Raw genomic sequence first — 72089 nt, forward strand, 5'->3', positions numbered from 1 at the left:
AGAAGATTGAAAATGTCAAACTGCACCGCGTCATATCGACAAGTACAACGGAGCATAGATTTGAGGTTCTATGCAAGGATAGAACTAGTCGTGGTATCCGTAGAGATAGGGTGGTACAGGAGAGCTTGATTGTAGTAGATGGCAAAGCCTTCTGCACCTGCATGAAGCCTAAGTTATTGCATTTGCCATGCTCACATCTCATTGCGGCATGTGTAGAGTCTGGGTTGCAGCCAGGAGTATTTGTTTCACCTTACTTCAGCAAGGAAGCAGCTGTATCCACCTGGGGGCATGAGGTATACGGGATTGGAATAGTGGGGCCTTTCATTCAGGATAATGAGAATAAGATGTTTATTCCTGATCCAGCCACTAAGAAAGGCAAAGGCCGCCGTCAGACACGTCGTATTCGGAATGATATGGACGAGTCCGAAGCAAGCAAGGCAGAAAAACGTTGCAGCCAATGTGGAGCATTGGGTCACAACTACAAGAAGTGTCCTCAGAATGCACTTCACGATGCTGCTGACGTCGGTCCTTCCGGAAATCCCATAGATGGAGCACCTCCTACGTTCAGACGACCATCGACGAGAATTGCTCGTGAAGGCATTCGGTGTCATGATCCACAATTGTATCGAACATATCTGTAATATGTAGTAATCGTGCGTCCAGTTTGTATGGAACATATCTGTAATGTATAAATATCGTGCGTGGAGTTTGTGTCGAACCTATCTGTAATATGTAGTAATCGTGTGTGGAGTTTGTATCGAACCTATCTGTAATTTATATATATTACGCGTCCAGTTTGTATGAAACATATATGTACATATGTGTTCTCATATATTTTTGAATGCAGGTATGGAGATGGACTCCTTGCTAGACCCAGTTACGGACTCGAGCCACAGGTCTTACTTTGCAGCAGTTGAGCACCGAGCCCTAGAGATGCTACGTCCTCGTCCACCCGGGGAGGCGATCCCTATACACCACGATTGGTGTGACAGGTATGTAATGAATTATTATTGTTTATGACTTATGTATTCGTGGCTATTCCTTTGTTTCGACAATTTTGTTTATTGTAGGTTACGTGAGGCCGGTCTACTGACTCTGGTCCGTCTTGTCGATGGTGGGCCTATTCAGCTCGACCGATCCCTCTTGACGGCACTTGTTGACAGATGGAGTCCGGAGACACACACGTTCCACCTCCCGTGTGGGGAGATGACTCCTACGCTGCAGGACGTGGCCTACCTCCTCGGCCTCCCTATCGTCGGGAAGGCTGTAGGTCCGCGTGTGGTGGCGGCCTCGTGGAAGGATGACCTGGAGGCCCATTTTGCCCTGGTTGACCGCGTGGAAGAAGCAGGTCCGATCAACCCGCACCCGCGAGCAGCAGGTCCTTCGAAGACCTGGTTCCTACAGTTTACAGTACGTATTCATTGCATATTTAAATATAATTGTTACAATTCACATGTTGCCTTGTCAGTTGAAACCATTACTCTTAATTGTTTATGCAGCCTGCCCTGTTGGCTGCGGATGCCGACGAGTACAGTGTGACCAGATCACTGGAGGTGTACCTACTTTGGTTGTTTGGTTACATCATGTTCAACAACACTCATGGCAACTCGGTCGATAGGATTCTCCTTCCGTATCCACGGGAGATTGCGGATGGAGACGAGGACGTACCGGCCTACAGTTGGGGTGAGGCGGTACTTGCATCCACTTACCGTGGACTCTGCGACGGCTGCATGAAGACACATGGGAACGCTATCCTGGCAGGGGGCCCACTACTACTACAGCTTTGGTCGTACGAGAGGCTAGCCGTTGGTCGGCCAATGGTCAGCCACGAGCCTTACCACAGGGCCATGTATGGTGACGAGGAGGACGACAGGCCCACTATGGGAACTATCTGGATCTGGCGTCAGGTACGTTCGCAACAAATTTAATTTTGTTATTCATTGTTACATGATGCATTAGCGCACTTTTAATTTTACTTATTCGGAATGCATAGGTCCTGGGCACATGCGCAGGTTAGACGCGCATATCCTCAGTTTGTTTCGGAGCTCGACATGATGATGCCCGAGGACGTTGTCTGGGAGCCTTACAGCCCAGAGGCTGTGGCTACCCGTGCACCAGCAGGCCTGTCTTAGCACTGCTCCGCGAATGTGAGCCTGTGGCTTACTACAGCCGTCCTGGTTTATGACATCGCGGTTGAGGCATATTGCCCATGGAGAGTCAGGAGACAGTTTGGGTAGCGCCAGGAGTTTCCGGTGCCTACCGCGTTGGAGCGTGTCAGTCGCCAGGACCACAGGTAATTATGAATGAACTTGGATCATACATTCGTGTCGAATCTAACGATTCTTCATGGTCCACTTTTGTAGGTTGTCAAGGAGTGGTTTGCCGTGCTCTGATGATTGGCTCACCAAGATGCAGCCGTGGGTGGACCAATGGGAACAGGTAGACGAGCACTTGGTCCATCCAACAGGACCACACACAGATAGCCCCTTTAGGGCTTACCTCACCTGGTACTTACCCCGGACTCGGGCTCGTCTGGTTTATGTTGACACTCACCCACAGCCACACCAGGCGAGGCCTCAGGATGGCTATGCCCGGCACCACGTGGAGGCACTAACTGGCACGGTGAGTCTCTTGATCATATTTGCATATATATATATATTAATATTCATAAGATAATTGATGGGTTTCTAACTGTCCCTTTACTGAATGACTGCAGTTTCGCCTTTGCAACATAATGGAGACCGACTGCTCGACTTACCTGACGAGGGTACGTGCCGGATCCCCAATGACACAGTTTGAGCAGACAGAGGCATGGACGAGGCAGTGTGACCAGTTGCGTTAGGTAGTACACAACTTGGGAAGCCGTGTGCAGTACGAAGACAGCCACGGGTCGTCCCAGGCCTCGTCGTCGTTCCCGTGTCCGTCGACCGTGCACGGTCCAACGTCGCAGTTCTACACAACTGCAGGTAACGTAGAAATCTCTTTAAAATTAGATCAAGTGTTCCTACATATTTACTAATATCACAAACAGGATACGGTCCAGCTACTGCGTTCGGCGATACTGGAATGTTTAGAGGGACACCACCAGTTGGCGGACCGTATCCAGGGATGGTACCGGGGCCACAGATACCGGCCTACACAGGTTAGTTTATGTTTTGTATTTCGGTTTCTACATGTCATGACGAAAGACACGAGCGTACGCTAACATCCGCATTTTATGCGTAGGATTCTACCCCGATGCGGGCGCCGGACCTTCTACTTCGTCCTTTCGACCTGGTACAATACACTTTCTCAATACACTCACTAATTTACCACGCAACATATGTTGGTTTACGTTTATATGTTATGCAGGGTTTGTTTCGAGTACGTTCGTTTTAGATAACGAGGGCTTCACCTTAGACGAACTCGACAGCTTGACTCCAGACGAGCCTGTCGCGCACGGTGACCCCGATGTCTTGGGGTATTCACAGCTAGGAGGAGCACCACTTGGGATCTCTCAGCAGCAGACACCGCAGCCCCTTTCGCGTCCTGAGCGACAGGTGAGGTCTCCGGATGTTCTCACCTGCTCCGAGGGCCATGTCCGTGCCCAGCAGAGGGCTAAGAGGGTCCGACGCCCTAGGGGTGGTTAGATATATCCGATGTTTGTATCTCTGATGTTTATTTGTAATGAGATAGCTGTGGACCGCTTATTTGTATCCGATGTTTATGATTGTGGTAGTTTACTTGTCATTTATTTCTATAGTTACTATTGAAAAATATATGTCGGTTTCGAAAAATTTCAAAAATATACCCCGGTCGCCCTATGGGGGTGGGGGGACTGGCCCCTCGGGCGACCAGCCCTCCCCCCTCGGGCGACCAGCCCTCCCGCTCCTATATAAGCATTCTACCCCCATTCCCTCCTCATTTGAGCCCAAAAATACTTCGAAGTTTGTGAACTCCCAGCAGCACTCAAACACCAAAGCTCATTGTATACCCAATGTCTGGAGGTGGGTCTAGCGGGAAGAATTACTACGGTTTTGGGAAAGGAAAAGGGGGAAGAAAGGGAGACCCCATAATATGGGAGGGGCCTCTTGGACCTAATTCCTTTCCGGAACCAGTGTTTGAGTTTCTGCCGCAGCACAAGAGTGAATTTACCAATGAAAATCCTCTTCGACAATACGATAACCGTAGAGAACCGTGGCCAAAATGCAGACATGATGATGACTGCTTAGTGCAGATGTGCACCGATGAGATGGATGGTGGTCGGCGTTTCTTTAAATGTCCACACGCATGGGTAATACTCTGTTGTTTCATTTCTTTATCTTCAATGAGACACCTTACATGAAATTTGTTTTGCAGTCTTCCGATGTTCCAGAAAACGGTGGTTTTACTATGTGGGTCGATCCTGCACCAATTGATTCTGTTCAAAAGTTCATCGAGTACCTCCAGATAAAGATCTTTGATCTGGAATGCAAAGTGAACCATTATGTGGAAGTGAGTGAGGGAAAGAAAGACGACGAAGATGATGATACCAGCAATGCTGCCGGTTCACAGGATGAACCATGCATTATTCCTTACTGCAACTACCCTTGTCACAAGAAGAAGGGCCCTGCGCCTCCGGCACCACCGCCTGCACCACCTGCAATGGGTGGATACTGCGGAGAAGGCTCAACGCAGTTTGCTACGTGGGGGTACGGCTACTAGGACTACCGTAGTGCTAGTGACATGCTGCATCGTTGTGTTTGTTATGTTTTTTTTTAAAATTACCTAAGGCATGTTAGGTTAGTCCAGAATCTATTTACCGTAGTTTGCAACGGGTTCTGCCATACCACTGCATGTGTGATGTGTGTTTCATTATCGTTGTATTATGATGTAAACTTGATGGTTCACATTATGTAATGCATTTCTTAGTTCTTAATTCTTATCGTTATATTAATAAAATGTGTGCTTTTTAGTATTCTAGTGACATGAAAAGCTCCGAAAATATTAAGGACAAGTTCAAAGATTTCATATCCGGCTACAACTGCAAATTAATGGTAAAGGTTACAACACACATAGTCAAGCTCTAAACTTAAAACATAAACAACTAATTGCAGTGGCATGTCCACGCGACAAGATAATTTCTTGTTGCATCTAAACCTACCATGCCTTATGGAATATAAAATACCGGGATTACATGGTACTATTCTAGTGAGTGCACCGAGGATATTTGCCCTTCCTAATTGCTTCGGGCCCGGCTTCCTTCGTACGGCGTACCCTCTCTCGCTCTCTCTCCCTGTCAGCTTCACGTTCGGCCGCCGCCTTACGATCCACCTCCTCCATCCTCTTGCGGATCTCTTCTTGCTCTTTCTTGCGCTTCTCCTCTTACTGTTCCTCGTGCTTCATTCGGCGCCAACGTTCTGCAACCCACCTTGCTTTTTGTTCTATAAAGTCCTTTGCCTGCTGCGACTGCACAGTGTCGAACCACTGCATAAAATCACAAAGAGCCGGAGGAGACTTTGTCCAACAAAAGTTAGAATCATAACTCAATGTTAGGTCACAAAGAAAAATAGCGTATGTTGTCCTGCTACCTTGGCCCGGTCTTTGCCGTATCGCTTAGGTGGATCATATTCGTAATTCTCACACATAAAGAACCTCATGCCGTAGTCATCTCCTAAAACCTCAGATTGCATGAACTTGCATAAGGAACCACAGAAGCACATTAGCACATCAATTCCTTCGGGTACGGTGGCTTCACACTTGCTCCACGGAATGTAGGTTGATCCTGACGAAGACATTGGCGCTATAGTGTGGTGCGCCAAATGACGAACAATGATTTAAGTAATGCACATATCATATACCAAATCGATGCGTGAAAATATAGGTACCGTCATAATTCTATTGTCTTATACTGCAATATCAATCAGGTACTGTCATAATTCTATTCTAATGCATAATTAATTTAATTGAAAAGGTCTGTAATAGTACTCAAATTGTAATACTAAACCAGTGTTCTAAAGCACCAAATCTAATTCAGCTAATCTGTTATTTAAATTAAATTATTATACAATATCAACGGATTCATACGGAAGTTACCGGTAGATCACAAGTGCGGAATTCGGCAGAGCTTCGCCGCTTTTCTTCTCCTCACCCCTCTTTTTTTCCCTGAATTTTTAGGCTCAAATGACAAGGGAAGGGCAGCCAGGTCTTATATAGGGGGGGAGGGACCCCGTGGGTGGGGGGGGGGGGGGGCGACAAGCCCCTTGCATTATTTTTTTTGGCCAGGGACCTCGTTGCAAATTTGAAGAAAAAAAAATTACAATTAGGGCCTGTCGCGGGGGCGGACGGGGTAGTTTTGAAATATTTCAAAACGGACATATATTTTTGAAATTTTAATTTTTTTTTAAATATAAAAAAGAAAAAAGCGCAACCATCTGGCGCTCTCTTGGGTTGTTCGTTTACTTATTGGGCCCATCAACTATTGTTTGGTGCGGCCCCTTTGGACCACGTGTTTCCACTTTAGTGTTATTTCTTCTTTCCGACTACACACTTTCTTATTCCATTCACATGCGAACTTATTTGACTAGCCACATGCATGCAACGAACACACCTTTCTTTCTTTATTTGTTTTTTCTTTCCTATTGATTTCCTAACTATCATTTTTACTGTTTATTTGCAATGCTCAGGTAGATATTTTTTTATTTATTTATTCGCTTCGCTAAATTATATGTTTATGTTTATAGATTAAACTATTTCATGGTGTTGATCCATTTGTTCTAGATATTTATTTTTTTATTATTTATCCTATACATCTAAAAGTTCTCGATAAGTAATATTTTGTTCGATGCACATTACTATTTGTTCGTCATATTTAATCTTTTTGTTCGGAGAAAACAATAACTTTATATGCATGTCCAGAACCTCTCTTCTATTTTGCTAACAACATGCATACACCAATTTTTGTTCGCAGTGTACAATTGTTTGTTCGTTGGGTTTAATATTTTGTTCGCAAAGAGATATACATTTGTTCGCAGTAGTACATACGTTCAAGCTTTATCAAAAAAAATATTTGAAAAATAAATTCTCCAATATAGTTAAGTGTAGTCTTGTTTTGAAGTTCTTGACGTAAGAAATACATTGGTGTAATTGGAATTTAATTTAGATATTCACTTTGGGATTTATGGATTTTTTTCTTCAAACTTGTTTGCATATAGGTGGTATCATTGTTTTGTCTTTTGTGCATGCATGCACATGTCCTTCCCTCTTCGTGTGTAATAAACAGTCAGATTTGTTAGGCTGGAAAGCAGCCCACTACACGTGGAGCTCTTCCTTCAGCCGATGGTGGGATGTCCTATCACTTGCAGTGACATATAATCGCGCGCCCCATTTGCTTTAGTCCTCCCGGCAGTTTGGGTGGAGGACTGCGATGTTTCTCATAAGAGGCTATCGTGCTCCTAGTGCTTAGCGGCGGAGTGGAAATAGGAGTGGTAATGGGTCATGATTCTAGTAGTCACTTCACAATTCAACTTGACCCTTAAAATTTTTAGATAAAAAATATATAAGATTAGAACCCGGTCTTTAAATTATATAGGCCAAATTTGACAGCCTTTACCACCCCTAAGCGGAAGACGGTCAGCCCAGGCGACGGACAGGAAGATGGCGTCGTCAGCACCGACGCCGATGAAGGTTAGGACAGATCGCATCCTGGTCTACCCATCTCTACCAAGCGCATCTCAACCTCACCGCATTAATCCAGGTTTCTTAATGGCGCCCTCCCTTCATTTTTTCAGTTCATTCGTAGCTTGATTTTTATTTTAAATTTTCAATAATTTGCCTTGTGGATTCATGTGTTAGTGGGGGTGATTACCAGTTTTTTACTTTGGCGGGCACATAGGCAAACCAATGCACAAGGCGCCTATGTGCCCGCCACCGTCGCCGACCTCGGCCTCGACTTTGACTTTCTCGAATGCATCGTCGCCGACGCCTCCCTCTCCCTTAGCAATACCGCCACCACCCTCAACCCCTCATCCCAACCACCATCTTCATTGCTCCGTCACCTCCCCATGCCGACCCCACCTTGCCGCATGCCTGTCCAAGGACCCACTCTCCAACTGCCCTGGCATTAATTTCAGCAACCTTTGAAAGTTATGTACTTCCAAAGTACTCTTTATTTCTTTTAACAGGGAGGTGAAATTCTCTAAGCTGACTTGGTAACATCAAAATATGACTAACATCAAAATCTTGAGCATATATCTGTAAGTTTCACATGCTTATCCACATCAAAATTAGAGAAGTTTCTTGGATTAAGTGAAGCGTTGCATACTAACAATTCTAAACTTACTTCACTAAATCGATGATTCATCTACAAAACGGCATCAATAGCAATAATAAAAATCACTCCGTTCGGCAGCCAGCTCCAGCTCCAGCCCAACAGTATTTTCCTCTCACCCCACTCCAGCCACCAGCTCCAGCTGCAGCCAGCCAACAGTATTTTTCTCTCACACCACTTCAGTCACCAGCTCCAGCTCCAGCCCAGCGAACGGAGTGAATCTCAACATGGTACAAATGCATTTGTGTCACCTTTTGCCTTCTACGTGCACATGGCCCTCTAGTATCTCCGAGCCTAGCAAATCCATATTTGACACTTTAATCTCATTTTTATCACATAATGACTTTACTCTTTTCAATAATGGTAAACCTCTTCCAGTGACAAAATATGATGCAATGTTTTAAGATGTGAGCCCTATCTAGTATGTCCAGGTCTAGCAAGGCTACTTTCATGGTTTAAACCTCTTCCGGTGGCAATCTTACAATTCTCTACCTTTTCTAACAGGTTGCCATGGTGCTTTGCAAGCAAGAAATCCTTTCTCATGCAAGATGCACCCACTTTATTGACTATTAAAGGAGCATAGTTAAAAAAAGAAATCTGGAATAGCCGGAGTAGAAGTTAAAATGGCAATAACCTACCACTAATTGCAATTATGGGCAAACCAATGCACATAGAAGGTATAAAAAATTTTCACTGCACCCTATTGAATTCACCTCTCATATTGGAAGTCCCATCAATAACCTTGTGTAAGGATCACCGGGGTGTCCGACCCTAGAGGGGGAGGGGGTGAATAGGGTCGCTAATCGCTTTCTATCCTAGGGCTCAATCTATTTGCATAAGATAAACCTAACATGTCCTACACATGCTAGTTATGACTAAGGTTTATCTATGCTACTCTCTACTTACCCCTAAAAGACTTGCAACCTATAGCCAATCCTAATCAAACTAACTAGGAAAGTAAAGGCACGCAAGATAGAGTAAATGCGGAAACGTAATACGGTAAGTAAAGAGGTAAGGGAGAGAATATGCAAACTCCTGTGAAGACACCAAGACACACGATTTAACGTGGTTCGGTTAGGACACCAAGTCCCTCCCTACGTCCACGGCCACTTGTCCAACAAGAACAAGTGTGATGCCGAGTCTCTTCGCTTGATCACCGTCTTGCGTTCGCTACCAAGGCTCCCGGCAAGCAAAGGCTAAGTGACCCCAAGTCACCAAGACAAGGCCACCGCCACCGTCTCTCTCGAAGCGTCACCCACGGCACCGTCTTCACTATCGGAGCTTCTCACCAAGAGGGGTCTCCTTCCCCGCACAAAGTGTCGTTGCCTCTCCACACCAAGTCGGAGGGTCACACGACGAGTACAATGATTGCTTGCCGCAGCAAGACTTCTCTCAAGGGAGCTCTCGTAAGAACTAATCCCTATTACAAGCACTAAGCACTCTCACAAGTGTGCTTAAGCCTATATGATGTACAATGAAGCTCTATGGTGGTTGGAGGTGTTCTTCAAGTGTAGTATGCTTCCTTAGTCTCCAGCAACTTCAGCCCTCTCCAGCAACTTCAAATGCCCCGGCCTTGGGGGTATATATAGCCAACACACCCCAAAAGAGCTGTTGGGAAAGGCTGACAAAATTCCTTAACGCCGGTTAAACCGACGCTCTAGTTTTGTCAACACCAGTTCAACCGATGAGTGTACTTTCCCTTCTTCTAGCCGTTACAGTCTTCCAACGGCTACTTGATCAATCGACCGACGCTCTTGAAATCATCATCGGTTTAACCGGTGAGTGCAAGCTCAGAAACCCCCAAAAAATGGAGTCTCTGGGCAACTGCACCGACGCTCAATTTTGAGCATCGTCGGTTTAACCGGTGCTAAACCCTAGCCTCAGCCTCTGGGTCCATTGCACCGACGCCTTCATTTTTCCCGTCGTCGGTTCAACCGGTGTACTCTGCTGACTTGGTCTCCACTGAGCCCATTGCACCGGTGAGTATAATTTTCCTATCAGCGGAACCACCGTAGGGTGGCCCTTCGGGCCTTGCTATGCCTATCTTCTCTTTATCATCACTTGAACCTAAAAGCCTGAGAATGGTCATCTTAATAATCATATTAGTCCAAGTGTTGTGTTGTCTATATCAATCACCAAAACATTATATTGAAATATGGCATGAGAGGCCATTTTCGCTACACCTTGCCCACGAATCACATTGATGCTTAACTTGTAACTAGAAATCATACCGACCAAACCTTCTTTTAATGCAACAGAAGTGCATTTCTCAATATGGTTAAACCCAAAAAATCTCTCCATCACCTTCCCTTCATCATTGACAAACCTACACATGAAAGTTTATGTCAACATTTTAGTATCTCAAATTGTTATACAATGAATAGAAACAATGCAAAGTCTTGACCACTACCACAATAACATTAGAACCATAGCAATTCGTTCCTTTATAGATACATCTCGAGACTCATCAATAAGCACCAAGAATTTCCTACCACGAATCTCCTCCATAATCACTGCCATGACTTCCTCCGCTCAAGCTTTAGTAAGATCCTCCTATACTCATTCGACTCGCTGTACTCCAACCAATCATAACTATCAAACCAATGTTGCTGAAAAGATCTCCATTCACCACTTTTCTATGTGCGAGGAAATGTTAAACCAACTGATTGTTGATTTGGGCCCCTCAAAGCATTAGCCCTCTTTATTTGATCTCTAATTTCACATGGGTACTCATCAATAGGTTTGCACATTCTGGGATCACTATTGATATCTGAGGCATAAAACTCTACTCTTGGGGAGGTTTTGGTTGCCTTGCATTTTCTGGAGGATTACTACTACTGCTTGAAAAATAGGCGAGCAATGTTCTCTTTGACATCTTGCAACTCTACAAATTGTTGTCAAACATTGGAGATTTAATTCTTGGATTATTCATATTCATTGCAAAATAGATGGAATTTGGGTAAGATGTTTTAAGTTCCATACCCTTTTCAATCTCCACTTCTTCCGTTCTTTAGATGTCACTAGCAGAGCTGCCAGCGCCCAGCTTACCAGTCGGCACGGTGCTGAGCTTGAGCCAACACGGCAGCACCAACATTAGGCGGTAGGCCATTGGACAAACGCGCGCCGCACTTTGTTGCGCCGGTCGTTGAGCCCTGCTGCTCCACCTCCACCGGTCCCTTTGCGGACTTTGACATGCCAGGCTGCCCGCCGCCATGCGGCCACATTGGCACCGCTGCACCCGTCCCCACTTTCGTGGATCGGAGGTGCACGGCCGAGCGCTCGAGTGGGGTTCTGAGCCCCTACTGCGGAGCTGCCCCCGCATGTCGGTTTCGTACCATCGCTACACCTGATCTTTCACACGACCGCCCCCTCATGGCCTCACCGTTAGCTCGTTGACCACTGGCCCACCACTGCCGCCACCATTTTCTCATGAGGAGCCCAGTGGATTAATCCACCGAGCGAACCAGTTAAAGATTAGGATTGGGGATTGGGGAATTGGAGTTGGAGTGGTGTTGGGTATTTTAGCGTCACGAATAAATCCGCAAGCACACGGAAACCATTGTAGCTTTCACCTCAGAGGATTCCAAGGGTTATCGAATTCACAGGGAACGTGTGTGCACTTTCTTCTATTCTAGTCAGTCCAAGGACACACCAAGATAGGTAAAAGGGTAGAGAGGATTCCTAAGATAGTGCTACTGCTGAGTTAAAGGTCGATCTCTCGGGCACAATACTCGCTTTGGGCACCGGCTTACAACTGGTTTGCCAGTCGACTCCGGCCAACAGTTCTACGCTATATCCGAACGTGGAGGATTATGAAGGACCAATAGGGTTGTCACCACCTACGGCCTACCTCTAACAAACCGTGGGATATAAGACAAACGAAGGATAATCCCTAGCCTAGACACCACGTCTACGCTATTGATTACTACTGCTATCTAACTACGTATGGCACCCCATAGCAAACTACAACACTCTGTACGAATACAGAGCGATGAACCCGCGAGTAAGAGAACTGATCTCACTCAACTACTAGCACTACTAGCATCTACTATACCAAGTAAAATAGTAGAGATAGGAACCGCGAATACTTACTAAACCCGAAGAATGTAGCAGCATCCGTAGAGGTACAAGCTAGGATAGAGTGCCGACACCCCGGCACTTCTCGCGAACTAATCCTCACTCTCGTAGAGGTACAAAATAGAGAAGAGCGACGAAGAGTGGCACCCCTCCTGAGTACCTCTACCTTCCCCCTACTCTAAGACAACTCTAAACCAAGAGAAGGCTTGAGAGAGCACTTGGATGGATGTCTTGATTCTTACCCCCTCCACTCATATATATTGGGGGGTGCCATGGCCTCTTCAGCCCCGAGATTGGGCCCCTTCCTCCTGGAACGGACCTTGGCATCGAATGAGGAGTTGACATGTGGAAGGGAGAGGACCAGAGGCGCTGACCTTTGGTCGGTCGACCTAGTTGGTCGGCCGATCTGGTTGGTCGGCCGACCAGAAAAGGTGGCCGAATCGCCTCAAACTTGGTCTGGAGGCTGCTAGGTGGGCCCCCATGTCATACCTTGGTGTGTGGGCCCCTCTAAAGGTGGTTTGGATGCTCTGGTGGGCCCGTGGATCCTCGAGAATGCATCTGATTCGTTGAAAGGTGTTGCCATGGTGCAACAAAACTTCAAGTGTGTGGAGTTCAAGCTCCCTTTCGTAATTGTTCCCTTGTCAAGACGTATCAATATGTTTGAAGTTGGTGTTGCTTCCATGCTCGTAGGCATCACCTGTCCATTGTTCATTTTGATCTCCACCTGAAATCATTAGTGGCCCAAAATACTCGAAGGAAAGGTTTATCCTACAACACGCCCTTGCTTTTATTGAAGGGAAATAATAAATGACAATCCGGGCTATCTCCCGGTAGTGCTTTGTTTTTGTGGTCATAAGCTCGACCATGAGAACCCTTGTAGCCATCATTGGTGGTGGGTCATTATTTCACCACCAATTGTTGCAGCTAGCTACAAGGTTAGTGCCATGGTGCATGCACGAAATCTGCAATGTTTACGATAAACATATACATCTACAACCAACCTCCTGAAAGTTTTATAGAAGATGACCATAAGGTGGTTGTAGTCATTGTGTGTGCATAGTGCACTAAGCATGTCTGACTCTGGAGTTCCATTGAATGAGCATGGTATTTCAAAGATGATGGTCCCATGCTCATTTGTGGAATCCTTTGCATCGGACTCCAGAGTCGGCGCCTCACAAAATTCCATGGCCCATCAATTCTCCATCTCAAGAGATTCATCGTGGGAAAGCATAGTTGAATCTCGATCGTGGTTGAGAACAACTTTCTCGGGGCTAGAGGGAAGAGGCTCAAACTCGCTCAAGAGGGATAATGATCGTTCGTCTTCACAAAATTGAAGGTAACTTCTGAGTCGTGCTCTTCGGAAGCAACAGATTTTGCAACCTCAGGGAGAATGAACTAAGATGGTATGAACGGAGATTTATGCATCATTTCCTTGAGCGGGTTTGACTTAGAAAATGCTTCGCCATAGAATTTTCTAAGCAAGAGACAGTGGCAGAAGCAGTTTTCCTAAGCTTTTTTTATCTAGACTCTCTTGAGATGCGAGAAGTTTTTCAAATGGGAAGCCTAGGAGAAGATCAAAATTGAGGATATCGAAGATATGAAAATCTAAGTTGACATCAATTTTGTCTATTATGAGCAGCATGGCACTTGCAACCCCCCGACATTTAAGGATGTATCCCGAGGAACAACTCTTTAAGAGCACGTCGGATGGTCTTAGCGTAACATTGCCCAAAAGTGTGTACGCTAAGTGCCATGGCAAAACATTAACCTCCATGATGGGGTTAATGTGGGCTTCTATGGTGGTTCCCCTTATTGAGCAAGGAGTGATCGTGGAGGGTGAGCTATTCCAAATTGCTTTAGAAAAGCGTTTCTCTCCATCTGACCAATCCTCCTTCATGGCTTCCTCGAGAGGTGCTTCATTACGGGGGTTAGGAGGAGAAGGAGGTACCGTAGGCCTAAGGGAAGGCTCTGTCATGAGATCTCTAGATTGATCGGTGTGGACATAGGAAGGTTCCTTCCTTGATTGGGCATCTATGAGATTCGAGGTGTTTATATGGTTTCTCGTTGATTCATCCTCGAATCTAGAAGAGAACTTCGGGCAGTGAATCTCTTCTCCCTCCGATGTTCCTGGTTCGGGCGAGTTTTCTAGAGCTGAATCTAAGGATGTGGAAGATGAAAGATTGGATTTAACTGCTAGAAGATCCTCTAGGTTTGACTTGCATATTTTCTGGAGGACTTCGGGCATGATCGTCAAGGCGATAGAATCTATGATATCATACAAGAATTTCCTACCTTCAGCTAGAGTCATACGGGAAAATGATCCTCCAGAGACAACGTCGAGATGAAAGGCGGAGTACTTGTCGAGGCCCTCATAAAAGTTGCGAAGCAACAAGGATTCGGGTATCGATAGTACAGGTCCTGATTCTATCAAACTCAAGAATCTGTACCAGGCCGCTCTAATGCATTCCCTCTCATTCTGTTGGAAAGAGCGGATATCCCTATGTAGAAAAATGATACGGGACATCGGGAAGAACTCAAGACAGAGCTTGTCTCTAAGATCATCCCAGTTGTTGTGTACACTGCCTATGGTATACGTGTACCATTGTTCGGCCTTCCCTATAAGTGAGAAAGGGAACAATTTCCACTTCAGGGTATCTTGTGTCATGCTTGCAATGGCAAACAATGAACACACATGCTCGAAATTTGACAAATGGTGGTATGGGTTTTTACTTTCTAACCCAGAGAAGGAAGGCTTCCGAACCAGAGTGATAAGATCGGGAAAGAGTTCACAGCCAGATGTGAAAATTATTCATGTAGATGATGGTGGCTCTAGGAACTCCTCCCTAGTGGCAGAGAGGCTGTTAAAGGATGGCTTCTCCATGGGTAGCGGGGGTAAACATAGCAGGAAGAAAACTAAAGATGATGCAGGATAAATCCCGTAGGGTAGAGAAGCTTTTAATGGATAGCTCCTCTATGGGTAGTGGGGGTCAAGGTAGAAGAAAAGAAAAGCAAAGGATACGAGGACGACTAGGTTCGAAGAAAGATACAACAACCATTCCCCGGCAACGGCGCCAGAAAGCTTGTTGGGTATTTTAGCGGCGGCGTGGCCTAGGTGCGCGGCCGAGCGCTCAAGCGGGGTTCTGAGCCGTTGCCGCGGAGCTGCCGCCGCATGTTGGTTTGATAGCATCGCCACACCTGATCTTTCACACGACCACCCCCTCATGGCCTCACCGTTCACTCGTTGACCACCGGCCCACCACCGCCGCCACCATTTTCTCATGAGGAGCCCAGTGGACTAATCCACCGAGCGAACCAGTTAAAGATTAGGATTGGGGATTGGGGAATTGGAGTTGGAGTGATGTTTGGTATTTTAGCGTCACGAATAAATCCGTAAGCGTATGGATATCGTTGTAGCTTTTACCTCAGAGGATTCCAAGGGTTATCGAATCCACAGGGAACGTGTGTGCACTTTCTTCTATTCTAGTCAGTCCAAGGACACACCAAGATTGGTAGAAGGGTAGAGAGGATTCCTAAGATAGTGCTACTGCAGAGTTAAAGGTCGATCTCTCGGGCACAATACTCACTTCGGGCACCGGCTTACAACTGGTCTGCCAGTCAACTCCGGCCAACAGCTCTACGCTATATCCGAACGTGGAGGATTACGAAGGACCAATAGGGTTGTCACCACCTACGGCCTACCTCTAACAAACCGTGGGATATAAGGCAAATGAAGGATAACCCCTAGCCTAGACACCACGTCTACGCTATTGATTACTACTGCAGTCTAACTACGTATGGCGCCCTGTAGCAAACTACAGCACTCTGTACGAATACAGAGCAACAAACCCGCGAGTAAGAGAACTGATCTCACTCAACTACAAGCACTACTAGCATCTACTATATCAAGTAAAATACTAGAGATAAGAACCACGAATACTTACTAAACCCGAAGAATGTAGCAGCATCCATAGAGGTACAAGCTGGGGCAGAGTGCTGACACCCCGGCACTTCTCCCGAACTACTTCCTCACTTTCGTAGAGGTACAAAATGGAGAAGAGCGCCGAGGACCGGCGCCCCTCCTTAGTACCTCTACCCTCTCCGTACTCTAAGACAACTCTAAACCAAGAGAAGGATTGAGGGAGCACTTGGATGGATGTCTTGATTCTTACCCCCTCCTCTCATATATACAGAGGGGAGTGCCATGGATTCTTCAGCCCTGAGATTGGGCCCCTTCCTCCTGGAACTTACCTTAGCATCGAATGAGGAGTTGACACGTGGAAGGGAGAGGACCAGAGGCGCCGACCGGAAAAGGTGGCCGAACTGCCTCAAACTTGGTCTGGAGGTTGCTAGATGGGCCCCAATTGACGCTCACTAACGATCATTTCCAGGCGTCAACTTGATTAGAAATTTATGAGAGTTTGCATTTCTTATACGCATCTTTATCCAATAAAGTCCCTAAACCACATTTTGTCTTCTAGAAAATGCAAGTTGTGTTTTTGAGCTAATTTTTAGGTTACAAGCACACTTTGGGCCGTCATAAAATCACAGAAAATATCAGAGCTATGATTCAGGCTCAATTGGACCAAGTGTAGCCCAAGAATCACACCAAAACCAGTCAAGACAAGGCAAGCCCCAGCATTCAGACAAGAGGAGGCCCAAGACTGCCCGTTGGAGGAAGATGGGGGCGGTTGGCGGCCCGGGCAGGTCGACCGACCTACCTGGTCGGTCGAACTAGCCTGTGGGCCCCACCTCCTCAACTTTGCCACGTGTCACCTCCTCACTGGTTGCTGAAGTCGGTTCTGCAAGTTCTCACCCATGGCTCCCTGCTATAAATACAAGGGGGGGGGGGTAGAGAATGAGAACACACACACACACACACACACACACACACCTGATTTCCTTTCCTCTCTTGCAGTTCTTGCATAGTCTTTAGGCTTAGTGGAGTTTAGGAGAAGTCTAGGAGTCATCGAGTCACCGGATCTGCTCGAGAATTCTGGTATTGGTTCATCTCTAGCTCTCTCTTGTAATATTCGGTTGTTTGTAATAGAATTAGACTATGGTTACCGATATCTGCTCGAAGTATATTCTGAGTCATCAAATATATGATTCTTGTCATGGTTGCGTTATTATTCAATGCTTGCATTGCATGATCGCCCTGTGCTTGAGATGGTTATCGTATCGTTCTTAGAACTCTATCAAGTGCTCCAGTATTCATATGTTTGCTCTAGTGTGATGTCTGTCCATCCGGAGGGTGGGGGCTCCGCGCGGGACACTAGAGTATCCCTTACTAGTGTAGACGTGGTATCTAGATTAGCTAAGAGTTGCTGGATGTCAACTATACCCACGGTTTGTAGAGGTAGCTAGCAGGTGGTGACAGCCCTATTCGAGCCCGAGTAATCCTCCACGTTCGGTATGGGGGGTAGCAGGTACATAAAGTCACCGGGGTGTACGGGTTCCTCCCGTTGCTTCGATTGCGATCTCTCTGTTGTGTAGTTTAATCTCTGGCGATCTAACCAATGAGATAGTATAGATATAGCTAGCCTAGCACAGTTGACTCGAGCTCCAACTTCTACCATGCTCCCGGTGTAGAGCATCTTTTATCTTTTTTTTATTTATCCAAGAGGGTAGTTTGTGTGTGTGTGTCACACTACCTCCTACCATGTTATATCTTACCCCTGTTTATGCATGAGAATATCCAATCTATATAAAGTTCATCAACTGGTCTATATATCTCTTCACTCACCGCCTTCCCTACGGAAATATATATGACACCCCGGTATACTCCCGGGTAAAATGCTACAACGGTATTCCGTGCGTTTGCGGATTTATTCGTGGTTCATGAAATACCTGCCACCCCAATTGGCGTCTGCGGGCGTCATCGCTGTTTCCCGGTGGTGACGTTGGTAGGCGCCAACAGCCCCCATGTCATACCCTAGTGTGTGGGCCCCTCTTAAGGTGGTTTGGATGCTCTGGTGGGCCCGTGGATCCTCGTGAACGCGTCTGATTCGTTGAGATGGTGTTGCCATGGATTGATAACGTGTTACCTTGCTTGTGGGCTGCATTCCTTCTCATGTGAGGCTATATAGTGGGCCATTTGATCCTTGTACGTAGTTGCACATTTTGCCTTGATCTGTGGAGTGTGTTTCCCTGCTCATGAAGTGTGTTTTCTCCCCTAATTCACCTGCATACAAATATTTACCAACACTCGTGGAAATGGTCAGTAATAAACCCCTACCACTACGTTGATGTTTACATTTTATGTATTTATGCAGGAGTTGACGGCCTAAAATTGGTACTTAGCAGCCGTCAACAAGTGGCGGACTGATGAGTTGGCTGAATGGGTTGCTGGGCATTTTGAGCCGGTCTGGCTGGGCATGCGGGATTTACATTTTAGGCACGATTTGTTGTTCTAGCCCCTGTCGTGAAGATGAGGTCATATTCAAACTCTGGCCCCCATTATTCATCCATGGGGTCTAAAAATTACAGTGGGGAGGGGCAGTATAGGGGGGGGGGGTTGAGCCCCCCCCCCCAAGCCCCCCATAAATCTGATGAGGAGAGAATACCGGTGGGATCTACTCCCTGTTTGGATCTTTAGCCCTCGGGCTAATTTGAGGAAGCCTTTAAATAGGCCGTCTAAAGTTTAGCTTCTAGAGATGTTTAGATCCATGGGCTAATTTGAGAACTAAAGCATGTGTCCCAATCATTGACTTTTTGGTGGAGCCCACTCAAACATAGCCCCAATAATCACCTCTTGGAGGGGCTAATTTGTTGGAAGAGGCTAATTCACAAATAGCCCCAACCGTTTGGATCCTCTAGGGCTAAAAGGAGGAGGGCTAATTTTTAGCCCCTGGATCCAAACAAGCCCATAATCAGCAATTGGTGCAAAAGGATAAGATCAGGGGGAAAGTAGTACATTCACCAGACCATGAAATGAAAAGGAAAAAGAAAATAAGGAAATAGAGAAAAGGAGAATCCACCAAATCGAAAGAATTCATTATATTTTGAATGGTTTGCGAATTGAGGGCTAAAAGAATTGAGGTATACGAATTGGGTGTCAAATATCAAAATTTCTCTCTCTATTGTGGTTTTGGTGGATTTGTGGTTCTCCCTTGTTTGAGGGTCTAGTATTTTGTTCAGTCTCTCAGTAATCTCCCACTATATTGTGAATAATCCATTCTTTAAATGGAGAGCCTGTTCAGAGCCATGCAACAGAGGGTATAGAGTGTTGTATTGCGCCATTGTTTAGCGATTTCATGTCCACTATTTATTTTTGATTATTAGCTGCCAACAAAAAACAAATACATGAGTCTAATCTTCACATATCACACTCTGTTACATATAGTGAGAAATATCCTACATTCAAGGAGCTCGCATGTTTTTTAATTTTTTTTCATAAAACCAAGCAGAATAATAGTTAAAAGATCTATTGGATCTTTCCACTCCTTGAAATGGCAATATATGTAGATTGTATGCAGTCAACTAATCAATATATCAGTTGACAATATATCACTAATCATGTGTTTCATGCAATTTTTTGACATATTCATTGCCAATTTTCTATTGACGGCCGCAGGGGGCGGGGGGAGGGGGGAGAAATCCTGATGTTACCTGGTGTTAAATTTGTGATCTCATATTTGGTTTGTTTTGGTTTTGTATTTTCCCTATTATGTACTAGGACCAAGTGCAAATCAAAGAAGTATCCTCTTTTATAGTGGAAATAGAGCACAAGAAATCGAGTTCAATGCTCAAGACCTTACATTTTTGGGGTAGCTATGAAAATTTGTCTTTAGCATAGACCCAATTCTTACTGCACGGTCCCATATTTCACGTGGCACGGGAAGGATCAAGTCATGTGAGTTAGGAAATCTGAGTGATTTGTCTTTTGATTGTCACTCACTGTTTCAATATTGGTCTATCTTGTGTTTCCGAGTGATTTTAGTGGCTCTATCGATCATTTTTTTTATATTTGTTGTACTGATAATGTGTCAAAATTCTATTGTATTGAAATGTGATTGAGAGCTGAATGAGAAATCACCCGGATGATATGTAGCAACTCCCTTCATATATACCGTGGGTACATTCATGCAAAATACCACATCTATGCATCAATGCAAATCTATGCATGAAAATTGTGACTTACCAAGATGAACATGAAGAATCTTGCACACAAGCAGCTCAGTTTTCATCTTGTGTGCATCATATATGTTGTGGTAGATTACCGTCACAAAATGTAAATATATACGAAGGGACGGAGCTAGATATCTAACAGAGGGAGGGGTGTGATTAGATTTTGTAAAAAAAGACTAAAGCTCCAAGCATATATAAAAATCTACCACAAAATCTATCTAGATGCGTACTAGATTTTTTTCCATGTGTTACTATCTCGCGACATAAAAGTTTTGGACTCTAGATTTTAATCCTACAAACTTCACATAGAAATTCTAGAAAAGGTAAACACAGAAAGTAAAGTGTAATAAATAATACAGAAGGTAAATAAGGTAGATGTAACGAATATGACACCATTTATGCCATTTCGAGTGATTTTGGTGATCGAATGACAACACAACACTTGGACTAATATGGTTGTTAAGATGACTATTCTCAGGCTTTTTAGGTTCAAGTGATGACAAAGAGATAGAGAAGATAGGCGTAGCAAGGCCCAAAGGGCCGCCCCTGAAAGCTACGATGTTTGGTGCAGGATGGAATCGAAGCCAAGTCAGCCTTTAGGCACCGGTTGAACCGACGGTCCAAGAAAGGGCATCGGTGCATTGGCCGTCCTTTGTACCAGAGACGATGTCAAGTGCCCAGAAGAAGTTTCTTCAGCACCGGTTCAACCGACGGTGCATCGGTGCATACCACCGGTGTAATGACGTCAGCGTCCAGGAGAAGATTCCTTCAGCACCGGTTGAACCGGTGAAGCATCGGTGCAAAGCATCGGTTCAACCGGTGGTCACTGCGTCAGCTGTCAGGAGTTCAACGGCTACTTCGGTTTATGAGTGACCGGAAGAACCGACGCTACCCCTGCCAAGGCATCGGTTCTTCCGGTGGTACGCAGATTTTCAGCTGACCATTGGAGCAACGGCTACAAGACTTGATGGCCTATATATAAGCCTCACCCCGGCCATTTGAAGCTTGCTGGAGTCCCAAGACACCTCATACACATCCAAGAACATCTCCAAGCCATACAAGAGCTCATAGATCATATCCTTAGCTTATAGCACTAGCTTTGTAAAGTGTGAGTGCTAGATTAGCTCTTAGTGAGTGTGATTGCAAGGCCTAGAGCCTTTGTGCTGTGGTTCTCTAGTGAACCAAAACAAGAGCTTGGTGCGCCGGCACCTTGGAGCGTGAAGCTCGCCGGCAACGTCATCGACCCTCCGACTTGGTGTGGAGCGGCGACGACATCTTTGTGCGGGGGACGTGGAGACCCCCATCCTTTGTGGAGAAGCTCCTTAGTGGAACCCGGGGCCAAGGTGACCGTGATTGTGTTCACGGAAGAGACTTGGTGGCCGAGTAGCAATACTCTTAGTGAGTGCTACAACAACGTGGATGTAGGTGTGCCTTTGTGGCTAACCGAACCACGGGATAAACACCCGCGTCAAGAGTTTGCTATCTCCTATCCCTCTCCTTAAGCTTCCGCATTTCATACTAGCAATTTGTGTGCCTTTACTTTCATAGAATAGTTTCTTGATAGGAAAGGCTATATGTTGCTAAACTCTTTTGGGATAGGGGTTTCACACTAGAACAACCTAGTTGCACATTTAGATAGCATGTTTTAGTTTAAGTTTTGTGCAAACTAGTTGGAGCCACAGGTCTAAGTTTTTATTAGTGCCTAATTCACCCCCTCCCCCTCTTAGGCTAGAGCACCCGATCACTTTCAGTAGAGAATGTGAACTTCCGGGATATGAATTTTTACAGAGTATCAGAAATCTCTGCCTTTCCCTTAATCCTTATTGGAGCTCCTCACGAGGGAATGCCCATGCAAGAGCCATGCTCCATGGATAGCTGATGGGCCTTCTACACGTGCAAGTAGGTCTCCATCTTACCTCTCTTAGATGCTCCTTGCTATCTTAACTAGGTAGAGATTCGTCAAATCATCACGAAACTCCATAAACATAGTTAGAGCTAGGGTCTCGCAAGATCTATAGGTCCTAGATTTATATCTCTTGGCGCAGTGGCGCACACAACGACCCTAGCCTATTGTTGATGTTAGGGGATAGAATAATAACTGTTTAAAAAACAATGGTGGCGAAACGACACGATGGCCCTGTTTGGTTTGGAAAGATTTGTAGCGCTAGTGAATAGTAACAAACTTTGACTATTAATTATGATGTCAAATAAAGTCAGTTTACAAAACCAACTTCAGAACCCATGCGCTAGCGACCCTGAAGAATCTAATGAGGCTTTTGACCGCCAGATTAGAGGATGGTTACTGTAGCATAACTACATCTAATTATTGATTAATTACCGTCATTAGATTCGTCGAGAAAAGTTACACCCATCTCTAAAAAGGTTTTACAAATAGACTTCATTTAGTACTTCATGCATGTAAGATTCTTTTTTCGGGATGTGTGCGTGCTAAAATTCTAGCATTGCCAAACAAGGCCGATGAGGACCAACGACTAAACACACTAGTACACAAGTCCCTGGCCACAACTCCTTTTAATCCCAGTTTTCAAACTGGGACCAGGAGTCCGGGACTAAAGTTCTCGACCCTTTAGTCCCCAATCCGATAATCGGGACTAAAGGGCATGTGCAAGGCGAAAAAAATATTCTATGTCACCTAGGACTCGAATTCAAGATGTCTCACCTTGCGCGTAGCTTGTTTACCGTCGCACCCACACATCATATGTGACTTAGTTGAAATGCTTTTTTTTTAAATTAACCCATGAATGACCCTTTAGTCTCGGTTGGATCTACCAACCGGGACTAAATGTCCTTTTAATCTGGGTTGGAGCCACCAAACGGGACCAAAGGGTCATCCTTTAGCCCCAGTTGGTGTTACCACCCGGGACTAAATGTTTAGAACTTTTAGGTTGGTGCCATCAACCGAGATTAAAGGGTGACATGTGGTCCTGGTTGGTGGGTCCAACTAGGACTAAAGCTCCCTGCTGGCCCTAGCCGTTGGACCCGTGGTTGGGACTAAATGTGCTGGACCAAAAATCCTTTCTGTAGTGACACTAAAAGACCTCCCACTAGGTTTTAGATACCTATATATAACACGAGTACCATACATATAATGCACGATCATACCTATTTTATCTGCATTTAATTATACAACAAACTAGGTAAAAATGAAGCGACAAACGGTCCTGCACAGCCCTCCGATCCTGCTGGCTGCTGCATGAGCTAGTGCGGCAAGGCAGCTACTCTGTCAACACCGAGGAACGAGATCCGATTTTACACATATGCGTCCTCTGTCACAAGCTAGGGTCTGATGATGGTAGAGTATGGCGCTGGGATCGAGCTTAGGGGAGAAGGCAGACACGCCAAAGCTAAGTGAAAAGACCAAGTGTCAATGAGACTGCTGCGGGTTATCTTGAGGTTAAGCCTTACTAGACTCAATTCATTAGCTAGTTTAACATTGCAGTCCACCAGATGTTTTCAATCACTACTACAGAACATGCTTTTGTTCCAAGCCATTTGTCCCGACTGCCTTTGGGCCCGAGACAAAAGGTGGCTTTTGTCCCGGGTCCAACGGCTAGCCTGGCCAGCGGGGGGACAGAGGTCTTTTGTCCCGGTTGGAGGCACCAACCGGGACAAAAGGATCCCCTTTTGTCCCGGTTAGTGGCTCCATCCGGGATAAAAGGCCCAAACCTTTTGTCCCGGTTGGTAACACCAACCCGGACTAAAGGGTGACCCTTTTGTCCCAGTTGGTGGCACCAACCCGGACTAAAGGACCCTTTTGTCTTGGTTGGTGTTACCAACCCAGACAAAAGACCCCTCCACGTGATAGTTCAAAATGAAGTTATTCTTTACTGAGTCACATGTACTACTTAGGTGAGTTGGCAAGGAAGCCATGCGCTAGGCAATAGGTCTTGGGTTCGAATCCCGCAGGACGCAAAAAAAATTTAGCGTGAGGGACATTTTGTCCCAGTTCTACCACCCGAATTTGGAGGCTTTTGTCCCGGCAGCCGAATCCCGGTTCCAAAACCGGGACAAATAACCCTTTGGAACTAGGACAAATGGCTTGATCTGTAGTAGTGAATATTTTCTTACGCTTGATTCACTTCAACATTTTCTTACAATTGATGCAACAATCACCATATGCTGACTCAATACGGATCTACAAATAATGAAAGATGTCTAAACTAACTTTTTGCTTAAGATGGATAGAAAATAAATACGGCTAGAGTCTGCACTGATAGTGAACTGGGCCAAGAAGACTAGTGTCGGTGTTCAGTCACGTCATTTTAGGCTAGAAAATAAGAGAAAGGGTACGTACTCGGGCATTTTGAGCCACGACCTTAGTGGCCTGCAGAGGGCCGAAATCCACCGACGTTGTATGCTCTTTGACTATTTGTGTTATACCTGATATTTTTTCCTTCAAAATTTTTACGGATTAAATTGTCCTACAACCCTAGCTAAATGCATCGATCGACATGTCAATTCATTGGCAGTAGCTGCATGTTCAATGTATTGCACATTATAAATCAAAGCGTTGCAGCGGCCAACAGATTAAAAGCATAGAAATCTTGACATGTTTTTAGTGGTCGTATATATCCAATAAGATTTTTAGTGGTCGTATATATCCAACAAGATTTTTTACGCCCCCCTGCCCCTTTGCTCTGGGAAGATAGTCCAAATGTGGTTCATAGGGGTAAAGATAATGCTAAAACACTGGCTGCAAAGTGGGTACTTCAGTACAAACTAGATTGACCAGATCTACAAGGAAAGACATCATGCAAGCCATCTTTCAGTTTGTCCATTTCTATCATCTTTCTGTAGCATGTGTATGAACCTACAACAGTTTCATTGGAAACATGAATACTTGTTCAATGGTCCGGTGCTTTTCTATTCCAGTCAAGCGTGTAGGCTAACTATCATGTGAGTGTGTGTGATAGACATCACCAGCTTAATAAACAATAACATCAAACACAAGATAATTAAAAAATACTGAGATAAGAAATTAAAAGGGAATGAAACTTAAGAAAGGGAATACATATATTAATCCCACATAGAGGTGTAAACATGTTTATCAAATCACAGCAAACACCACTTCTGGAAATATCACAATATAACTTGCATCTGGGACAAAGTTATTAGTGCTAAATCCACAGACGCTTGACTTGCCATGGTCATTAAGAACTGGCCACCAACGCTTTATTATTATTATTATTATTATTATTATTATTATTATTATTATTATTATTATTATTATTATTATTATTATTTTGCTTCACTCTCGCACCATGGCTGCCACACTCGATCAATCACTTGCCCTCGCCGGAGCAAGCCTTTTCGTTGGTGCTGCCGTCTGTGTCATCGTTCTCCTTCTCTATAGGGGGTCCGGTGAGGCTACTTGAGCTGGCAGCCCTCTCAGGGTTACCCTGCCCAATGAAGTCGAAGAAGGGGACCTGCCCTCCTCCTGCAATGTTGTAAGTCTGGGCGAAGACGCGTGGCATGGCGCACTTCTTCTTCTTCCTGTAGATGTGGCAAACCACCCAGGAATCGTCTGGTTTTACCATAACAGGAACCTTTTTAAGACTTGCAATGGCGTTGCGGAGTGCTTCAGATAGCTCATCATTTTTCTGTGTACAGTTTAAACATTAACCGTTAGGCAATAGAAGAGCAGTTATACTTTGCAGACAATCTAAAAGTGACTTTAGTTATTTAGAGTAAGTTGGATAGATGATACGACCGACTCTTTATGATAATAAAAAAGAGGGGGTTTGTACACTCTTCTCATGCCATACTACACTCTATGTTACATATAAATTGAAGAATCGACCTAAACTCTACATGCATGCGTAATCAAGATGCTTCAAGAAAAACAATTTGGTGGCTGTGATAGCTAAAATACCTTTGCAATGACTGCTGCAGCGCAACCGCATTTTCCTAAGTTGCGGCCCTCTCTTGGCCTCATCACATGACTGGGCATGAGGCCTGCTTCAGCGAGCCTGTACTCTTCCATGACCCACTCTGTGTTCTCACCAAACGGCGCCTTGCCGCGGTAGAAAACCATGGTCTTCTTCAACCCAACCATCATAGGAACTCTACCATTGATGCCTTTGCTAAAGATGGGCACATCCTTGCCTGATGCCTTCCAGTGGCCATCACCCGCAGTACGCTTGCGCCGGTTTCCAAGTGGCCACCTAGGAACCCTCCTAGAAAAATAGTACTTCTCCACGGATCCCTCTGTGTAGTGCAGCAACAACAAAAAACAAGACAACAAAGCATAGGATTCATAGCCACGGACAGATCAGGTAAGAGCAAGTGCAATCAAATGAAAGTAGAAGAAACAAGTCTATGTGTTTCTTGAGAACAGGTTGGTGTAAGTGTGCAGATGATTACCTGGTACTAGCTCCCATGGATTGTGGCTCAGGATGTCCACATCGACAATGCATCCGGAGGGTAGTGGTTCATTCATGGCACGAGGGCGGAGGTAGTGCACCACGACGTCCTCGTCGGTGGGTCTAAACTTGAACCCTGGCTCGAGCAGGATGGGGGCTGCGCTGATCATGGAGGCAGCCATGGTGTGGTGATGATGGGTGACTACTTGGCTCTAGTCTACAGATTGAGAGTTGTTTTGAGACTTGGTGATGGATTGATGATGGTGACAGGAGTGAGGGAGAGGGGTATTTATAGGGGGGGATGGAGGCTGTTACCTAGCTTGCGTGAGGGGAACTCATCTTTATCTCATCCCCTACGTCTTTCTCCCTGTACGCATTTCCCTTTCTCTTTTAGTCTTTTGGTTCCATACATGCCGTGTGCTGTGTATCTTTAGATATATGATGAAAAAGTGATCCACATAAGGGGGTCACTCCCTAAACTTTCTGGCTTACCTTTCTGTTTTTATTTGGTGTTTTGTGGTTAAAAAACAGGGGGGGGGGGTTAAACTCGCCATTTTGGAGTGTGATGTTTAAACATTTTTGCTAGGATGGTTTAGAAAATTGTGGGTTTGCAAACTACATGTGCAACTTAATTAATTTTGTGGTTCTCATAGGAATTAACTAACCTATCTATGTGGTTCACTGGCTTATTTCCTCATGGCTCTGTAGCTCCTGTGTGTTTGGTGGACACTAGCCTATCAACCCGTGCTCCTATACGAGCTAATTAAAATTAATATAAAAATAAGGCTTATAGCTAATAATTATAATTACCTATCCCACTTTCTCATTTATTTATTAAATATTCTAACGCATATTTTGAAATACATACTCATCATTATCTTGTTGCAATAGATTTCATTTTGCATTACACATCCATATGTATTTGATATATATTTAGTTGAACTATTTGCATGTAAATTGGTATTCTTGTCTCTTCCTACATACATGAATACATGGTGACCCATATCGTGGGTAATACTTTTATATAAACAATATCATAAATAATATATTAATAATAATAGAAATAGTAATTTAAAATTTTATATTAGTTCTTTTTATAATTATATAATTTAGATACATATTTAGGGTTACTTTAACTTTTAACAATGATATAATAAGATATTTGTATGCAAATTTAGCAGTTTATTTGCACTATTTTATAATGGCATAGGTGGGTGAATTACACAAAGATAGGGGGTTACTTTAGATTTGTTTTTATAATGGCAGTGGTATGTAGATACAAGTTTAAGGGATTACTTTAATCTATTTTCATAATGGCTGAGGTGGGTAATTTATTAGGAAAGATAACAGATCCAATAACTATTATGATTAGAGTTGTTGGACTGATGGCCGGATGTTTCTGTTTTTTGTGAGAATTTCTATAATTTCTTTATATGGAGGCTTCAAAGGAGCCTCTAATTAGTAATAATAAAATGCATAGCATTTTTTTACTATATCCATATAGGGAGAGCGCCTCCCCTCCCACCTCCCCCTCCACCCAAACATTGGTAGAGGCTTGCTTCTTTTGGAATTTTTTTTTCATTCAAGCAGCGTTGGCAGAATCCGGTTACCAATAAGAGGCATGACAGGAGGTTAGGGAGGCACAAAAAGTTCCCATGCATGTCACTGACAACCTCTTGGTTCTTTTGCCAACTTTCTCTTGTTTTGAAAAATCTAACACTATTGTTTCTTAGAACTGACTGTGGCAGGTTCCATCTTTACTGCCATCTATGAATCAATGCATGGCAAGATCCAAGCCATTGTTCGTACTGGTTCAGAACTCATTGTCGAGCCATATTGTGCTGTAGTGTATATTGGTGGTTAGGAAGCCCAAAAAGATTTGGGCGGGGCGGGGCTTAGAGATGGAAGGTGAGGATCTAGATGCATTCTAGGAGTATGGAGTGGTTGTAATGGCAAGTTCCTTAAATTTGTTTTGTTCCTGATGTGTCCTGAGGCTAGTATTTATAACCATTTGGGGTAGGTTGAGGTTTTCTTCAATTAGTCTTTTGACCTTGAGGTAGTTCATAAGGAGGGCATCCACTGAACATTATTTGAGGCGCCTTAGGGAATATATAATTGTAGCTAGGGTTCCTTCCATGGGAGTGCATTTTGATGTGGCCAAGTGTGAATGTGGCATTCCTATATGCCGTGGTGTCCTGCCATTTATGCTAGCGATATGAGGAGAAAGGGGGAGGCAAACATAGTTTCTTGGTTTTCTTCTTCTAGGATATGGTTTGCAGTAGGCGGACTAGGGGAGAGGCCCTTACCTTTTCCCTAGGCTAAGGTGCATGGCTTCTTCCTTCGGAGCACTCTCAGAAAGAGAGGCCACTGGAAGCTCCTAACTTTCAGAGGCTCCAGCTACTCCCCAACTAGCAGGCCCATGGCCCATTCTCCTAGCAGACCCCCAGCCCCTTCTCCCTGGCCTGCGATGAGGGCCTGCTTTCTAATAGCCGCTATAGTGGTGCCACTTTCTAGTTGCCTTAAAGGCATAGCCCAGGAAAGCCCTTTGGTTGGTGTCTATTTCTGGGGATCCGTTCTAGTCATGTCGTCTAATGATCCTGATTTTTCCATTGCCCAAGGCCCGCCACCGATAGTGTGATTGGATTGAATTCATGTAAATTGGTTTCTAATTTTGTATCTAATGGAAACATGTGCATGCTTTCTTGATACTCTATGTGGGCCGCCCATTGTTTTGGGAGGGCCTGTGTAGTTAAGGCCGCTAGAATTTATTATACATTGTTTCTTTTACTAGGCTATAATCCTCATGTGTTTGGAAGCTCCCAACTTATGGAGGCCCTAGCTACTTCCTGGCTAGTAGGGCCCCGACTCCTTTCTCCTTGTATGATGCCCTTGGCCCCTTCTCCCCGACCTATGATGAGGGCCTGCTTCCTAATAGCTAGAGTGGTGACTCTTTCTAGTTGACCCCAGGAAGGCCTCGGTTGGTGTCCACTCTGGGGGCTTCGTTCCAGCAGGGCCGGTTCTTGGTCCATGCAGCGGAGGCGACCGCCGGGGGCCCACGGAGGAGGGGGGCCCAACAACTAATATACAGTATCCTACCTGAGCAGGTCAGCATGCTAGGCAGTCGTCGTGCGACTGTGCGAGATGAGGGTCCTGCACCTGGCTCCTACCCCTGATCGTCGTCACCCTGTTGTGCCTGCAACCTGCAAGGTCCTGCGCCCCTGCCCGGTCCTATGCTCGCTTGCTCGGTGCTCCCGTCACCACGTCAGTGTTCCTTTCTTCCTGATTGTTGATTGGTAATTCCTATTAAATATACTTTATCTAGTGTCTTAGATATTTAGTTCTTTCCAATTCCAGCGAGGTAGCGAGTTAGTGACCATGCCTTGCTTTCTAACTAGGTCTTAGATGTTGCCGAAGAAACAATTGTCAGGTGATCAGATATCTTGGACAACATTGATCTAGATACGATTCTTAATGATTTTGCATCAAAAAATGCACGAAGGAGCTTTTTTGTGAAGGACTGAAATATTGTTGATGAAGTCATGGGGTTTAGCTATTATTTGAGGTAATCATACTCGTTTTATTTTCTACTCTTTTGGTTTGTATTATAGACATTGTTCTTCAAAAATTATATATAATATTAGTATTATTATCTATTTTATCATGTTAAAAAAATTATTTAACATAAGGGGCCCTAAAGCGTGGCTCGCTCGGGGGACACTCAGAATCCTAGAGCCGGCCCTGCGTTCCGGTCATGTTGTCCAATGATCCTGATTTTTCCATGGCCCAAGGCCCATCACCGATAGTGTGATTGGATTGCTTTGATGTAAATTGGTTTTTAATTTTGTATCTAATGGAGACATGTGCATGCTTTCTTGATTCGCCAAGTGGGCCGCACAATGTTTTGGGAGGTTCATCGTAGATAAGGTTGCTAGCATTTTTTGTACATTGTTTCTTTTGCTAGGCTATAATCCTCATGTGTTTGCTTTTGAGAATGTATGTAACTAGATACAACTAACAAAGATGAGAGAAAAACAAGGTGATCATTTCAATTTTCCTTCTTGGTGTCTTTTCAATGTGATTACGTTGCTTGCTCCTCGAGATATGGATTATTTAGTTGAGTTTCTTAGAAAGAGAGTTGTCTCACGCTCCTAGTTTTTCTCTACACCATATCAGTGTCGACAATGGATATACATCATAGCTGGGTTTATTTTCCCATGTTGACAAATGACATTTGCACATTTAATGCAGCTTCTTCAACCTCTTGGTTGAAGTTGATACATAGCGTGCACGTGCACTTCAAGATGTGGAAGGTAAATTATTCAACCACTAGGCTTGATAGATTCTTGGAGCCCCTTGTTTGGGCTCTATGTTATCTGGTTCTCCGTGTTCAAATAAGTAGCCTACTAGCTATGTCGTTCTGGGTGGCTAGATTGCTAACCAGCGATAGCAATGATGAAGATGTTTCCAAATGCTCAAGGGATCCTTCATGTGCTGTAGTATGAGTGTATGACTGTAATGCAGTGCACATCCTACATGTCTGCGTTCAGTCCACCATTTTAGTCGTGCCCACACATTGTCATGGTGGTTTGGCTGGGGATGGATTTGGATTGAATACACAAGAAATCTAATTCAGGTAGCGCTATTTACCATATTAATTCTAATATGGGTTCGCATTCACATCCAAATATTTACTTAATTCAGAAGATAACAACTATAGTTTTTTCTATTGATGATTTTAGTGTAACAACATCATTAAGGTGGCAAAGCATGAGTATAGAACAAAGATACACAAAGGTAGCTGACCAAGAATAACATATTTATCAATAATTATTTCAATAATTTAGTTTAAATAAATAAGTATAAAATATTTTCATCAAAACATTTATAAACTAAAGTACATAAAATTAATATGATAAGCCATATTAAAATTAACTAAACTTTAATCTATTTATAACATTAATGATACCAAAATTAATATCATTCGGCATTATCCATATAGATAAAAAAAACTCGACCTACGAGGGGCAAGCCGCCCCCCGGGCATTAACGTAAGAAGAAGACCTCTCACGCAGGTCGAGAAAACCCCCGAACCCCTGCCCCACCCTTACACAGGGGCGCCGTAACCCATACCGTAACCCGTGTGAGAGTGGGCCGGGGTGAGCCGGGACCTATTTCCATGTGCTTTGGCGTGTATGCAGGCGAGGGGATTTTTTAGCCATTTGTCATACAGATGTCTTTGAAAAGTTCATATGGTTTGCAACATTGGTATTATTAAAATTAGTATCATTTGTCATTGTAACTATAGTCATATATAGAGATAAGTTTTAGAGGGTTTCACTTGATACTTTATTCTTCACGGATACTGATCATATAGGATATTCTATATTTTTGGAATACAAGTATGGATTCCGATAGAGGGAAAATAAAAAATGAAGCCACATACATCCATTTTAGTATACATACGAAAATCGGATACAAATTAATGCAGATATCCATATTGATGCTTTAGTGGATACGAGTTCAAATAATTCAAATTTTCTGACGTCCATATCGATCCCTATTTGGCGGGCCATACAGGACAAGATTATTTGACATGGAATATTAAGATTTGATGTTTGTCTTTGTCATTTGCATAAAACTAGGATTCTAATCATATTTCTATATTTGAAGCACCTGCCCGGAACGTAAGACATCACATGGCTGGAATGAATTTTTTGCATAACTTGAACCTTGAACTATATACTGTCATGAAAATTTAGAAAAATCAATAAAAATCATATCTTGAAGTTCATAACTGCGTTCGTTCTGTTTCTATTTCAATCACCAAGTGAAACATGCACGAGTTAAACCTTAAATTGCATAAATTATAAAACCATCATGCACTTTATATACTTTGGATTCTTGCTTGGGTGTAATACCATCTGTGTTGAGAGAAGTAATAAATACAAGTAATCATTTATTCTGCTTTCAAGCCTTTACTTATCTTGTAAAAAAACCTTTACTTATCTTGTAAAAAAACCTTTACTTATACAGTTGTACTGTAACACCACTTGTATACTTTAAAGAAATGTTTATTTGCGTGGTCCCAACCTGGAGAATGGATACAGTGAGGAAGACTCAAACTGAATTCTCCACTCTACCTCTAACAAACATTATTCAAAAACTTTTTTTTTGCCTTTCCATCAGGAACCAACAGAATTAATTTGTTTTATTATGACAAGCAAACAAATAGTTGTGTCAATGACTAGGATTGTTGTTCCTTCTACCTTTACATGTCAAAAAGAGTTTGTCCCCATCTAGTTACTTTAGTCTACCTTTTATTTTCCGTGTTTTATGAGGGAGCTGATGCATAAAACGTGCAAACTAGGTGGGATTGAAGATTTCTTGTGGACCTTACTTCCATGTTTGCCGCTGGCGTTATTGTGGAAGTATATGGTGACGTGAGGTGTATGTTTTGGTTGTTTCAATGATGTGGCGAGACATGCTAGTTGTTTTATTACTAAATACTTAGCTTAGCCGAAACTCGCTCCTCCTTTTTGTAGAAAGAAGAAATGAAACTAAGTTAACTGAACGTAGTGGAATAAAATATACGCATATTTTTAACAATACAGTGGCATAAAAAATAAAATATCAATAGGAAACTCTTGAAGATCATAAATGTGATTGCTAGGTTTTTATTTTAATCACCAAGAAAAAAGGTTAGAACCAGTACACCACAATATTTACATATATGGACGATTATAAAATCCCCAGCCATTATTTATTTTTATTGCTTCTGTGGGTGATATACCATCTGTTGAGAAAAGTTTTAGATATAGGATCATCAATTTATTCCCTTTTCAAGCCTTTTCAAGGCATTACTTACACGATAACAAAGACTTGTATTATTCCTAAAAGCAGTATTTGCAGTGTCCGAACCCAGAGAAGGGATACAGTGAGGGAGACTCAAACTGACTTTACCACTCTATCTCTCTAATCATCATTATTCAAGCCCTTTTTGCTTTTCCTTCTGGAAGCAACAGAATTTGTTGTGATTGATGACACAAACAAACAAATATTCGTTGTCACTGACTAGGATGCTCCTTTAACCTTTACAAGTGTGCTTTCTCCCTTGCCATCTGATAAGAGTTTATCTCATCTAGTTATTTTAGTCTACCATTTTATTTTCCGGGTTTTATGGTTGGAGGTGATGGATGAAACGTGTAGACATATGACATTGAAACTATGTGCGATTGAAGATTTCTTGTGGACCGTACTTCCATGTTTTGGTCTTGTAGTGTATTATAGCTTTATTGTGGAAAAGTCTTTTAAATGCTTGAGGGCAACAATCTAGGTAACCACAATAGCTCCTAATGGTACTAGGGGCATCTTAGTCTTTTCAAAACTTGCCTAAAGTATTAAAAATTCAAAAGGTGATTTTTTATTGTAATCTAAAGTACATATTTATAACACGTAATTGAGTACCGCCACCATAAAATTGAATGGAACTCCAATTTAGCTAAATTATCCTACCAATTGCTTGCTTCTCCCTAGAGATGGCAACGGATCTAAATTTGTGCACACAGGCACGGGCACGGGCATGGGCATGGGCACAATTCTAAACCCAATGGATACTGCTCACGAGTATGGGAAAATAATATCCGCACCCATAAACCAGTGATAATCACTTCAATAACTAATAAGTGGACCCCAAACCTCAAATATATAAGCTCTTGTTAGAATTTTATTTCCTCTCTCCTCCTAAATTCCCACGCCGGCTATCAGGGGCTGGCCAGCCCAATCCCTTGTTCCTCTCGGTCACCCGCCCCAGCCGCCCTCCCCTCCATCTGCGCCGCATAGGGGGCCGTCCGTCCCTCTCCTTCCTCCACGCTGACAGGGGCCTATTCGACTCCCCCCCCCCTCTTCCTCCCTTCTCCCTCTTCAGCCACCCACCCAATGGCCTAGGCGCCCGAAAAGGCGGTAAATCGCTCGCGCTATAAATGATGAATCCATTACCTGAAAGATTCAAGTGTGGATCGGTAGTGTAAATTCAGCCCATTATCTATTTCTGTCTATTGCTGCGCGGCCTAAGGTACGATTAGACTATCAATCTAAGCATTTCTGTGTGGGAACATATCTGGTGCAAACCACAACTTCGTGAAAACTCGTGCAAACTACGACAAAAAAGTCGTCTAAATTCACAAAAAAATCACACGTGTAGATGATATGATGATATACAATCTTGTAAAATATCTTGTCCAAACTCGACTTCGTTTGTGAGATATAAAAATAACAAATTTTTGAAATTTATTATTTTTATATCTCACAAACAAAGTCGAGTTTGGACAAGATATTTTACAAGGTTGTGTATCATCATATCATCTATATGTGTGATTTGTTTGGTGAATTTAGACGACTTTTTGGCGTGGTTTGCACGGGTTTTCACGAAGGCTGTGGTTTGCACTAGATACGTTCTCTTTCTGTGTAAGGTTGGGAGGCTGCTGCTACTTAATTGTTGCGACCAGACCCTACTGTTTTCACATTTTTTTTTGCTTTTCCTACTTCTGTTGCTAGTTTTGTTTTCTCCCCTATACTTTCCCCTTTCATTACACTTTCTATTATATCCATTCTTACAAATCTTTTTAGTTTTATTTTATTTTATTTTTTCTATTTAATTTTCTTCTCTTAGTTACTTACTTATTTTTTCTTCGATTCCAAAATAGATGTTTCCTCTACTTTATAATACATATCATTCTTTCTTCGTGTCCTGTATCTACAAAAAAAAATTCATAATTGACTCTTTAGAAAAGAAGTGTGCCTCACATGTTCTTTATTTTTTTCATTCTCTTTCATGTTTTCTTTTTCATTATTTTTCCTTCCACTTTTCCTTCCATATTTTTTCTTTCATTTTTCCTTCCATTATTTTTTCTCCTTTTTAACATATTTTTTATTCCCCCTTTTGTTTTCAGTTTTCTTCCTTAAATTTTACTTGACATCTTTCGCCAATAAGGAAAAAAAATATTTGCTTTGTAGATTAAATTGTTATGTGATGTTGACTTATTTGTTCGCTTTGTAGATTAAATTGTTCCATGATGTTGAGTTATTTGTTTGTGATATTCATTTTTCATATCTATCCTATACAATCAAATGTTCACAATGTATAATATTTTTTTGTTGTACATTATTATGTGTTCGTTATATTTAATATTTAATTGTGAAAATAATTAATTGTTCCTAGGAATCGAAATTAATTATTAGTTCTATAGATCTTGTCATAAAAAGATAATGGTACAATTCAAATTTATGACAAGGAATATCATGGTGCAATACAAATTTAATTTGGATGCACAGTTAATAGTTATAATTTTTTTAGTTCTGAATTTGCATGCATATAGATGATGTCATCTTCGTTGTCTTCTTTTATATGCATGCGTAGAACCTCTCTCCTATTTAGTTGACAACATGCATGCACCAAATTTTTTGTTCGTGATGTTTAGCAGTGTACTATTATTTATTTGCCAGATTTAATATTTTATTCCCAAAGAGATATGCATCTATCCGCAGTAGTCCATGCGTTTGAGCTTTACAAAAAATGTTTAAAAATAAAATTCTCCAAATATAGTCAAGTGTGGTCTTGTTTTGAAGATCTTGATGCAAGAAATATGATACTGCAATCAAAATTTAATTTGGATATTCTCTTTGGGATTTATGAATTTTTTTATTCAAATATGTTTGCATGTTGATGATATGATTATTTTGCCTTATCTGCATGCATATACATATATTTTCCCTCTCCGTGCACAAACAGTCAGCTTTATTGGGCTAGAATGCGACCCACCACGCATAGAGCCGAGGTGAAGGTGGGATGACGCATCGCCTGAAGTGATATACAACCGCGCCCCCAGTCGCCCCCTCCTCGCACCCTTCCTCTCTTTCCAGCTCCAACTCACCACCCTTGGGCTAGCTGCCTTGGATCCATTGCCTCCTCATGGAACACGCCACCGCGGGGTCCTCGCGGTCTCTAGATTGGCGCCACCATAGGGTCCTCACCATCCCTAGGTCTAGTGGTGGATCCAAAAGTTGAATTTATTAGAGGACGCCTTATTTCTTCTTCTTCTTCTTCTTCTTCTTCTTCTTCTTCTTCCTCTTTCCTCCTCTCTTTTTCTTCTTCCTCCTCATTTTCTTCTTCCTACTCTTTGTCCATGACTCCAAAATGTTGGGGCAGGGGTCGGGGGGGGGGGGGATTCAGTACCCCCTGTCCCCATGTTGGATCCGCGACTACCTGGGCCGAACACCACTGTTATGTTAGTTCTTACTGGAGGTCTAGAGCAGCCGTTGCTGTTATGTGGGTTCTCCTCTCTACCCCTGTACCAGCTGCCAAACCAGATCTACCCGCTGGCACCTTGTAGCTGATGTCCATGGACGCTGATTTACTTGTTGTTAAGATGTTCCTGTGTATTTGGTTCCTTAAGCTTGTGGGTATACAAGTGTACCTGTGGGCATATGATATCCGTGGGTAGCAGATACAGACATGGTTTTTCTGCCCATGGGCATGTGATATTCCCGTGGGCGTAAGTTTTAGCTTGCATGTGTCAATATTTGAATATATTCACCTAGATTTTACCCGTTGTTATCCCGCCGTGCTGATAATCAGCTTGATTTAAGCAATGGGGCTTTGCCTTCCCCCCAATTGAAGGCAGAAAAGGGATGCGTGTCAATCTCCTACAAGTTTTGACTATTTTGCAAAAATACCCTACATTTTGTTACGAATCGCAACTCAGTACACCATGTCCAAAATAAACAGGAGCCGAGTTCTTATATTATTCATACAAATCCACGTTTTAAACTTTAATTCAACATGAATAACGGAAAATTCACAAATATTGTTATTTCTACAAAACTTTCACCACAAAGCACTTTTATGAAAACCCCCTCCCGCGCCCCCAAACCCTAACCCAAATGCTCTCCTCCCCGCTCCCCTGCCGCCCTCCCTACTCTCTCCCACCCCCACCCCGCCACCTACCCTCTCCTTCTCCCTCTCCGCCTACATCTGTGGCCCCTTCCCGCCGGCACTCGCGACCCACTCCTGCGGGATCCAGATCGGCGCGTGGCATGGCTCGGAGGGAGTGCGAGCATGCCGGCAAGCCACAATAGTGGTGGCCCAGATAATGCGGTTGCCGTGGCCGTCACCGGCACGCAAGTTTCGCGGGCACTTGGCGGTGCGGCGGGGGAAGGGGCTACCGCTGCTGCCGCCTGCGCCCGCGCCCACTGCAGAGTCAGCCTCATCGGAGGGGGAGGCGGCAAGCCCTGCGCCTCCGAGGGCCATCCGGAGGTGAGGTCGAAGGGGCCCAAAGGGGACCAGGGCATCGGCGTGCCATGGTCAAGTGCAGCGCACACGAGGGAGGTGGAGGTAGAGTGCCTAGAGGAGTTCGAGAGCGGCGTCACGGGCAGTGATGGAACAAGACAATGCAACCGCCGGCCATGGCCCACACGACGGCGGCGGTGGGCAAGGACGGCATCGCCGCGGCCACCTTCCACACGAACATCATGGTGAGGAGCATGCATAGTGCCCAGACGTCGTGTCTCAGCCGCTCCCTTCGCTCGCCATTGTCATCGGCGTCGCCCATATCTCGCCTCCTGCTAGCAACTGCCAGGCGGGCCCGCTGAACCACACAGCCGCTGGTGCCTGCTGAGTGCACATAGCTCCATTCCTAGAAAGGAAGGTGGGCCATTCCAAAGGAAGTTGTTTGGGCCATTCAAAGAAGGAAAAAGTTCTATTTACCTCCATGAACTATAGGCTGAGCTTACTTTTCCACCTTGAACTCGAAAACAGGGTATTTTGCCACCTCGAACTCGCGATACAAGACATATAACCTCCATAGGAGGTTTTTCTTAGTGGTTTTCCACTTCTCTTTTATATTTATTTGGCATGAGCCTTTGAAAAATCATAGTAAATCATAAAAAATCATAGAATGAAAAATTAAATTTTGTTGGACTCCATATGAGTAGATTTATGTAGAGAACATATGATATGATTTAATTTAGAAAAATTGTATTTTTAATTTTAGATATATACTTTTTTTATAATTAATTAATATCTATATTTTCTGTGTTCCAATTATGGTGAAATTTTTTATGGTGATCCAATAATTATATTCTTGAGCTATAGTAAAAATTTCATAGCCATTGTACCATTTATTCTTAAGAAAGAATCTGATATAGCTTGGAATTAAACTTCTGAATCTATAACTCAGGCATACATGATCCAATGAGCAGGAAAGGTTTACTACAACTTAATAATTTAATGATTAGACCACCATAAAAATTTCATCATAACTGGACCACATAAAATGTAGATATAAATTAATTATAAAAAATTATATATCGAAAAGGAAAAAATATTTTTTACTAAATTATATCATATCATATGTTCACTACATATATCTACTCATCTGGAGTCCAATAAAATTGATTTTTATATTTTATGGTTTTATTATAATTTACTATGACTTTTTAAAGCTTCATCCAAAATAAATATAAAAGAAAAAGAGAAAAACCACTAAGAGAAACCACCTACGGAGGTGGTACGTCCTGTATACTCGATTTTCGAGTTTATGGTGGGAAACGTAGACTCGACCCACAGTCCAGGGAGGTAAATATGACTTTTTCCTTCAAAGAAGGAACATTGGCCCTGTTTGGATCCATGGGTTAGAGTTAGTTTGGGTTAGATTGGACTCATCTAACCCAAAAATATCCAAACAGGGTGGGTTAGATGCATCTAACCCACCCCAAAAAAAATATCCCCTCCAAGGGGTGCTTAATTGGGTTAGAGTGGTGGGCCCCACATTTTCCCCCTCTCTGGATCCAATTGTGCCGCGTCCGCGCGAGCGTCCGCGTCCTGGGCAAGCGCCGCCAGGGCCGCCTCGCGGCTCCGCCATGCGTGCCGCCATCCCCTCGCCAGACCTCATCACGCGCCACCCTCCCCTCGCCCCAGACCTCGCCACGCCGCCATCCCCTCGCCGCGCCGGCCGTTCCTCGCGGCGCCACGCGGGCCGTTCATCGCAGCGCCGTGCCTTGACGCCCTTCCTCACCGTTCCTCGCCGGCCCTCGCCTCGACACCCTTCCTCGACGCGGATTTGAGCTGCACCCCCTCCTCACCGCAATTCTTTGCCGTGGATCCGAGCTGCATCCCCCTCCTCGCCGCCCCCAAGATTTGGGCCCCTCCAAGACCGCCCCCCCAAGATCTGCGCCACTCCGAGAGGCGGCTGTCCAAGCGCCGCCCCTCACCCTGGCTGTCCGAGCGCCGCCCCTCACCCTGGCTCTCCATGACGCTCAGCCATGCATCTGAGCTGCGCCCCACCATGGACGGAGATGGCTACGATGGCAACGACTGGGCTTCGCAGAACTCCAGCGCCAACGCGTGGAACGGCGCGCCAACGCGTGGAGCGGCCCCGACCAAGCTCCCGCTTCCCGCGGCGTCCTCGACCTCAACTCGCAAGCAGCGGCAATGGAGGAGTTTTCAGGACTAGAACAGTACGGAGCCTACCTCCAGGGCGACACCATCGAGCTCCTCCCTGGCCGCGGCAGGGGCTCTGGACTTCCTCCCTATCACGCACCGCGTGCCGGAGTAGGAGATGGATCGAGGGCTCCGGCAGTACCCTCCGCTCGGTGAAACCTCTTTGGCGGCTCATCCTCAGCAGCAGCCGGTCGCGGAGGAGAAAACGGCGGCACCCTTCGGCAGCGCGCGAACTCGGCTGCCGCGGCACCTGGCCGCCATAGCCGTGGCCGCGGCACCCGAGCGCCGGTGTCGGGGGCAAGCGGCAGCAACCTACGCGGACGGCATCTCTCTGCAGCTAGGAGTGCCGGCCGTGGACAAGCGTCCGGCTCCGGCGCTCCCTTCAACAATGCTGATGACGAATTGGAGGATGAGTTGGAGGAGTTCGCAAGCTCTGACAGTCACCCGGTGAGCCAAGGCACTCGAGCCCAATGGAATGATGCAAATAATGCTTCCATGTTAGAATTGTGTATTAAGCAACGTAGAGCAGGAAAGTACAATGGTACACTAATGACTGGTGAAGGGTACCAAGCCGTTATTGATGGCTTGCTTGCTAGAAGGGGGTTAGTGTATAGCCGCTTGCAGGTCAAGAACCAACTAGTCGTACTCAAAAACACCCATTCTTTCTGACGGTACTTGCAAGTGCACACAGGGTTAGGAAGAAATCCAGATGGAAGCATTGATGCAGAGTCTGAGTTTTGGAAAACACACACAGAGGTACATTGTTCCCTATCTAATTGTGCATTGTTCTATTATATGTTAATTAGTTTCTAATTTTTTATTTCTGATTTCATTGTTCTATCCTGCAGAAGAAACCATATCTAAAGAAGTTGCAGTGGGGTCCTCCAGGAAACTTGGAGTTGATGGAAGAACTGTGGAGAGGGTTCTCTGTTGATGGAAGCACAGCCTTTGCGCCTGGAGATGATTATGGTGAAACTGAGGGGCAAGATGCATGGGCTGAAGAGGAAGAGGAGTTCCAGGAAACACCTAGTCCAGCGGGGAGGAGTTCAAGCACCCAGAGGAGCAAGAGGTCATTTGCTAGCACTTCAAGCACTTTGACCAGTCCAGTGAAGAAGAGCAAGAGCCCAATGGTGAAGATTATGAAGGATATAGCCAATACCTTCAAAGAGTCTGTCACAGTCAACACTAAGCAAATACAGAAATGTGCAAGTGAGAAGGATGCATTTTCTATTAGGAGGTGTCAGGAGCTGCCATTTGAGTGTAGGGTTGAGAGAACTATTGAGTCTGTCTATGATATGTCCAAGATGTTCAAAACAGAGTATCAAAGGGAGTTCTTCTATGGCCCATCGTTAACTCCCGACCTTAGGTTGAGTTACTTCAAAAAATGGTGCACGGACAACAATTTGGAATAGTTAGGATGGCATGTGCTGCTCTCATGTGTGTCTTAGGATGTTGAACTCTCAGGTCATCGTCAGGTGTTGAATTATCATGTGTGTGTCAGGTGTTGAACTATCATGTGTGTATCAGGTGTTGAACTACTATTTGTGTGATGTCTCCAGTTGAACTATTATCTGTGTGATGTCATGATTTTTCTATGCTATGTGTTGAGCCTATTTTTTGTGTGGTCAAATTAATTTTATTTGCTTGTAGTACTTCAAATTTAGTGCAATTTTTGATAATTTGTTACATGTGTTCAAGGAGGAAGAAGATCATGGTCACATGATTGAGGAAATAGAAGATGGTGGAGGTAGTAGCAGTGAGGATGAGATCATATCCATATGCCGCAACAATCTGGAGCAAGCACAGAAGGTGATCTTGCAATTGGTTCCCATATTGGGTATGTACTCTGATAACTACCTAGTGAAACTACCTAGAAGACCAGTCGATATCCTGGTTTGGTCTGGGTGATGGATACACTATCCCAAGATACCCAATGCTACAACATGTTTAGAGTTGAGAGACCTTTGTTTAACAGGCTACATAGTACTTTGGTTGAGTCATATGGGTTGAGGAACACTAGAAAAATGACATATGCAGAGGCTCTTGCTATGTTTTTATGGATTGTTGGGTCACCACAGTCAGTTAGACAGGGTGACAACCATTTTGAGAGATCTATGGAGACAGTAAGCAGGACATTCAATAGAGTTTTAACATGCCTCCTTAAGTTAGCACATGACATAATTGTACCCAAGGACCCAACATTTTCAGAAGTGCACCCAAATTTAGAAAATCCAGTATTTTGGCCACACTTCAACGACTGCATAGGTGCTATAGATGGGACACATGTGAAGGTTGTGGTGCCTAAGAGTAAGAGGATTCCATACTTGAATAGGCACAATGAAACCAGTCAGAATGTGCTTGCTGTTTGTGATTTCGACATGAGATTTACCTTTGTGTTGTCGGGATGGCCTGGTTCAGCACATGACATGAGAGTATTCAAAGATGCTATGACTACTTATGCTCACAAATTTCCACATCCACCATCAGGTTTGCTACTTGAACTGTTCTGCAATGACTTTTTATAATTACACATGAGAGTATTCATTGTATGCCTGCCTTTCACAATATGTAGGGAAATATTATGTGGTTGATGCGGGATATCCAAACCGGACAGGCTACCTTTCGCCATATAGATGTACAAGGTACCATCTCGAGCAATGGCAAAACGGCCCACCGCCACAAGGTATGAATGAAACCTTCAACCATGCGCATGCCAAAGTTAGAAATGTGATAGAGCGGTCTTTTGGAGTGTTGAAGATGAAATTTAGAATTCTGATGAACATGCTAAGCTTTCCAGAGGACAAGCAAGCTAGAATTATTGTTGCTTGTATGACTCTTCATGATTTTATTTGAGAGAGCAGAATTGCAGATAGAGAATTTGGTGCCTGTGATGCGGATGAAAATTATATGCCAATGCCTAGTTCTTCTGATTCTGATTGGCCAGAAGATGAACCTCTTGTTGAAGATACAAACATGAACGAGTTCCGTGATGAGTTAGCTCATGCTTTGTTTTATGGAGTGTAATTTTTTTTGCCATAACTGAGGACTTGTATGTTTGAGTGAGACATCTCATTTGTATGGATAATTTAATTTTTATCATGTTTTTCTTACTTCATTTGTGGAGATGATTTTTTTTGCCATAATTGAGGACTTGTATGTTTGAGTGAGACATCTCATTTGTATGGATAATTTAATTTTTATCATATTTTTCATACTTCATTTGTGGAGACGATTTGTTTGCGACATTTATGACTGGTAGGAGGCCACACAAGAGATGGCCACAAGAGATCCAGCTAGAAAGAGCATTTAAAGGAGCAAATGATTGGAAAAGTGCCTTTAAGCCAACTCTAACTCTTGCATCCAAACACCACTTTGGTTAGAGTTAGTTTCTAACTCTAACTTCTAACCAAGTTAGAGTATCCAAACAGGGCCATTGGACTGTTTGGCCATTCCAAGCAAGGAAGGTGGGCTGAAACATTGCAATATTCGAATTCCTATTCTTTTTCGTTTTTTGAATACACATACATAACATATACTACACACTAAATATACTCAAAATTTATTTGCAAAAAATATAATCAACTTAATAGCATGGACTTCAACAGGCCACGCCTGGATGCATGCATGATTCCGATAGAGCAGCTCAAGCGGTACCAAATAAACATCTCCGGATAATGTATTATTGGAATGTCCCAATACTATTTTCTTATTAGTTGAAGAGATACTTTTACAGTTCCTCAATAATCTCATCTCAGTACAACTAATATATTAAGATCAACTCTCCCTTTATTATTTAAGGAGAGTTAGGGTAAAATATTAGAACAAGCAAATAATTATTGGAAAAATTGAGGTGTATTGGGAACTGCTGAAGCATGCAATCTTTTTCTGATAATATTGATAGTTTATTGGAGGAAAGGAAGACCGCTGGAGATGCTCTGAAAACTAGACTTACGGCTGGATATGTCCACGTTACAAAGTCTCTCTGATACATGCTTCATTAAAACGACGTGTTGGTGAACATCAACCTCGCTCCTGAGTCGTCGTTAACGTTAGTGAAAGGACATCAGATTTTTTCTCCAGTGCCTATCCACAGGTCATTTTCCTGTGCCCGGAATACTTGCCTTCCTTGGACCACTATTATTGAGTCGAAGATCATGATTCCAAATAAGTCAAGCAAGCAACAAAAAGGACGGATTTTATAGAAGAAAAGAAACACAAGCACGAGGTAGGTAGTAGGAAGTAGGAACCATCGATCCATGGCGGCTGCAGCTCACATGGACTTAGTATACCAATTCATTGATGCGACGACGAAACTTGCTCTAGCGCAGAGGCTTCTGCTGTTCGCCCTCCCTCTCGTGCTGCTGCTGCACGTCGCCTCCCGAAGCCGCCGGAAGCAGGCGAAGCCTCTGCCGCCTTCGCCTCCGAGGCTGCCCGTCCTCGGCCACCTGCTCCACGTCGGCGCCCGCCCGCCCGTCTCCCTCCGCGACCTTGCCGCCAGATACGACCCCGGCGGCGGTGGCCTCATGCTCCTCCGCCTCGGCACCGTGCTGAGCCTCGTCGTGTCCTCCCCGCGCGCGGCGCGGGCGGTCCTGCGCACGCACGACCATGCCTTCGCCTCGCGGCCACCGTCCAGGATCGTCGACGACCTCGTCTACGGGTCGTCCAACGTCGGCTTCGCCCCCTACGGAGAGTACTGGCGGCGGGCCAGGAAGCTCGTCACCGTGCACCTCCTCACCGCCAAAAAGGTGCGCTCCTACCGCGCCGCCCGCCAGGAGGAGGCGGGCCTGGTGGTGGCCAAGCTCCGGGAGGCAGCGGCCGCGAGCGCGGCGGTGGACGTCGGCGGCGCGGTGAACGCGTTCGCCAACGACATCATCTGCCGCGCCGTGTGCGGCAAGTTCTTCCGGGAGGAAGGCCGGAACAGGCTCTTCCGGGAGCTGAATCACATGACCACCGTCCTGGTCGCAGGATTCAACGTGGAGGACTACTTCCCAGGGCTCGCGAGTTTTCTGGGTGTGTTCACCAGGTTTATGAGCAACAAAGTGAGCCAGACGCACCAGAGATGGGACATGTTGCTTGAGGAGATAATAAGCGACCACGAGAGGCGAAGAATCGCTGATCATTGGAGCGGCGCAGGTGGTGGTGGTGGTGGTGGTGATGATGATGATGATGAAGAAGAAGAAGAGACTGACTTCATCGATGTGATGCTCTCCGTTCAGGAGGAGTATGGTATCACAAGAGATCATATCAAGGCCATCTTGATGGTGAGTGACAGACTAACTAACTTCCAGTACAACCGTGTCTCTTTTTTTTCTGTAGAGAAAAGAGAACTGCTGGCTATACTAGATATTGTTTAATTTGTTAATTTTTTTAAATAAATTACGCATATCCAGGACATGTTCGAGGCGGGCACGGCCACATCATCTTTGGTTCTGGAATTCGCCATGGTCGAGCTCATGCGCAACCCTCATCTCATGGCCAAGCTGCAAGATGAGGTGAGGAGGAACACACCAAAGGGACAAGAAATGGTGAAGGAAGAGAACCTTGCTAGCATGGCCTATCTAACAGCCGTCGTGAAGGAGACACTAAGGTTACACCCACCCGCTCCGCTCCTCATACCTCACCAATCCATGGCTGACTGCGACATCGATGGCTACACAATCCCCAGTGGAACTAGGGTCATCATCAACGCATGGGCTATTTCGAGAGATCCAAAGTCGTGGGAGAAGGCGGAGGAGTTTATGCCTGAGAGGTTCATGGATGGTGGGAGCTCTGCGGACATTGACTTCAAGGGGAAAGACTTTCAGTTTACACCATTCGGGGCTGGCCGGAGGATGTGCCCGGGCGCCAACTTTGGGTTGGCCACTATCAATATCATGCTGGCGAACCTCATGTATTGTTTTGACTGGATGTTACCGGAGGGCATGGAGAAGGAGGATATTGATATGACAGAGGTGTTTGGATTGACAGTCCATCGTAAGGAGAAGCTCATCCTTGTTCCCAAACCACCACATGATACTTTTGCTCACCCCATGCATACCTAAGACAGGATCAATAAAGGCGTAATCAGTAAAGTTTTGCAATTTTGATGTACCGCTTGTAAGTGTCCGTGCATCTCTCTCTCCCTCCCTCTCCCTCTCCCTCTCTCTCTCTCTCTCCCTCTTTCTCAAATTGTGTGAGAGAGAAAGGATGTTGTATAAGCTCTATCTATGCAGTAATACAATATTTCATAAAGAAGTTACAAAATCCTATATGATGCTGCTTTTCTTGTGAAATTAAGAGCTAGAGGAAGAAATAAGACAACCATAGAAAAATATAGTCCAATGTCTCATATTTTTCCTTAATTTCTAACTGTGTACATCTTGGGAGCTTTCTCTTCATCATTTTGTACATCAAGGTGGAGAGGACACTCTTACCTTCACAGGCAGCATGCCACCAAAAAACTAACTACCCCCTAAGTGGGATTGTTCTTGTGTTGCCTAAAGGCCAGTTAGGCACAGGTGTGGCACTAAAGGTAGGTACAAGTGTGCACTAAAGGCCTACATTGCAACACTCTCACCTTTGGTACTTATCAAACGGTATACTCATGTTATCAACTCCATCTGAAAAACCCAGCGGGAAAAACAGTATGAAAAGAAAAGATTACGTAAGTAGCTCATGTACCTTAATTAATCACAACACTCTCCTTTGGTGAAGAAAGACGTAATTTTTTAAATAAAGACGAAGATGCAAAAGAAAGTGCTACTTGAGAAGATCTTTGATGTTACATTAAGACTTCAATGCTCCTGAGGGGGAGGTTTGATAAGACAAAAGCAATGCAAGGGTGCTAGTTCCATGAAAACCAAAGCATCCCGTTTTGTAACCAGATCATCTTGTTTTTCTACGATAGGAAAAATGATGCAAAACCTCTATTTGAAAGAACAACGTGAGGCCGAACCTCAAGGTCCTATTGATTAAGTATAAAATGCAGATATCTATTCAGAAACAAGAGAAATCAACTAAATAAGGTTTAGGATTCAAGATTGACACCAATATGTCGAGTGGGTATAACTATATCTTTTTCAATCACAACGTACTCAAGCTGCTATGCCTATCGACCCGTGCTCCGGCACAGACTAATTAGAATTATTATATAAAAATAAGGCTTATAAATAATTACTATAATTATCTATCACTCGTCCTCTTTTATCTATTAAATATCCAAACACATACTCTAAAATACGTATTCATCATTATCTCATTGCGATAGATTTTATTTTTCATCATACCTTCATGTGTGTTTGATATATCTAGTAGAACTATTTGTTTGTGAATTGGTATCCTTGTTTCTTCCACTATATATGAATACATGGTGACCCATATCATGGGTAATACTTTTATATAAACAATGCCATAAATAATATATTAATAATAATAGAAATAGTAATTTAGAATTTTAGATTGGTGCAATTTAATATTTTGTTATAATTATATAATTTTGATACAGATTTAGGAGTTACTTTAACTTTTAATAATGATATAATTGGATAATTTATATGCAAATTTATCAGTTTATTGGCATTATTTTATAATGGCATATGTGGGTAAATTACACGAAAATTAGAGTGTTACTTTAGATTTGTTTTTATAATGGCAGAGATGGGTAGATACATGTTTAAGTTGTTACTTTAGTCTATTTTTATAATAGCTGAGGTGGTTAATTTATTAGAAAAGATAACAGATTCAATGACTATTTATGATCAGAGTTGTCGAACTGATGTCCAGATGTTTCTGATTTTTGTGAGAATTTCTGAAATTTCTTTATTTTTTAAATTGTCCACCTATAATCTTAGGTATGGAAGCTTCAAAGGAGTCTCCAATTACCAGTAGCAAGGTGTTGGCCGGTTACACCATTGTCCATGACGTGCCCTTGTATCTATTGACCTTATGATTAAAAGATGGCAAAATTAACTGATGCATACTCTTCAAATGGGATTTACCTAACAGACTGTCAAAGATTACAAGTGCATATGGATTGGATTAGTTCTAAAGAAGTAAAGTGATGGTCAACGCATTTAAACCAGTTTAATTTAGGTGCACTGCCACGACAAGTCCACAAGGTCATATACTTCCACAATAGAGCCCTTTTACAGTGCATGGAAATACTTCTAAATACTTCCCAATACCTCCCAACGCCTACACAAAATAGTTTTTTTTCTTAATTTTATTGTTCCAAGAGCAGTATGGTCATTACACATCCTCAAATAAAAGGCAGTACCGCTCGGCACCCTGCAACGGACGCTTGCACGCCACCGACGCCAACATGTCGTGCCCTCGCCTGGCTCCCTCCGCGCTCCCGGCAGCCTCCACCATCCTAGCTCCCTCCGGGCTGCTCCGGCCAGCCTCGAGGACGCCGCCTCCCTCCGCAATCCGGGCGGGCTCTGATCCTTCGGCATGCCTACCTCCCTCCAGGCTGCTCCGGCCGGCGTCGAGGACGCTGCCTCCCTCCGAGCTGCTGCCGGCCTCCACAAGCTGCCAGAGCACTGCCGGCCTTCACAAGCCTCTGGTACGAAGTACGAACTCATCCCTTCATTAATTTGCATCCTGAGCCCTCTATTCAGTTCGCCCTAATTTGCTTCCCTATGATTGTCATATGATACAGTTGGTATTTGCTTATTAGTTATTGAAGTGAGTTTGACTGATTTATGGGTGCGGATATTATTTTTTCATACTCGTGAGCAGATATCCATTGCGTTTAGAACTGTGGCCATGCCCATGCTCGTGCCCGTGTGCACAAATTTAGATCCATTGCCATCTCTAGGGAGAAGCAAGCAATTGGTAGGATTATTTAGCTAAATTGGAGTTCCATTCAATTTTATGCTGGTGGTACTCAATTACGTGTTATAAAAATGTACTTTAGATTATTAAAAAATCACCTTTTGAATTTTTAATACCCATATACCTCAAATCCTGAAACCGCCTCCTGAATGCAGTTAGTAGGCAAGTTTAGAAAAGACTAAGAAGCCCCTAGTCATACCATTAGGAGCTATTGTGGTTGCCTAGATTGTTGCCCTCAAGCATTTAAAAAGACTTCTTTACATGGCATCCCACCAAATACATCTGCCAACTTTTAAGCACTTAATAGAGAGAGCAAAAAAAATCATGATATTTAATTAGTGAATAGCGTCTCGTGTACCCACAATATTGCTAGATACCAAAATAATTTTTCAATGCTAGAAATCTTATATTTTGAAACTAATAAAGTAATACAGAGTTTCGATGAACAATTACCTATGATCAAATGACACAAAACGACATCAGCACAATAAAAGCATCAAGAAATTTTAAGAGGCATTCTAATAAAGCAATAAACACCCAAAGCAATGAGCACAATAAATCCATAAAATATGTTAGAAATAATAGAACCAAATCTTTTACTATATTTGTCTCATCATCTTAAATAACTTTATTTTGTAAAATCTGCGAACCCAAATCAAAATAGTTGTTTGAATTTCAACTTGTCCCGATCGGTTAGTATCTTGGCTCGCAAGCCCCAAGTTTGTCTATGAAGAGCTAATCTAATTGTATTAATTTATATAATGGATTTTTTATGTGGAATACTAATGGATAGGACCTCGTTGGCACTTAACAAGTATAGAATAGATATGCTTCTCTTTCTTCCTACAAACAGAATTGGCTTGTTAGTTTTAATAGAATGAAATACATATTCACGCTTTTTGACATAAAATTTCAGAAATGTTTAAGGATTGGCAGTGGCTTGATTTTTTGTAAATTTATTTCGAACCTAAATTTAGACTTTATACTAATTTGTTGAAAATAGAAATACTTCGCGGCGATGAATCATTGTGTCAATCCATTTGGAAGTTTCGAACCGGTCTCTAGAACGGAACCGGATGGTTGCTGGTTCTAGTTTATTTCACCAAAATACCCCTCTGGGACAATATTATTCAGCGCTCCTGGCCAAGGGGCAGAAATGGAAATTGAGCAGCTGAGGGAGCTCGGGGTTTCCTTGCTCTGCCGCCGCCGCACTTCCTTGTCCCTCCCTCATCCCCTCCGCCGGCGACGGGCAACCCGCCAACCAGGCCTCCACCGCACCAAGCCTTCGCCCTTCTAGTGGGGGCCGGCCGCCTCCTATCCTCCGCCTTCTATCGGCGCTGGGTCCGCGTGGCGTGGGGGTCCACCTATCCGGACTCGGATCGATTCCTCCCTGCCGGTAAGTGACCCAAATCTTGGCGCGATTCGATTTGTGTAGCGAATGGTGGTTATTGCGCCCTTGTGGCACTGATCGCTGGAAATGAAATTAGCTATGTGAGATTCATTATCTACCTTCTTGATGACCTTCAAGTCTGGGGGATTCTTCCATTCTGTGCCTGTGTTCTTTGTCAGTAGAGGACGGGGTCTATCAACTGCTCTGAAGGCACGTGCACTTTTTTTTTCTTTCTGATATAAAAAATGTGGATTAGCTGAAAATTTCCGGTGACCCATGGGAATTAGATATTATGGATCATCAACCATTTGTCCATTTTGGTGGTTGATTGGTTGTATTTTGTAATGTAAAGGTACGAAATTTTCAGGGCAGGGTAGCCAATCAAATTCATCCAGTTCATCATATTGCAGTTACCTTTTATCTCAATATGTTATCAGATAACTGAGGCCTGGCTAGCTCTATGTTGTTTTCTTCTAGAGCCATGTTTTGTTACTGGAGATTTGTTAGTGGTTACCAAATGGTAGAAACCAAATCCATAAACTTTGTAATTCATAATGTGACTATGGACTATCCTGTGATGTGTTTGTAGCTATTTGTTTGGCTGTCGATTTGCCCTGCCAAACAAATATGAATGTTGGTCTCGGAAACATGAAAATGGACTATACTTTGCTGGTCTGCTTGTAGAAGCTGGATCGTCTTGTAGGTTGTTATTGTTATCTTGTAGCTTCATTGAGTTTAAGAAGTGACAGAGCAATGGCTGCACTGATTATTACTTTTATCAATTTGATTAGTTGTTCTGCCAATGAAGTCTTAATGTTGGATTGTTGGTATGGGAAATGTTAAAATAGATGATGTTTCACAGCTTTTATTTCTAATAAGGAGGGTTATCTGTTTTTCATAGGAAAAAGGAGAATCAGGGTTATCTGGTAATTTGTATACTGACATTTTAATACGATATATTGCCTTCTGAACTCTTTAATTTCCTTGGTATCTTTTTTTTTGTGGGAATAGAATATTTTGCCTTGCATAACCACCATCCAAAACTGAAATAACATGTAAAGATAAATGTCTGTTTGTGGTGGCGGCTTTCTCTCATAAGAAAATGTCCTCACTTCATTAATGCATTCAGTGTTTCACTTAGTGCTATTATCCAATGGTACCAGCCTACCAAAGGACTAAAACTATTTACACTTTATGTTAAAGAAAAGCTATTTACACTTGACCATTTGTGTCCAAATAAGCTTTCACCTCACCATATAGCAGGCCATCAGATTTAAGGTATTTGGGATGATAATTACGAGAGAATAAGTTGCGTTACGCCATTGAGTTGTATGGAGGAATTCTGAATATATCAATGGTGGTCTCTATTGCATACATCCAAATCTGGTGGTCTATGCTTAGAGTTGTTTTCCTTTGTGACTGACTAATCAGTAATGACTGTTTTGATGATTACATTCATTTGTTTTGACTCAAATGGCAACAACACAGCTGATGCAATGTATAAAGAGAGTTGGATATTCCCAATCTGTTTATAGTCCTTTATCTATCGCGCAACAGAATTACTGCATTGATCTTTACTGGGTAACCACCTTTTCTTACCTCAGGTCACCATTATCTGCTGTTATGGGCAACCGACTGGGCCTATTGGGCTCATTAGGTAATATGATCGGCTCGGGTTAGGGATCTTGCTTATGTGTTAAGTAAGCCTCTCTACATAAGACAGGAGATGTATCAAACAAAGGCAATATGAAGATATCAATCTAGTTATCCTAGCCCCCTTCTCCTATCCCTAGCCTTATGATGTGGTTGCTACCATCAAGCAAGGTCGTGTCGTTTGAGTTCAGGGTTATCTAGATCAAAATTTGTAACACCTCTGTCCCTTTTCTTGTACACCCACCTGAGGCCACGGCATGATAGTAGACATTTAGTAGTTACATCTCTTTTATCTGTAGTGATCAAAGCTAATAACTGGTAAAATTGTTCACAATAAAGAAATGTTATGTTTTTCTTACCTAACTGATGACATTGCTCACCTTCGGACCTTGTGATTAGGCTTGAAGAATGAGGAAGGGATTACATCCTCAAATGCAATGGATTTCATATGTGACGCAGAGTGGTAGGCTGATCAATATCATGATGACCAAGGTGAACCATACTGGCAAAGTGTACCACATGAGGGCCAAGCGTCAAATGGCTCAAAGCCTTGGTCAGATTGCAAAGTTCAAACGCCGATACGAGCAGGAAGCTGAGGAAAACAAGGACAAGTAGGGTGGTGTTTGCATGTAGCTATAGTCTCAGTAACATTATGCAGTTCTGTTGACCACAAGTTTTGGTTAAGGAACTCTGCTCAAGGATTGTATTTTCAGTGGCATTTTTGTCTGTGCTTCTATTATTATGTTGGGTTCTACCCCCATGTAGTTGTTTCTTTTTTTCTCCATTATACTGCCTGTCTTGATCAAGTCATGGTACTTGTTCTGCCTTAAAGCCTCAAGAAAGTTGTCGATGGATTAATTTCTTCTCGAAACAATACTCAAGATGCATCTGTTTCTGTATCATTTTAATGCTCGTTTGTGTGTTCCTGGTCAATCGCTATTCTAGTCATATTAGGGAATGAGCACAACTTTTTTTTTGTGTGAAAGATGAGCACAACATTATGAATTGTTGGTGTCATCTGGCATTTGAATTTCATTCTTGGTGTACATTTCCTGTCAAACCAGTCTCCAATATCTAGGAAAGAGCAAGATATGATGCACCCTATTGGTATAAGAATGGCTAACAAACCTGCGATGTTAATTAAGTTCTACCACTCTAGGCTCGGTTCCCTGAAGCCTTAGGTTCGCTGGGGTCCACCAAAGAAAAAAAAAGGTTCGCTGGGGAGAGATGCCGGCTCCAAAAGAAAGGAAGAAAGGAGATCTGGATGCTTAGTCTTTTGCTCTCATATTGAGGGCAGGGACATGGATTCAGGCATCTTTCCACCAGTGACGACGGTGTGCGTGCCCGCGCGCGGTAGGTAGGCTGTCGCAGCCGGGGAACATCAGGCAGGCCGTGGAGCACCTCCCCCACCGTGGGCCGAGCATAGCCGTCGCTGGCATAGCGCGCCCTGACGTCGAGCCTCCCGCGACACGTACGGCGGCCAGCTCCTGACGGTGAGCTCTTCCGTTACCGTCCTATTGGCAGCCATGGGTGAGCATCCGTGTGGTCCGCTCCTTTCCCCCATGTCATTGTTGCCTCTACCACACAGGGGCCATCGGCGTCCTGCTGGTCCCATGATCGCTCTCCTCTCCTCCTCCCTATTGCAGGTTTGTCTGGTTCCTCATTACTGACAGCACCATGCCCCCAACTTGTTTGTTAAAATGAATGCTTGAATGCTTCAGCCTTATAGCCTGTAGGATAGCATTGGTTACGCGCAAAACACTAACGTCATTTCTTTGGTACTGTTCACACAATTAAAATTTCTCTCACACAAAAGAGTTACGGATGCTACACTGACCTGAGTCTTTGCCTGATTTACTATCTGATGATGGTTCATATGCCCACCACGATGTTCTCAGACCAAGGTTGGCGAGGCCAAGGCCAACTGCAGAAACGAGCAAGGCTGCAGAGCCACTGCTACCATGCAGTGCCAACGTGGGTGGGCAAGGGAGAAAACACCCGAGCCTAGATTGGAGAAGAGAAGCAGCAGCGCAATCCGATTACACCGGGGTGGGAGCGGTAATATATTTGTACTAGCAAAATGCCCATACGTTGCTACAGTAAAATACTTGCTACATTATATATCACTTTGAATCTCACAAAATATTTTTTTTATCTTTTTCCACTATATCACTTCTCCGTACTTTGTACTCCTTCTGTCTCAAATTATTAGTCGTTTTGGTTTTACTAGGTGCATAGTTTTTGTTACACATCTAAGTATTTGCTATGTCTAGATGCATAGCAAAATCTATATATCTAGAAAAGCCAAAAATAACTAATAATTTAGGATGCAGGAAGTATGTCACAAAAAGTTGATCCAGATTTCTCTCTTTCAGTTAAATGACGGTATGGTGACATAATATCATATTCATCAGGGGTTGATGGGCACATATATCGGAAAGTACGCGTGCCCGTACTTTTCGACTAAACATCCATTGCTACAGTTTGAAAAAAAAAACCATGCTCGGACATACTCTCTCCTATTCGAGCATTGGTCTCACACACCAAACTGTGGCTGCTCTTATGTTTCTCCTGCCACCATGCATGCCTAGGGTATGCTTGGCTTGGCTACCGAAATTCTTCTTTGTACATCATCCCTCGAGTTACATTTGCTTCTCCTGGTTGTTGCCGTACATGTGGGCAGGCTGCTGTCGGCCTGTCGCCACAGTAAACCCTTTGCTGCTCAGCTGTGCTTTAATTCCAACTTGGACCCAACAATGCAACCCAAACCCAAGTGAAGTAAAACAGATTTCAATGTAAAGGGAACTGCAAATCCCAGCACAGCATCGAAAAACTCTGAAAACCCTGCACATTTATTTTAGTTTGTCACAAAAGTTTACTGATGACTACTCTCGGCCGCCTGCAAATCTCCTACCTGCATCGAGTCATTTCGGATGGCTCACTTTGGGCAAGCTTCTACGCCGTGGCAGCTACACCAGCGGTGCCCGGAGCCGTGGTGGTGGTCGGCGGCGGGTGCTCGATCCAGGACGCCGCCGCGCTCTGCTGAACCAGGACGCGGCGGCGGCTGTCGTCCATCAGGTGGATGGACAGGCCGCGCCGCCGCTGCCTCTGCCGCGCGCCGGGGCCTCTCTCCCCGGCCATGATGGCCATGACCGGCACGGCGAGGAGGAAGGCCGTCGCGACGTAGAGGCACAGCAGGGTGACGACGAAGCCGGAGAAGCTAGGGGTCGTGGAGACGAGGTCCATCGCGAGACTTGCCTTGGGTGGCATCTCGCATTATTGGTGTGTGTGTGTGTGTGTGCTGCCAACTACGTATGGAGACGATATCACACACTCACTGTCTGGCGTCACACATATATACTGCAGCGTGCCAGCGTTTGTGCATTATTGGCTCCTTGTAAGATAGTGTGTCCATGTCTGTGTGGAACTCGTGGAACTCGTGGGAACAATAATTTTCTGCCCCACATTAATAATGTCTTGATGCCTAGGGAAAATGTGGGTGACAAGAGAACTGGACAGTAGCCCAGTTGGTCGCACCTCCAGTAGAGTGCAAGGTGAACCAGCTAGGGTTTTAACCCTGGTTCTCGCAGCACGATCGCCGGGGTGGTAGGAGACTAATACTATCTTACCCCTGTGCCAAAATATAACAACTTTTAGATTTGGTCAAAGTTAAGCATTTTCATCTTTGACCAATAATATCTTCAAAACTATTTACTTTTAAGTAGAAAATGTTACATATTGTAATAGTTGGTTTCATTATGAATAAACTTATATCATTTTTATGTTATCAATCTTTATAACTTTTTTACCATCCAAGGTCAAAGTTTAAAAAATTTGACTCAGAAAAAAAATCTAAAAATAGCTATATTCTGGGACGGAGTCAGTATAATATAGCCTTTGGCCTCTATAAATGTGGGTGACCAAACTTGGCAAGCTTCTTGATAACCATCCTACTTTACTTCCGACAGTTTCATTCCGAAATTATTTACTGCAATTGTTGCACCCATTCTACTTGGTGTTTCAGTACTCTCCATCACTCAACTTTTACCGCTACCAAATCTTCATGAGCAAACGTGCCATCGATTCTGGTTAAGATCTGGGTTTGATTTGGGGCTCACCAGAGTCCAATAAGCATCTGGGAAGCCGATGATGACAGAGGAAGCCTAGCAGCGAAAGTGATGGTGGTTGGTGGACAGAACGGCGTGGGCGCTTGCCGCTGCTGATGGAGGAGTGCTGCTGGGGTTTGAGGATGGCTAGCTTGCAATCAAGTGGCCGGGACGACAGAAATGACGATGGAGACAATGATAGATAAATGATACGGTGACAAATGCAGTTGTGAGGGGCCGGGGGTTGCTACGAGGGACAGCGTTTCGTAGCAGGGTGGTGACGGGGAGTAGCTTGAAGGTCTTTCCAATACATCCGATCCGCAACAGGGGATGGGCGACACGTCGCAACAGCTGGTGGTAGCATCGATCACAAGTTCACAACCTCTTTATGCAGATAAGATACCCTTTATATATTTGATTATTCGATCACAATCTTTCGTCTATAATAAAATATCATCGAGGTACTGTAATTTTATAAAACTTAGTAATCCCGTCACTTGATCAACACATATATATGCATGGGTCCTTGTTGAAACCGGTAATGATATAATCGCATCCGTACCGATGCCAACGGAATATCCTCACGTGGCAACTAGTACTACCATTGGGACTCCACCAGCGCGGTGATATGGACTATATCACGGTGATATTCCGGATAGATTTTCACCACCGGCGCGTGTTGTGTAAACGAGTTGTTGGTGGGCGGCACCCTTCAGGACGAAGGTGCACCACAACAGTAAGAGGTAGGGTGGCGAAGACCCTTGAACACCCGTCAATTCAACACAATAAGTTAATGCAATAATTATGTATTCCATGTCCCATTAGTGACTTTTACACGAGTATTTATAGGGGGAAGCTATTCACCTTCCCCAGCTAATTACAACCCAAAGCCCTTACAACAAGAATATTCTTGGAATAATCTTGGGGTATTGGGTACGTAATTTCTCCTCTTTTTTCCTGAGTGGGTTATAGCTCATCTAGGACCCTCCTGTTAGACGACCATGTTAAGCTTCGCGTGTAGGGCCTTGGCCGCCGTCCTTCGCTGTTCGGGAGCACATCCTTAGTTGCACGCACGTCTTCGGCCTGCCTTAGGCGGAACAGATGAAGCTCAGTCCCTCTTCGCCGCAGCTGCCACCCTTCACCCGCTTAGGTCCCCGGGGGCGGGGACTTTTTCGGCGGCCTGGTCAAAGATGGCATCTCCAACACCAATCTCATTCTTCCCTTTATTGTATATGTTTAACAATAGGGGAGGGCTCTCCTATTTAAGTTGTGTTGCACCAACTCAAACTAGCAGTATGAGACTATTAGATGTCATGCACTCTTGCTTTGAAATTTCTGAAATGGGTCTCTTCATGGGCCTATTTTCCAGCAGTCTGTGTTGCATCACCTCGTTCATGTAGGGGTTGCGGCGGGGAAGGGGGAGGGAAAGCTGGGGTGTGGCGGTGACCGAGCTGCATTTGTGGAGGTAGGGTTTTGGTTGATCGGCTTCTTGGGAGCGCTCAAATGAGTTTTATTGATGTTGACCAGTAGTAACTCGGAGACATGGTTTACTGACTTAAAACTAGATGGTATGGAAGTTTGACATTTGATAGAAAGACAATAAATCATTGTTGTCAAATCTTACATTTGCAGTTAGATAATTAATTATCATGAACCTTTATGCTGAACGATGATTGCGTCAATGTTCCCTAGCTATGCACTATTTGGAGATTATATAGTTTTAGTTCTCTTTGGTAAAATGTCAGTTGTATAATAACCATGTTGTCGGGTACCATGATTAGGGGCACCCTAACCAGGGGACTAAATCGCCCTAAAAATGCAAAACACAGCCCATGAAGGCCTATAGCCTCTTTCCAAATCCGGAGGAAAGGAAAAGACTCAAAGAAGCCCAATCCACGGCGGCACGGCCCATGTACACAGTGCGGCCCCTCCGAGCCACCTCGAACCCGCGGGGCAATCTTCGCCTTGCTCGAGGGCCTCCCGCCGGGACCCTCGACAAGCGCCTCTCATTTCCGCTTCACTCGAGGGTAGTGAGCCTACCCTCGGGGGAGCGGATCGTCTCCGCCTCGCTCGAGGCCACCCCTCTACGGAAAGGACAAGCGACCCTTCCGCTCACCCGCCCGCCGTACGGAGGCATTAAATGCCAACCACTCCGCCGCAGCTCCCAGATCAGACGGCGTCAGACGTCCACTCCGCACGGTGGCTGTGACCAGGGTTTTGTCCGCCAACTCCGGTCACTGCTCAGGCCATCCCTGGCGCTGTGGCGACTCTATGGGAAGCCGCGACGCTGTGCGAGACGTGCTCGGCACTGCTCCAACTACTATGCTACCAAATCCCCGTACTTCCCCTGTACTTTCCCCTCGACGGAACCCTCGAACGGCATGGGCATGGCCCTCGGAAGCGGCCCCGACCTTGACCAGGGCAGGACCCCCGACTGCAGGACCCTCGGAGCACCGCCACGTCGAACGCGGGATGGTACTCTCCACAGGGACCGCCACGCCACCCGCTAGAGCTGCTAGGACGCCGGCGCGATCTCCGCAGGGCCAAGGACGACGCCCAGGACGACTGCCACGCCAGGCGCCATACCCCACAGTGTACTTTCTACAGTGCTCGACCACTGCACCCCCGCGATTTGGGGAAAAGACGACGACTTCTCCTCCCTCCTATACATGTACACCGCCCCTCCTTGTGTCTATAAAAGGGGGAGGCGGTCACTGTCCTCTCCATGGGATCTGGGCTATTCGACGCACTTAGCACAACTCACAAGAGCACACACGCTCTTCTTAGCCCCGATATTGGCACTCGCCTCAATCAACTCCTCCACTAGCAGAGACCTGGGAGCTTTCCTCCCTCTCTCGCCTCGCTTGTACCCCCTACTACAGGCACCTCGGTGCAAGACAGTACAGTGCCCTCGCACACCCCTTTGCTGGACGTACGGCCCCGCGGCTGAAACTAGGATAAACCTGTGCGTTACCGTGTTGCTTCTTGCATCAACCATCTGGGATTAGAGACACGCAGCATCATCACTAGTTGGTGCCAGGCCCCCGGGGTCAGGACACCGACAGTTAGCACGCCAGATAGGGGACGCTGCGTGACATTTCTCTTTTGTTCCCATTTGATCTCCAGGGATGGCGAGTAGATCCAACCCATTTCCCATGGGCGCCTCGGATCCGCTCCCAGCGGGATACCAGATTTGGTTCGGGAGTCTTGAGTTCAGGGCAACCAGCAACGGTTACCTTATGGAGCTCCTCTCGCCCAGACGCAACCCCGACACTCCGACTTCACCAGCCCGGCGCAACAGGCGCTTGGGCCAGCGCTCGCGACAAGCACGCATGGAGCGGCGCAGGGCGGCACGCCTCAGCTCCCCCACGTGGGTTGAGGTTGGCATGTCGCAACTCAGCGGCGTGGCCGACGGAGCTACCACTTCGTCATCATGTGCTCCGGCGCCATCTGCGCCGGCACCACCATCGACTGCAGCCCCAATGCCTCCCAGGGAGGGCGCGACTATGCCGTCGCCCTTTCCCTTCGGGATGCGCAACGCTGCCACCTACGCCTCTTCATCCAGCACCAACTTCACCGAGTACGAGGATCTGCCGGGTCATCACCTCCTCTCGATCCGCAACTTCATCGCGTCATCTCCTGACGACTCCTACCCCGAGACGGCGAGCTCGATCGCTGACGACATCAACTTCTTCATGGACGAATTCACGGCCGAGGAGACCGAGGACTACTCCGGGGTCCGTGACCACGACGCTTTCCGCTCATTCTAGCTCGCGGCGGTGTGGCAGTCCCGCCTAAATTAATCCGGCTTAAGTGCGCTAACCATCATCAAAACGACAATCAGGGTTAACACGCACTTAAAACAGAGTAATCCGGCAGTGCTGTCGGGTAAAATCCCGATTAAACCACTTGAAACAGGATCGACAAAGTAGTTCAGAGCGTGCAACATTCCACAAATTTTACAGTACAAAGTATGAACTGGAATTATTAATACAAACCAAGTTTGAATTTATAAAAAGACAACAGAGTTCAAGTGCAGCAGAAAAATACACGATAGTCTAGCGACGATAGAAGACGTCATGATGAAGCCCGTACATGACATCAATCACATCCTCAGATGTACCACCTGAAAAACAAAGCCACAAGCAAGGCTGAGTATACTAATACTCAGCAAGGCTTACCCGACTAAGGGTATACTTAGCCCTTTATCTAGACATGTAAGGCTTTTGGCTTGAGGAGTTTGTTGCCGAAAAGCAGTAAAGAGTAGATCCTTAATTTCATATTTTAGCTTTCAGGTTCTAGTTCAAATAACCATTCTAGGTGAGCATCTATCCAATAGCATACATGGTGGAAAAACAATTATCTTTCATCATCCAACCAACCATATTCATCCTTATCATCATCTTTCACTTCTTACTCTATGTGGCAAAAGGGTTAAGCAGTCCCAAACCGTGAGAAGCGGACGATTCGAATCGAATTTGTTAACCTAGCCAGGCAGACCTAAACACATGCATGGGAACAGAGTCACCCACGCAAACAGTTCCCTTCAATTCCCGCTTCACGGAACAGGCCCACCGCCCTCGACTACAAGAATCCACGCCACGGTACGACGCCGGGTCGTGAGCCTTCTTGCACCTGCATGTGGCCGCATGAGAAACAACGTTCAAAGACGGTGGGAAGGTATGTTCCGGCTGCGGTTCAATCCAGTACTTAAGCTTACCGATTACCATATTTCTCGGCATGTGGTTAGTACGTTCAAAAGCTTAACCACCACTACCACACACTGCGGCCTTATCTATTTCCACTAAACAGACGCGGTATCACAAGTACCACAACCCTGCCCGTGAGCCTTATAGTTGCAGTATGTAGTAGACATTCAACTCCTATAGTTCTCGCGAGTGACAGGAAATCACTCGACTTCTACCGAACCATTAGCCTAGCCATCTAGCGACCTACACATACTAGTGTTCAAGCATAGGTACCTAGGATTATGCAGCTAAGGTTCCAAGCAACTCCTGTAAACTTAAATGCGCAAGTAGATAGAAACAATAATAAGTTGCATAAATTTAAAATAGATAGGACATGCTCCGGGGCTTGCCTGGGAATAACACTAGGTCAGTGTTAGTTAAAGAATAAGTGCTCAGCGAGCATCTTCCTTCGGTCAAGCACATCAGAATCCAACCGTCCATCTTCTAGACATGTCCACCATTCACCGTCTTCTGGCTCGGCTCCGACATCACATCCTCCATGCAGTTCATCTATCGCACCTGAATGGAATGCAACAATGCATATGTATGAATGCAAAGTTCCGAGTTGCTCAACAATGTAGATGTTATTATTTTTCCTTCACAATAAAGTTGTAGTCCACATAAAACTTAAGTCAAGAAAACACTTATTTCATTTCCTACTTACTGGGCAGTCATTTATAGAGTAGTAATTTGATGCAATTTAGTTCATAAAAACAACGTGGGGTGGCTTCCCAGAATCTGGCTAAGTCATATAACGCAAGTGTTTCAACAGACACTAATTAAACAAAGATAAAATATACAGGTCAAAACATGCAAGTAAATATAAGGGACTCTTCACTAAGTGTTGGCGATCTCATGATGAGCCTACTGTATATTTTTCAGATTTAAACAAGCACTATAAAAGGCATCCAAAGTAAATCAAGTTATAGTAACATAGACCAAGTTCAATTTATTCAGACCAAACTACTAAGTTTCAGTGGCTAAAACTTTACAGGAATGTTCATGTACTGAAAATCAAGCTCTAATAAAAACATGAGATTTTTCTAATAAAAGAAACTAGGGCTTTTGATTTACAAAGTTTATTCATGAATAAATCAAAAGGACTAGTTATAAATTACTAACAATTACCAAACTTTTTCTATAGCATCTAAAAACAAAGATAAAACTGTTGTAAAAATTTCAGCTCAAGAAAACTAATATAGAACCCTGTGGATTTAATTTTATTTAACACAGGCATAAACCAAGATTTAATGAAACCTATAGCTAGATTTGTCAAAATGTTCTCAAATTTTTACAGTAAGATATTCATCTAAGGTTTAGAACACTGTCCAAAAACTAGCCTTAGTTAATGGGTAGAACTTGAGATACATACAAATGTGGATTAAACTAATATTTAATCTAGAGATAAAACTATTGGTCAACAACAAAAGTGGATGTAACAAAAGTTGTAGGTTTTGATCTAAGGATTCCAAAACATTTTAGTTTGCATTTTTATAATTTTTCTACGATTTTATATGGAATTTACAAGTTTGCTGTTTTTGAAAACAAAAGAAAAAGGAAACGAACTTTTGCATCTAGGCCCCTGGAACTTTGTTTTCTTTTAACCCGAGGTCCCTGGTCAGACCAGGAACAGAGGAGGGTCGGCGCGGCTTTTCCCGGCGAGGAGAAGCTCCAGCGGCGTGGGATAGGTGGGGCAGGGGCACGAGGAAGTCGTCGCGCACCTGCTGGTGGCCTTGGCTCGCGAAGAGGTGGTCCGAGGCGGCACCTCCACGAGCACCAGTGGCCGGCGGTGATGGGGCTCGTCGGCGGCGACGCTCCGGCGGGCAAGGGGTGGCGGGCTTGGGCCAATGAGTTTCACTGGGATTCGAGGATCCCGTTCTCGGGCTCTGTTGGGGCAGAAGAAGGCCGGAGGTGGAAGCGGGCGGCCGGCGGGGCTCTGTGCCGCGGCGACGGCTTGCCGGCGGCGATTGAGAGGGGCGGACGGGTTTGGGAGGGTCACTGGGAGGCGGTGGTCGTGCTAGGGTACTCGGTTTGGGGAAAGAGAGGGTGATGGCGCGGGGCGCCGCGGTGGCCGTGGGCGGCGGCGGCCATGGCTCACGGCGAGCGTGGCGTGCGAGCAGAGCTCGGCTCGGGTGAGGTGAGAGTGGAGAGGCGAAAACCAAATTGGCCTCGACGGACGGCTTAAGCGGCGACGATGGTTGAACGGCGCGGCGACGCGTGGACGACGGCGAGGCGACGGCGACGAACGCCGTCACGGCAAGAAACAGAGAGGGAGGAGTGAGTGATAGTGGTGATGGCAAACTCGTAAATAAATCGAAGTTCAAACTTTCATTTCGTAAACTGAATGTTTCTCCTTCTTCTTGGCCTCAAAAGAAAAACTCTTGAATACCAAAGTTGTTCAAAATTTCGAGATCTACAACTTTTGTTTTAGGCTAAAGTTCATTTGAAGCTTCGTTTGAAAGATAAAATTTGAAACTTGAGTACATTTGAAAAGATACCATATGCTTCGAAATTCAAAATTTTCTCCCATTTTTGTGTGGCAACTCGAAAAATTTTGAACACAAAAGTTGTTCGTCATTCGAAAACCTACAACTTTGGTTTTGGACAAAAATTCATTTGAGCAACGATTTGAAATTCATTTTTAAAACCCATTTGTTTCCATCCGAAAGACATTTTAAACATTTAAAAACATTGATTTGAAGGACTCGTCATTTCATGTGTAAAATTTTATTTTCTCCCCTTGACATCAACTAAACTTTGGTTTAATTTCTCCTGCTTTACATTTTAAAACCTGGTCCGTCACAGGCGGCGTACTGCCTCACCTGCTCCGAGGACTCCAGTGAGGGGGATTACGATCCCACTCGAGCGTGCTTCATGGTCGAGCTCGCGGACGGGCAAATCGATGACGCTCTGGGCAATGACGGGAACGGTGGGGCAGACGCGCAGGCAAACCAAGCAGTGGTACCTGCCGCGACCCCTTCTTCTTCGTCAAGCTCAGCGGTACGACAAGCACAGCTGGTGCAACTCAAGGTGCTTCAAGCCAAGCTCGACGAGCAGCGTCGGCAGACACAGGAGCTGTGCACCGCACTCGAGCAGTAGCGCACCGCGCGTGGCGCACATGCCCAGGCGGCGGGGCGCGTCGCCCGGGAGCGGATCCTAGCCGACGACAACGTCGACAAACCACCGGAACTGAAAACGACCGGCGAAAAACTCGCCCCTGCGGCCTACCTACTCCAAGCAATGCCCAATCATCGACGACTTCGGGTCGCGATCTGTGCTGAGAGGCACAGGTGCTCATCGAGCATTCTACGGTGCAGCAGGCTGAGAGCTCCGCGTCTCGAATGCGTTCAGCAGCACCGGCAAAGGCCGGTGGGACTGCACAGCAGGACCGCGGGGCTTCGGTGCACACTCCACCAGGAGGGAAGGGAAAGGCAGCCACAGCAGACGGTGCGAGAGCACCCTCGGTACACGACCGCATCGGAAGGACTCCCGCAAGGGAGTGACTCCACGACACGCGCGGACACGCCGGCGACGGCGACGCCCATAATATCATCAATGGCAGGAAGTACACCCCTCGACGGGGTGGTCGCTTCGACCCCGAGCATGACAGGGGTGAGTCACCGGAGCCTCCGGGCACCCGTGTGTTCAGCCGGGAGATTCGTACCGCTCCATTTCGCCCGCGCTTTCGACAGTCCACCACCCTCGTCAAGTGTAACACCCTAATTTAAATTTCAGCATTTAATAATAAATTTAAATGGCTTTATTCTATTTCTAAGGTTTATTGTGTTTAGCCTGGCATTTAATTAAATTTTGTTTCACAAGTAATTAAAATTTGACTAAGTTTAAAATTTTGTGTTGCATTCATGCTGGTGCATACTTTTATTTGATTGTGGTTTGAATTCAAATTCATATTTGAATTCAAACTTGTTTGAATTAGATTTAGAAATAGAAAAGAATAGGAAATAGAAAGAAAACTCAAAAGAAAGAAAACCCCAGCCCGGCTTTCCTTCTCTTGGCCCAGCTGCACCCCGCGGCCCAAACCTCAGCCCAGGCCCGCTCGCCCTCTTCCCCGCTGGCCCAAGCCGCCGGTCCGGCCCAGGACGCAGCGCCCCAACCACCCCACTCAGCCCGCCCGTGCGTCGCCTTTCCCCCACGCTGCCAGGCCGGCCCCACTGGCAGGTTCTTCTCCCCCGCCGCGCAACTGCCGCCCGAACTCACGCCGGGGATCACGCCGGCTTCCCAACCGCGGGCACGCACGCCAAGGCCGCCGCCGCCCTATAAGTAGCCCGCGCCGCACCCCCCTGCTCCCCCATCCACAGCCGCCTCCCCACAAACCCTAGCGCCGCCGCCTCCGCGCTGCTCTGTCTCACCGCGCCCCTGCTCCGCCGTGAGCCCACCGCTCCGCTGCACCGCGAACCTCCACAAGCCCCGAAGTAGATTCGCCGTAGCCCCGGGGAGCTTCCCAAGCTCTCTGCCCCGGAGCCCAGGCCCCACCTCGCCGGGATTTTACCCGAAGCCATCCCCGCAGGTGAGTGGTCCGCCGCCCGATTCCTCGCCGCCGGCGACTCCTGAACCTCCCCTGACCCGTGGCACCTTTGCAGCATCTCCCGGAGTCAGCCTGTGGGACCAGGGCGCAGGAAACCGCCCGTCTTCGACCGCGTCACCACCCCCGACCGGCCGGCTCCGCTCGACCTCGCCGGCGACCCCCTCTTCCACGACGCCCCGCTGTCCCAAGATTCGGTAAGAATACCCTCCGCCCGCGCTCCCTTTTGGCGTGTTAATGCAGTCCGTAGCCCCTTCTCACGGCCGAACACCGTGCTCCGGCGAGACCACGCCACCCTGCGCCGCCGCAGGCCTCAACCGAGCCCCTATCCCCATTCCTAAGCCCACCAGTGGACGACGCATGCTGAGTAGTACCCTCTAGACCCAAGCGCAGGTTGTTTTAGCCCCTGGAGCACCAGTTTCACGAACTCCGGTGAGCCGGCGTTGGGCGCCACCGCGGGAAAGGTCGCCGGCGTTTGAGCGCCGCCGACCCGAGTGCTCGATCCATCCTGACCATCAGATCCAGAATCAGCGGATCCGATTAGATCCAGCGCCCTTAAAACCCAGGCCATCAGATCTGGATCCAACGATCCAGATCGGCGCGTACCCCTTCGCCCTGGCCTATTTGCTAAAGAGACCCTGGGGTCTTTCAGATTCAACCCGCACTCCCAATCTGTTCAAAAATATTTCCTTTTTAGTCCAAAATTTGACGCGCAGCCCCCTGAGCTTCCTGGAATTTGAACCCGCCGTCCCGGCTTAGTCTTTTTGCGAGCTAGACCCTGAAGCTTTAGTTTAATTATGTTTCAATCCCTGGTTTTAGCAGGAGGCCCCCTGGAACTTCAGTTTTCTTACAAATAAACCCCTAGAACTTGTTTTTAGCCTAGATTACGCGTTTTAGCTCCGTTTTTAGCGTTCTTTATATCCACGCAATCGTTGTAACGCGTAGAATAGTTTTAGCTTAGTTTTTCTTGCTGTTTTTATGTATTGATGTACTGTTCTTTAGCTTTTGTTAGTGTTTGCTTGTATGCTTATTTTTGTGCATTGTTTTTTTTTTGGCCATGTGTTCGTGAGTAGACGTTGATCCATCTGAGGAGCCTCAGTACCAATACCCGGAGTAGCCGTCTTCCGAGCACTTTGAGTAGCAGCCAGAGCAGTACGAGGAAGGCAAGTATAACATGAACAACCCATCACTTTTAAATACATTTTCATACTGCATTTTAATACTGTATGCCTATAAGGACATTCCTAGCCACTTTATATCCTTTATATATATGTCTTTGGGTTGCATTTTGGTTAGTTGTGCTAGGTTGTTGCGCTATAACACACTCTGGTCCTTTTTAATTAAATTGATTAATGGTTTACTTGAATTTAATTCTGAGAGTGGCACTCTGTGTGGCTTGAGTGGCTCACGTCTCGTTAAAATTGGCTTTTGTTAGAAACATAGTTTAGGGGGCCAGCACGGTGCTTAGTGCTTGGTTGGCCACTCTCCATAAGGACCGGTTCATAGAGCGACAACCTGGGACAACAGCGCTACCACAATGCTAGAATGGGATAGACTTGGCGTAATAATTAGATCTTTTTGGTTTGGAGTAACTTACCTGCGGGGCAAGAGTAGTAAGCTTCAATGGTCCCTGCTCCTCCGGCTTGGTCTGTGCTTGGATTGCGCTCCTGTGCTTGTACCCCTGGAGGTGGGCCCCATCGTCGCCGACCTAACTCTCGCGGTTACGCCTTACCAACGAGATTCTTTTTAAAGGCCTCGTAGTGAGTCGCTGGCCATCTCACCTAAGGAAGTGTGATGAACAACTGGCGTAGCTCACGACTTGTGGGTAAAGATGTGCAACCTCTGCAGAGTGTAAAACTGGTATACTAGCCGTGCTCACGGTTATGAGCGGCCCAGATCCTCCTTTTGATTAGTGGAGTTATCTCCTTCCGACGAGGGGGGTGCTTCTCGGGGTTTACCTTGGTGGCTTGGTTTTGGTTTGGTTTCTCAGTAGTTACATGATTAAACTTGACTAATTACTATGTAACTGGGTTAATGGTAATTCATCAACTCGTAGAAAATAGCTTTAATAAAATTTTGCCAACACTTAAAAGCTAATGCAGTTGAGTTAGCCAGCCTAGAGCCTCATAGTTTGTGTTATACTTGTTGAGTACAAGTTGTGTACTCACTCTTGCCTCTTCTCTACTTTTTCCTCTTGGCTACGCTACTGCTGCTCAGTTCCTGCCGACACGAGGGAGTTCGTCCAGCGCTACCAGGACTACGAGGACTTCTAGGTGCTTCGTCTCCCAGTCGACGTCCCTGTGGCGCCCTGCTTCAGCTTCGGAGAGCTTTATTCGTATTTTGTACTTCGCTTCCGCTGTATCAGACATTTTTGTCATTATTGTAATAAATAACATTCATATTCGCTTTATTATATCTTTTTACGTGATATGTGCTATGATATACTGTTCATTCTGTTGTATATACGTGTGACTTGATCCTGGCACGTATATGATTGCTCGGTTTATGTTCTTTTATGAACCGGGTGTTACAGAGTGGTATCAGAGCCATATCGACTGTAGGACGAAGCCTAGATAGAACTGGTCGAGTTTTAGGACTTCTTCTCACCAATCCTTGTCTGCTGAAACTATTTTACTATTATACCCCTTGACTTCTATGACCTTTTACCCTTCTTGCCTTGATTTTTCTCTCTGAAGAATAGTTTTCGTAGATTTGGCCTGAATCAGTCATCTGACCACCATGAGCATAGCTAGGTGACCTTTTTATAATAATACGATAGCACGTTCTGCGACGCGTTGTGTTAGTCGAGTCTATTGCTAAACTCGGCTAAGTTGTGAAAATTGTCTGCTTGTTATTATGCTACATGTTTGATTTGGATTTTTGACTGATTGCATAGCTTAGTAGTTTAAATTTGTTTAAAGAAAATCACTCAGATGTTAAAGTTAACTAATTAATAAAATGAGTTAGATCGTTGGGGGTAAAACAGTCAACTCTATCCTGTCTACTTTATCATGGCTGAGTCTTTTTCCGCAAAGAGTTATCATATCCATCTGAGTTTATTCCTGCAATATCCTTACTCGTGAAATCTTTTGTTCAAATCAGATGGTGAACACCAGGAGCACCGGTTCCGGTTCTGGCCAGCAGCAGGGTCAGAACAACCAGGGTACCGGGATCCCGATGCCTCCGCCTTTGACTCCGGAGCAGTACTTCCAGCTCCAGATGCAGATGATGGCTACCCTGAACAACACCGTTCAGGCTCTTCAGCACGCTCACACTCAGCCACCGCCTCCTCCACCGCCGCAGCCTCGCGACAGGCGTGCAGAGTTCCTGAGGGGTCACCCGCCGATGTTTTCTCACACGTCCGACCCTCTTCAGGCCGACGACTGGCTCCGTGCAGTGGAGCGTCAGCTGGACATCGCCCAGTGCGATGATCGTGAGCGCGTCTTGTACGCAGCAGGACAGCTGCGAGGGGCAGCTTTGGACTGGTGGGAGTCCCACCCAGTTCACGACCGCGAGGCTCTCACCTGGCTCCAGTTCAGGGAGCGTTTCCGTAGCCACAACGTCCCCGCGGGCGTTATGAAGATGAAGCAGAAGGAGTTCCTTGCACTGAAGCAGGTAATCTTAAGTATAATCATTCAGCGTTTTCTTTTGAGCTAATGCCCCCTTGTTCTATCCTTATGAATCTTGAGTTAATCTTCTGATATCTATCTGTCTTTGTGAATTCAGGGGACTATGTCGGTCACGGAGTATCGTGATCGCTTTCTTCAGCTGGCTCGCTACGCCCCTGCCGAGGTTGCGGATGACCGCAAGAAGCAGGAGCACTTCATGGAGGGTCTTGAGGACTACCTCCAGTTCGCGCTGCTCAACCTCCGCTTCGACGACTTCAACCATCTGGTTGACAGTGCGCTCAACACTGAGCGCAAGCACCTGGAGATGGAGGACAAGAAGAGGAAGGTTGTCCCCGTTGCTTCCGGCAGCAACACTCGTCCTCGACTCCAGCAGCCCCAGCAGTACCAGCAGCAGTACCGGCCTCCTCAGCAGTACCAGCAGAGGCCACCGCAGCAGTACCCGCCTCGACAGCAGCAGGCAGGTCAGGGCCAGAGGTTACCGGCACCTCCGGCTCGTGCTCCACTAGCTCCACCGGCACCGCAGGCTCCACGTCCGGCAGCTCCTACCGGACAGCAGGCTCAGGGACCCCCTCGCACCTGCTTTCACTGCGGCCAGCCGGGGCACTACGCCAACGCTTGCCCCCGGAAGGCGCAGGCGGGACAGCAGGGGCGCCCAGTTCAGCCCAGGGCGCCAGCACAGGGCAGGGTGAACCACGTGACGGCCGAGTCAGCGGCCGAGGCTCCCAACGTGGTTATTGGTACGTTCATGGTTAATTCATATCCAGCTACAGTGCTTTTTGATACTGGTGCTACGCATTCCTTCATTACTCAATCTTTTGTCGAGCATCATGGTATTCATACTAGCACATTAAAGAGGTGCCTGTTAGTATCTTCACCGGGAGGACAGTTGAGGTCTCACACTTACTGCCCGAGAGTCAGTGTTTCTTTGAGGGGAGTAGAGTTCTGTACTGATCTGATGGTGCTAGACACCAAGGGCATTGATGTCATTCTGGGAATGGAGACTCTGGCCAAATGGGGAGTTCGGATAGATTGTGCTCAGAGGACAGTCTTGCTATCAGCTTCCAGTGGCCAAGAGGTTGTTATCAGTGCAGTAGAGCCTTCTGGATTTCTTCATCAGATGGAGGCTAGACCCACGGACGGTATTCGCGTGGTGTCTGAATTCCCGGATGTCTTTCCGGATGATTTGCCAGGTATGCCGCCTGAACGCGCCATTGAGTTTTGTATTGATCTCTTGCCTGGCACAGCTCCTATTGCAAAGCGGCCCTACCGTATGGCACCTATAGAGCATGAAGAAGTTAAGAAGACTATTGATGAGTTGCTAGCCAAGGGCTATATCCGTCGCAGCTTCTCTCCCTGGGCTTTTCCATTGCTGCTAGTAGATAAGAAGGATGGCTCGAAGAGGATGTGTGTGGATTATCGTGAGCTGAATGCAGTCACTATCAAGAACAAGCATCCACTGCCCCGTATTGAGGATCTCTTCGATTTGCTTCGAGGTGCTCGTATATTCTCGAAGATTGATCTTCGTTCGGGTTACTTTCAGCTGAGGATCCGTCCTGGGGATATTCCGAAGACGGCATTCACCTGCAAGTACGGGCTATATGAGTATACAGTCATGTCCTTCGGCTTGACTAATGCCCCGGCTTTCTTCATGCATCTGATGAACATGGTTTTCATGGACTATCTGGATGTCTTCGTAGTGATTTTCATTGATGATATTCTGATCTTCTCCAAGACAGAAGAAGAGCATGAGGAGCATCTGAGGCTCGTGTTGCAGAGATTGAGAGAGCATCAGCTGTATGCCAAGTTCAGCAAGTGCGAGTTCTGGATTGACGAGGTTCCATTCCTCGGTCATGTTATCTCTCAGGGAGGCATTGCTGTTGATCCAAGCAAGGTGAAGGATGTGCTCGAGTGGGAGACACCGCAGACAGTGAAGGAAGTCAGATCTTTCTTGGGCTTAGCTGGATATTATCGGAGGTTCATTGAGAATTTCTCCAAGATCGCGAAGCCTTTGACTTCTTTGCTAGAGAAGAATGTGGCTTTTGTATGGACTGATGAGCGTCAGATGGCCTTTGATGAGCTGAAGAAAAGGTTGACTACGGCGCCAGTCCTGACTCTGCCAGACCAGACGAAGAGGTTCACGGTGTATTGTGATGCTTCGAAGGATGGCCTTGGGTGTGTTCTGATGCAGGAAGGCAGAGTGATTGCTTATGCTTCACGGCAGTTACGTCGGCATGAGCTGAATTATCCTACTCATGATCTTGAGTTAGCCGCAGTTGTGCATGCTCTGAAGATTTGGAGGCATTACTTGTATGGGCAGCGGTGTGATATCTACACTGATCACAAGAGCCTCAAGTACATTTTCACGCAGAATGAGCTGAACATGCGGCAGAGAAGATGGCTAGAGTTAGTCAAGGACTATGATCTGGAGATTCACTATCATCCGGGCAAGGCCAATGTTGTAGCAGATGCTCTGAGCAGAAGAAGTTATGTCAACATGGCCGTGGCTTTCCAGATGCCTCCAGAGTTATGCGAGGAGTTCGAGCAGTTGAGTCTGGGCTTCTTGCATCATACTTCCAGTGCAGCATTTGAGGCAGTACCGACTCTAGAGTCAGAGATCAGGCAGCATCAGAAAGATGATGAGAAGCTGCAGGAGATTCGTGAGTTGCTCAAGAAGGGCAAGGCTCCTCATTTCAGAGAGGATGATCAGGGTACCTTGTGGTACAAGAACCGGATCTGTGTTCCAGATGTGAAGGATCTTCGGAAGTTGATTCTGAGTGAGGCCCATGACACAGCTTACTCTATTCATCCGGGCAGCACGAAGATGTATTATGATCTGA

General features: G+C 45.3%; 2 protein-coding genes and 1 long non-coding RNA gene across 4 annotated transcripts; 2 read left to right on the forward strand and 1 right to left on the reverse strand.

The window, feature by feature from the left end:
* Positions 1-25719: 25719 nt before the first annotated feature.
* LOC120645648 (NAC transcription factor NAM-B1-like) lies at positions 25720-27056 on the reverse strand. Its single transcript, XM_039922417.1, has 3 exons — positions 26876-27056; positions 26385-26719; positions 25720-26112 (listed from the first exon to the last, which is right to left on the reverse strand). Exons 1-3 carry the CDS (start codon positions 27054-27056, stop codon positions 25795-25797), a joined length of 834 nt encoding a protein of 277 aa, XP_039778351.1. The 3' UTR covers positions 25720-25794.
* Positions 27057-44437: 17381 nt separating this feature from the next.
* LOC120644456 (indole-2-monooxygenase-like) lies at positions 44438-46672 on the forward strand. Of its 2 annotated transcripts, XM_039921087.1 has the most exons (3): positions 44438-45630; positions 45760-45956; positions 46035-46623. In XM_039921087.1, the coding sequence occupies exons 1-3, from the start codon at positions 44626-44628 to the stop codon at positions 46408-46410; spliced, it is 1578 nt and encodes a 525-aa protein (XP_039777021.1). In that variant the 5' UTR covers positions 44438-44625; the 3' UTR covers positions 46411-46623. The 2 variants fall into 2 exon arrangements, with proteins under 2 accessions (XP_039777021.1, XP_039777020.1); XM_039921086.1 differs by having other exon boundaries at positions 44476-45630; positions 45760-46672.
* A 3597-nt stretch (positions 46673-50269) lies between these two features.
* Positions 50270-53159, forward strand: LOC120644458. The gene is made up of 2 exons (XR_005663763.1): positions 50270-50579; positions 52626-53159. It is a non-coding gene; the product is annotated as an uncharacterized LOC120644458 (long non-coding RNA).
* Positions 53160-72089: the final 18930 nt, after the last annotated feature.

Source organism: Panicum virgatum, chromosome 8K (genome assembly GCF_016808335.1).
Source record: "Panicum virgatum strain AP13 chromosome 8K, P.virgatum_v5, whole genome shotgun sequence".
In the NCBI taxonomy this organism is placed as follows: Eukaryota; Viridiplantae; Streptophyta; class Magnoliopsida; order Poales; family Poaceae; genus Panicum; species Panicum virgatum.

Coding starts and splice junctions, on each gene's coding strand:
- LOC120645648 (XM_039922417.1), bottom strand. CDS start 27,056: ATGGCTGCCTCCATGATCAGCGCAGCCCCCATCCTGCTCGAGCCAGGG. Junction 26,720..26,875: donor TCCATGGGAGCTAGTACCAG/GTAATCATCTGC, acceptor TGCACTACACAG/AGGGATCCGTGGAGAAGTAC. Junction 26,113..26,384: donor CTGCAGCAGTCATTGCAAAG/GTATTTTAGCTA, acceptor AACTGTACACAG/AAAAATGATGAGCTATCTGA.
- LOC120644456 (XM_039921086.1), top strand. CDS start 44,626: ATGGCGGCTGCAGCTCACATGGACTTAGTATACCAATTCATTGATGCG. Junction 45,631..45,759: donor ATATCAAGGCCATCTTGATG/GTGAGTGACAGA, acceptor ACGCATATCCAG/GACATGTTCGAGGCGGGCAC.